Here is a 72,089-nt window from a genome sequence, read left to right as displayed (position 1 = left end):
GAAGCAGTTACTTATCAGAAGGAGTTGTGATCAGCTAGAGTCTGAAGTGATACCTTTTGGAAGAGACTGAAGTTATATCGTGGATTAATCTGTGGGAGCAGCTGGAGTGAATTAGACATTGGAACAGAGATAATCAGACAGAGTGAAGAAGCTAGTGGAGCGAACGGTTATCAGAGCGGCAGAAACAATTAGGCTGAAGCTGGAAGGTGGAGAGAGTTCGTGGGGGAGAGGAATCCAGTGCGGAGTGATCAGCGCAGATGTGTGTCCAAGAGTGCAGGAGAGGATCTAAGACGAGCTAAGGCACAGACGAGAGAGGAGCCCAGATGACAGCTAGAGCAAGACTCCATACTCCTTAGGTGATATCCTTCTTTATCTTTAAACATTAACCTTGTCCCTACTGTAAGTAAGTAAGTAAGTAAGTAAGTAAAATATTTATTTGTATATGATTAATTAAAATCTTTACAAAATTGAAAAGTATCCGTAGTAATTTTTGCTTTAACGTACAAACAAAAACAAAAAATAAGGTGCATAAAATTACAGTGATGTTAACAGTTATATGGTTAGCATCATAGGATTAAAAGTTCATATGGCATGGTTAAGTCTCTTTCTTATTAGGTCAAAGAACTTCACAACTTGACAGTTCAATTTAGTGTCGCTAGTAGAAAAGCACAATATGGCTGCCTGTCTGCAGGTCCGGACGGCATAAAAGTTAAAAAAAGGACGTAAGAGATTGAACCTCAGGTCCTTTATGCTAGGGCAGATGCAAATCACATGAATTATGTCTTCCTTGCCGGTTTTGCACATGCGACACTGTTGTGACGGGTTATTTCTCTCCCAAGGTGGAAGATGTGGAAGTATGGGAATTACACCAAGTCGTAATTTTAGGAATTTTTCTTTAACATTTATTTTCATGTCAATACTGAAGTACGCTTGTGGCCGCAGTTTTTCATAAGCTCCCACCGTTAGCCATCCATGTGCTCGGTTTGCTAGGTCTTTCTTGTCTTCTATCGCTGAGATGATGCTAGCTGATTTTTTAGCTACTTTTTTAAAGGACAAGAGATCCATTGATGTTTCCCAGGTTTCAGTCAGGCCTAGAACTTTGAGAGATTCATATAAGTAGGCTCTCGGCGCGAGGTTGCGGTGCCGAAGTAATTCTTCCCATAGGTTTGCACATAGAGATCCAGCATCTGCGTTGCAAATTTTATGCCAGTTTGTTGCATACACGCTCCGCCTCTCTAGAGTTTGTTTCAAGATACCGAATTCTAGTCGAATCTGAGCTGGGGAAACGTACTTGGGAAGATTGAAAATAGCCCTGTATGAATTGGCAATAAGAGTGTCCAGTAACGCCGCGTCCTTACCATGGTGTGATTCACTCCCATATGTGAGAGTCGGTTTTAATTTGGCACTCAATAGATCGAGAAGAGGTTTCAGTGTCAGATCGGGTAATTTACCCTTCAATGTTTTTAGAGACATATAAGTCATTATAGCCTTCCCTCGCAAAGATTTAAACTGCGCCCTCGAAGTGTTATTTGAGTCCAGGATTACTCCCAGGTACTTATATGTGGTAACCTGCTCAAGCTTTTCGCCATTCAAGTACCAGCGAGGGTTCTTTTTTTTCTTATAGTTCACAGTCATCACCTTTGATTTGTTGACATTTATTTGTAGGGCATTTATTTCTGAAAAGGCATTGGTTATGTTCAAAAGATGTTGGAGGCCCATTGGAGTCCGACTTATCAGCAACAGGTCATCCGCATATAACAGGTTTGAGAGGATGATTTTCCCTAGTTTTGGTGCGTGATTGGAGCATTTGTCTAGTTGCCCAGGTAAGTCGGCTAAAAAAAGATTGAATAGGATCGGTGCAAGTAGGCATCCCTGTTTCAGTCCTTTTGTTGTCGTTATGGGTTTTGAAAGATGCGTTCCAGCCCCAAGTTTAATTTTAATCCAGGTGTTTGTGTGGAGCAGTATTAGGACGTCTAATAGGTGTTTAGGTATTCCCAGTTTGTCCAATTTCATCCAAAGTTTGTTTCGGTCCACGTGGTCAAATGCAGCTGTATAATCAATAAATGAAAAGAATAGAGATGACTTAGTTTCTTTTGCTGCTTCCATCAGCAGTGATAGTGCCATTAGATTGGTTGTGGTCCCTTGGCCTTTACAGAAACCCGTTTGGTTAATTGGCATGATGGAATTCTCAGTTGCCCATGATGTTAACTCCTCCAGGATAAGGCCAGCAAAGTATTTTGCCTCCACGTCTATGAGAGCAATGAGGCGGTGGTTGTTTGGAAGCCTCTTGCTACCTTGTTTGTGTATCGGGCTAATGATTGAACCGTGCCAGGACTCAGGAAGGGTCTGTGTGAGTCTGATACTGTTAAACACTGGTGCTAAGGCTGCGCTCCAAAATTCAGCATCTGATTTGTAGAGCATAGGTGGTAGGCCGTTCGGCCCAGGAGCTCCGGTTGGTCGCCCCCTTGATGTTTGTCGTTGGATGTCTGATGGGCGAATTGGCTTGGGCCCTGACTCAAGTGCTTTTGTTAAGTTTTTATCCAATTTAGCTTTATCAGTTTTTAGTGCATTCATGGCAATGTGTTCCCCCATTTCACGGGGGTTTGTGGGGGTGTAGTGGTTGAGGTTTACTTTTTTGTTATGTTTTGTAGGTATTAAAGAAGGTTTATTTGTAGTAACTTTGTCTATGGCCCCATCGTTGTTGAAGTGCTCCTGTAGGTATTTCGACCATATTTCTTCCGTTATGTGCGAGTTCTGACCTGGAAGGTCAGGATTCTGTATTCTTTTAACCATTTGCCAGAATCTGGAGCTGTTCTTCTGCTTCCCCTCGTGCACTAGTTTCGCCCATAGATCTTCGTTCCTTCGCTGCTGGTTGCCCCATTTTGTCCGTTTCAATTTTGTTTTAGCTTCCCGTAGGGCAGTTTGCAAGCTATGATTTGTGGGGTCCTTTCGCAATTGTCTCAGTAATTGATTTACTAATCTTTTTTGTAGTTTCATTTCTGGACATGAGCGAGTCCCACCAAGGGGCAACTGTTGGTGATGTAGCTTGGTGGGAACCTTTTTTACCATTTGCTCCCTGATGGTTTTGATGAAAGTGTCCCAGACGTCCGATCCCTTGGATGCATAGCTGGTGGCTTGAGAGAAGAGATTTTTCGCCATGGAGCTAATTGAATCGATGTTCTCGGCGGTACAGCGAAGCCGCCTTAAATTTGGGGCAATGTCTGTGTCGAGGCCTGTGAATGTTTCAAGCCCCAGATGGGAAGTGGCATTTATTGTGGCCTCTTGTGGCAGGTGATCACTGAGGTCGGTCGTACCTATTCGAAAGGACTTTACCCGACAGAGCATGTTTAGTGATGTGAACATGTAGTCGAGATGGGAAGATTGATTATTCGCATGAAAGGTGGCAACTGGTGGATCATCACCAGGGTAGCGGCCATTCAGGGCCCTTAAGTTGAGTTGTTCCAAGTGACGAAGTAGAAGTTTTGAGTGCTTCGTTAAGTTCTTGTTTTTTGTGTGGCCTTGTGTCGGCACGGCCCATGCAACGTTCAGGTCCCGAGTAAGGTCGCTAGGTTGCTCTTTATTAATTAGGAGCATGTTGAAGTCCCCTGTCAGGATGAATAAGTCAGACTCGCTTTCCTCCGTTATTTTTTCCATCAGTTTGGCTAGGTCTTTCGCGCCTTTTTGTTTGTCTTTGGGATGGAGGTATGTATTAATTATGGTTACAGCTTGGGGCTGCTTCTTTAACCAAAGTGGGACCTTTACCGCCTGAATGACACTTGGGGGAGGGATAAAAAGATCCATTGCCTCGATTTCACCTATTGATGATATAGATGCAAAAAGCATCAGACCGCCTGATCTTCGGCCAAAGGTTGAGTTTTTATTTGCTGGAATACAGCAGGACGTGAATCCTTGGAGCTCAAATGCTTTTTCTTCCCAGGTCTCTTGGAGCAAGATAAGGTCAAATGTAGTTAGATATTCTAGGAACTCGGGGTCATTTCTTTTGGACGCCAAACCATTGATGTTCCAAGAACAAATTCTAATGTCCATATTTCCCTCTTTCTGTCAGTTATTAATAGTGGAATTTGTGAATGTGCGTTGAATTAAGTTCCAATTATGACCAGTTTTACGTGGTGAACAGCTACTAAACTTTTGGTTTAGTTCAGAGTTGGGATTTTCTAGGTCTCTGGAGCACGGCCTAGGTGAGCTGCTTCTCGCTCCTTTTAATATTGAAGTAGTGCTTTTTTGTGTTGGGGATCTGACTAAAGGAAGAAAAGGAGTAGGATAGCGAGGTCTTTCTTCAAGTCTCAGCTCTATTCCCCATAGCTGAAACGTCGCTATTTCTTCCATAATTGTAAGTGCTGTCTCAAGTGAGAGCCAAGTTGCTTTTGTGATTTCAGGGCGAAGAGGATCGGTGTTTGGCTGGAATTCTATTGCCAGAAGATCAGGTGAACTGATATTTGATAAATTTGGTATTGAATGCATTAACCTTATTATGTTTCCCCTATTCAGTATGTCACTCCTGCCACGAGATGTATATTCCGGGATGAAAAGAATTGGTGTTGGATTGTTCGCAACCTGTAGTTTGGTTGGGTCCGACAGTGATCTCTTGACACCCTGTTGGATTAGATGAGAAAGGTTGCTTAAGTCTGGTATGACTGTAACGTTTGATTGCTCGCGTTGAGTATTGGCTATGTGTATTGTTGGACTGTTCACAAGCAGTGGTTTGGTTGAGTCCGACAGTGGTCTCTTGACACCCTGTTGATTTGATTGAAAAAGGTTGCTTGGGTCTGGTATGACTGAAGCGTTTGATTGCTCACGTTGTTTATTAGCTATGAGAGGGTTACCGTTGGTACTAACTGATGTAGGTGTCGAGTGTAAGGAGGACTCAGTGTTGTTAGCTACGGCGGTATCCACTCTTCCTCGTGTTGGGACGGATTCATGTGATGTTGGTTCCGGATTAATAGAGTTTTCTGCCACTTTAGTTTTTGTGAATTGTAAGGTTTTCTGCTTAAGTTTTTTTTGTGCAGGTCTCGTAGAAGCCGTTCTTGTTGCTTTTGAGTGTGCCAATGGGGATACTGGAGATGCAGTTCCGGATGCCTTATACTGAGGGGGTTGTGCTACGTTGGCTGTTGGGGACTCTGTAACAGACTCTGTAGCAGTCGATACTAAAGGGGAGGAATTAGAATATATTACCGTCATCTTATTTGAGCTTTTTTGTGCCCGATTCCTTCCTTTCCTTTTGTTCTTTCTACGGGCCTTAGAAGATTCCTGGACGAGTGTTGAAAAAGGTGTGACTGTAATGGCAGTCGTGATGGGTTGCTCAGATTCCAGCGGTCTGGTTGGTAATATTTCGGTTGAAGATGAAATTATGTTTGACCTCCGCTCGATAGGATATTCAAATAGGTCAGTTTGTGTTGTTGGGACATCTAAGGGTGAGTCGGAGGTTTGTGATGTATGGGTTGGTAAGACTGCTGATTTTAGGTCACTTATTAGTGCCCCCAACATCGATGGTAAAGATGAAAGTTTATCTAAAATTGGATCACAAGATAGTGGTTGTGATAGTGTTGGTTGGGCCGCAAGGACGGCATCTTGACCTCTCCTTATGAGGCCATTTAGTTCAGCGATTTTGCAGTCAATTCCTGAAATTGAGTCAGCCATTGTCTGTAAAACACAGAGCTGTATGTCCATTTTTTGAGATTGAAATTCCAGGGCTGTAGCCGAGAGTTGCAATGTGTTTAAGATTGTCGCCCAAATTGATTCAGGAGCTGTTTTTCCTGGGCTGTGACTTCTCTCGGATCTTGGCAAAGCATCGGCAGTGGGCTTCCATTCAGATGGATGACGGTTATAGGTCGCCACTAGTTCTTCCCACTCCTGTGCGGCTATAGAAGACATGTCATTATCATTGTCATTGTCAGGGAGGTTTTTTGTGGGCGAGAAATCATTATTCGATAATAAGGTACCGCCCAGGGTGGCCCCTTGCACTGTAGGCTTATTGATCGCCATAGTTTGTTCGGTGGTGCTACTTAAGATTAGCTGGAGTGACTTGGATGCAGCCGGGCAGGTGAATAGCGTTGGCGGCAATTTGGTACCGCGTTGTTGCTCTTCAATTTCTAGTGGTGATTTTACTCGAATCGCTCTGATGTCTTTTGTTGGGTTTGGAGAACTGCTAACTGGGTGGGGCGATTGTTGAATTGCCCTTTCGTCCTCTTTATGTATCAAAACCTTGATTTCCATTGTAGCATCTTGTTTACCAAGGTAATGGGGGCTGGTCTTGCTAGAGTGGGTCTCACACTGCTGAACTGGATGTGAGTCGGCCGCTGTGTTTGGAGACCTTGCCTCAGTTGGTATAATCCAGTCTTTTTTGGTGGTTTGACTAGCGGACGTCAATCCCCACGTTTTGGAGGGGGTTGATTTAAGAACTTCCTGAGGGATGAATGCTACTGCTCTTCTTATTTTCGGCGAAGTTGATATGGGAATGACAGTCGCTATCTCATGAGTGGGTTGACACTGAATTTCCACTGGGGTGGATAAGCCTGTTTGGCTGCTGATCATATGGCTGGAGTCGAGCTCGTCTTTTAAAAGTGGAGATTGAAGACCTCTGATGTTCCCAGTCATTGAGAATATAGCTGTTCCTGGGTCTTTAAGAAAGGCGAACTTTGTGTAAATCTTAGGTTGGTGTGAACATATCCTTTTCTTCGCCGGTGTGCCGTCAATCATTACAAGATTAGCTGGGTCCGTTGATAAGGATTTTTCCATTTGAGGTACTTGAGAAAATTTGAACTGTGCCTGTTTTTGTGGTTGTTGTTGTTGTGGTAGCCGGAGGGCAGTAGTTAGGGAAGGTGAGGCAGCGGGGACCTTGACTTGACCGTTGATGTTTAGCGATTGAGTTGGGGTCAACTTAGTTGTTTCCATTACTGTAAGAGATGAGACCTCTATATTATTTGTGATTGTTTTTTCTTGGTCACTTGACCCGGGTTCCTTGGGATTAATCGGGTTTGTTGGGATTGTTGTCTCGGGTTTCCCCAGTTTTCTTTTCCGCGATCTCAGAGTGGAGTTAGGTTTAGGGTGTTGCCTGATCAGTCCAGATCTCATCGCGCTCCCTTTTGGTTTGGTCTTAATACAATTTTCTTTTTTTTTCAGTTGCGGAGTGGACTCGTGAGGGCCTCTCCCCCTGTGCCCAAACTCTACCTCTGATCTCGGTTTGATAAATGAGAAAGAGTTGTTGTGAGCCTTGGGTTCTGCAGCTTCAAACTGCTCTTGATTCTCTCAGACACAAACGCCCTCTTGCACCACTCTGAGCTCGAAGGCACGCCGCTCCGCACAGGCTGCTTAAGGCAGCTTCAGGTGAGTCTTAAAACCGGCGTGGCACGCTAATGAGTACAGCCTCAGAGCGCGGCAGGGCTGTGTTCCTGTATCCCACCTGACGATGGCTTTCTCCACAGCCCGACTCTCAAGGTAAAAACATGCTGCTCTGAGCAGGCTGCCTCATGGTGGGGTTAAAGGGACCAAAAAAAAAAAAAAAAAAAACGATCAGCTGCGTCTTTTTTTTCCCTCGGCGCTGAGCAACGCCTATGCACTGCTTGCACTGCTTGGCTGACTGCAGCTCGGTGCCTCAGCTGCAGGATGCGGGCAGAACAGACTTCGTGGGGGCCGCTAACTCACAGCCTCTCTCCCGGCCACTCCAGCAGCTGCCGTCTGTCTCTGCAGTTGAGTCCGTTCCAGGCACCCAGTTCAGCCCCTCCGGCTCTGTCCGTCCTTCCTTCGCCGTCCCCAGACTCCGTCCGCTGGGCCAAGACGGGACACAAGACGGGACGCAGGACACAGGACACGGGCGAGAAACAAAGAACAAAGGTGAAGAAAGCCGCTGGGCGACCCCCGCAGCGAGAACGCCACACACTCCGCGTGCACCGCTGTGGCTGTGTCACTGTGGCTCTCAATTCACAATTCACTGCAGGTGATAGCAGGGAAGCGCTTGGTGGCTACAAGCAGGAACGTGGTGTGCAGGTCGAACGGGAGTGGAGTCTCGTGTGGGGCTGAAAGTGCGGGGCCGGGGTTCAGGAACCTGGTCACTGAACAGTGCCGGCACCTTTTCTGTCCTCCTTTCTGGCTACCACAGGTCGCACTAGCCCCTTGCCCCTTCCTCGCTCTAGTGGCGTCAGCCGCACCTCACCTCAGGGGCTCACCTCTGGACCGCTGTCACCTGCGTGGCAGAGAGCAAGGCAGCGGGCAGGTGGATGCGGGCAGGTGATGGTGGTAGTGGAGTGGAGATGGCTGGTGGTGATTTCTCCGTTTTCCGGTCCGGTCCAGTTCCGTAACTCCCCTGCAAGGTCCGCAATGGCTGCAATAGCCGCAGCTACATCCGCCGCCGCGGCTTCTTCCCGGGTCACGGGTCGCGGGTCGCTGGTCACGGATTTCGGCCTTCAAATCGCCGGCTGTCCGTAATGACACTCGGAGCAACCACACTCGGGGCACAGCTTCAGCCGGCTCTCGCTTCGCACTGCTTCGCCACGCCACACCTTGCATCCACTGTCCCTACTGTGTTGCTAATCCTTTTTCTTTCAGCGGTGTGCAGTCTATTTACAGTCCCTGTTAGTTACATGTGGATGTGGTCAGTCTATTTACAGTCCCTGTTAGTCACATGTGGATGTAGTATAGTAATAAAGCTTTACAGAGACCCCGCAGATCTGGGTATGTGTCTATTCCCATTTTACCTTTCAGGCTATATGTTATAGTATAGTGTTATATTGTAATAAAGATACCCCAGTTCTTAGTGAACCAGTGTGCATGTGTTGTTCTTATGATAGAGCTAACCTTTCCTCTAACCAGATGCTGTATAGTAACTGATGGATCAAAAGGAAATAGGAGCGCTTAAATCAGGGAATAACTTTTGCATACAGTGTGTGCCTCTTGTTCTTATAATGCAGGTAACCTTTTCTTCTAGTCAGGTGTTACAGCAGGTAAGTAGCAACTGAATAATTAGGGAGAGAGGAGCCCTTGAGCTAGGAGAATAAGTTATACACTAAGTAATTCGGCCATTCCATAATATTATTGTACCCCTAGTGAATAGTGAGAGAAACTTCCCAACATAAAGAAAGAGAGAGCTGAAGGTATTCATAGGAAAGTGATCGTCGTTGGGATGCGGCGTTATACCCACCGGATTGTGGCTTGTTAATGAGAGCACCAGGGAGGATACTGGTGTGTAATGAGATCGTCTCTAGAGAAAGAGGCGTTAATGAGAGCACTGACTGAGGTTAGTGTGTATACCCACAGGATTGTGGCTTGTGTTTGTATGGAATAGTGAGAGCACTGGGGGGGATACAGTTCCTATCTTGAGCGAGCTCTGGGTGTAACCAGTGTGTAATGGTAAATAATCAGAACTGCCCCAGGGTAGATTAGTCTGGGCCCATGTGGTCGCGAGACTATGAGGTATGAGTGTGGTGTAGAGCATGGACGTCCTTAGTAATCAGTGAGTATTCCCAGTAATCCCTATATATTTAGTGGTGTTTCTGATGATATGAGCTTGTATATTGCGAGTTCCCCATCCTCAGGTAGGTACCCAGGTGCCTGGATAGATGGGTCCTGAGGAGGGAGGTGGTTATGTTTTGGCCGGGTTGGTGGTGCTCTGGTGAGCTGGTCCTATCTGGTCTGAGAATCCGGTCATAACATACAATGAAAACACTACAAATGGACACCACACCAGGCTAGAAAAATAATTAATCTTTACTAGACTTAACACAAGAATAAACAACAAAAGTCTACAATACTGTAATCAAAAATAGACTTAAAAAATGGTAGAAATAGCTTAGTTCAATGTAGATGGTAAATGCAACACTTTACTCTCAAAGTACCTTAGATGCATCACGCAAAACAAATGAAAGGGCTGCAGGGAAGTTGCTAACACTCAGGGGATTGGATGCGTCGGTTCCTTGCTGCTGTGTAGGGGAGTTGAGGTTTGCTTCCTTACTGTGTGGGGAGTTGATGCGTCGTGTCTTACTGCGGATCCTGTGACGACGCAACAAGATGGAGCCACGATGCGATGTGCCATTCCGGTGCTATGTGACAAAATAGTGTCATTGATGCGATGAGACAACGTTGGATGCGATGCGTGCACACCCGACGGCCGTACAGCAAACCCGGTAACTTCTGAGCCACGACAAGCCCCGTGACACGCTTCTCCGTAATGCAACGACGACCTATGTGGCCGCGACACACTTTTTCGGTGATGTGACTCACTTCTTCGGTGATGCGACAGCGAACAGCTGCGGTGGCGGCACGCTTCTTCAGCGATGCGACGGAAACTGCTGCGGCGGCGACATGATTCTCCTTGTTGAGTCGCACTTCCAGTTCCCAGTGACACGCAGTCTTCTCAGAGGGCTTAAACAACATTAGGTACCTCTCTGCAGGTAAAATTTCCAGCAAGAGAATTCAGGGGAACTGGTGGTGAAGTCTTGTATTCCTGAGACATCAGGCAAGAGGCAAGCACCCTTCAAGCTCTTGGAGATTCTTCCTAAAGATTATGAAAAGTTCACAAAAAGTCAATTTTTCCCTTTCCTTAAAAATAAAGTAACCACTGCAGGCCAACCCCAGAAATAGCCATGCAGCATAGGGGCAGTCTCCTCCTTCAGTTTCCTTGGTTCTTCTCCTTGGCAAAGGTGTGTTTTGATTCCCAGAAGTGATCTAAAATTCTGGGGTCTGGGTCCCAATATTTATACCAGTAAATCCATTGTCCTCTGAAGGCAGAGGATGCCCATCCTCTGCCAAAGTTCTGTGCAGCTTCCTGGCAGGAGGTGGAGATAGCATTGTTGAAAGCAGACCTGGCTCAGGTAGTTGAAAGGAAATCTCCGCCCCCTACTCTATATTCTAGGAGGGCTCAGGTCAGTGAAAGGAAATCTCCGCCCCACTCTCTATTTAATTCAGGTCCTATTCTGCCCAGCCTTGACCCATCAAACTGCTGGAGCCAAAGCCCTCTCCAGCCACCTGTCACTCACAAACCAGACATGGAATAAACAAACCTAGAAGAGGCATGCTAGATGGTTAGGCAAGAAAATACTGATTTTATAAAAGTGGTACACCAAACGCCGTTGTTACCTGGCTGCTGACTGACGGAGGAGGATACTTTGCGCAGGCAATCAAATGTCTTTATTTAGATATAACACAAATATCTTTAAAAGAATGCTAAATTCACATTATAATACAAATATTAAAAAAAAGTACAAAGACACGATAAATTGTTTAACAGTCGTATAAAAAGTAGAGGTTATCCACAACTTGATCCTTCTTATTGAATGGCATTATGAGATGAACGCGACCAATGGTAGCTTATGTATAAAAACAGCCCAATACTCTTACAATACATTTTATAGTCGTTTCATTTTTGCTTCCTTAGAAGTTGATAGATGTTGTAAGGTGTATTAGTAGTTAAAAGGATCTGGGCAAGGCTCAATGGGGACTCAATTGGTTAAAATTACGATATGCTTGTTGAATAAAATTGGCTAGCCTTATATTTAAAACTGTGTTTTCTGGGTTCAAGGCCACGATGATGGCTTGCCAGCAGGTCCGGGCACCCAACCTGTTCCATTCGGCTTTTAGTTTGCACCTACGTTGAGAATTATAAAAAGTGCAAAGGCAAACCACGTGAAGCAAAGTTTCCCCCGTTTTGCCACACCCTCTACAGGTTGTGTCTTCCACCGTACGTTGCCAGGAGGGCCGATCTTGCAAAAAACGCCAGTCACCCATTCTGATTGCTATAAGGCTACGTTTAAGGTACAATGGGTATGTACAAGACAGATAAGTTGCGGGAGCTGGCCGTCTGTATGAGTTTATGAGTGCCCAGGAGTGGCTACGTTTTGCAAAAAGTGCTTTATCCATGTTTAGCGATCTCATTCTCACACATTTTTTAATAGCCATTTTAAATGCTGACTGACTGGGATTCAGGACCCATAGATCACTTGCTGACATTAGATCAATGGCGTCCTTGAAAAGGCGACCAAACGTTCCACATGGGTTATTCTGAGTGATTTCTAGCCAGACTAAGGCTTCTAGGGTACCTGAGTCCGCCTGTCTTAATTTATGGCAAAACTTTAAGTAAGTGCCCACGTTTAAGGCCTCATAATTAGAAAGCCCCATCTCTAGTCTTATCTGCGCTGGAGATGCAGACTTTGGGAGTCAGAGAACTCTTTTATAAATTCTGGTTGTGTGCTGGTTTAAGGCAGTGTTCAATTTCCCCCTGAGTATCTCAATGCCGTAAGAAAGAGTCAAGGCCAATTTTAGCTCTCATGACTTCCAAGAGAGGTGCCAGTGTTGGGCCTGATAAATTTTTGGAAAGCTTGCTTAGTGACACTGCCAGGGACGTGGCTTTAACTGCGATCTCGTTGTGCTGTTTTGATAGGTTACCTCTGGAGATACTTTGTGCAGGCTGCCCTCTATCCCTCTGCTGAGGGATACCACCGCTACCCGCCACAACTTGCAGCACCCGCTTCGCGGGTGCCGCTTCGCGGTGAGCAGTGAGGGGCTGACGCTGCTTGGGCTCCAGTGCTGCTGTGCGGGAGGAAGAACCGAGGAGCCTCAAAGGTGGTGCGTGAGCAGGGACTCTCTAGACCAGGAGTCCCTGCGCTGACCAGGTGTTATTGGCCGCGCCCCCTGGGAGACACGCCCAACGACCCCTATGTAACGGTTAGTCCAACGCTCCGCGGGACGCGAGCGGGACGCCGAGCGAAGCCCGGGCAAAGGGCGGGCAGTCTGTGCCAGTCAGGGGCTGTCAAAGGCTGGGCTGGGCCATCCATCTCCCAACCGCGCCTACGGACTTTGAAGGTATTTGATCACCGGCTGAGGGAGCTGCCATCATGATGTCTACTCGGTCGGGGAAAAGTCTTAGGGGTGGGGGGGAAGGAGTTGCTGGGAGTGCAGTGATAGGAACAATGGACAAATTTATAACCAGAGTAGCCGCTGTCATAGAGAAGGAGATAGCGATGACGGAACGCCGCCTATCTCAGGACTACTTACCGGCCAGACGCTCCTCTCTTGGTTCTACGGCACAGGTCTTGTGTCCTACCACTGTGCCGGTCCCTTCCCCTCTCCTTCTTGATACGGCCGACCAGCCACGGATGTCTGCCATAAGAGCAAACATCGACAGGCTGGAGAGCTTGGTAGTACAATCGCCATCTCCTGGAAATAGTCCTGTGGTCTTGGGCCCCTGTACCCTTGACCCCCCTTGCCCTGATATCGGTCAGGTTTCACACCCATTACACCAAGATTCTCCCCAGGCTCTGTCTCTGTCGTGCACGGCCCAAGATTCCTCAAACCGGAAAAAAGGAAACGGGCTGTTAGCACGCGGAAAGGCAGCTACACCGCACTGTACAAACGCCCCAGGAAGCAAGGGGCCTGAGCCCTAAATCAGGCAATAGTTCAGCTGTAATTAACCGCGACAGGGTAGGAGGGAATCTCTCTCTAGGAACGGCACCCGAGGCCGTGCTGGAAAATTCCAATTCCCCAGACAAATCAGCAGCTGCGCAGGCCTCTGCTTCCCTTAAGCAATTCGAGGACTTGATTAAAATCTTACTAGTCCCGCTTATTGACCAAGTTAAGGGCCTGGGGGATAGGTTAGATAAATTTGAGCAGTCCACCCTCGATAACTTCTTCTCACTTAAAACGCTCATCAAACTCCAGTCTAGAGCCAGTGAGGATAATATGGGTGGGTTTATTTTTTTTTTTTTTTTTTTTATTTTTAAAATTTTTATTTCCATAATTTGCACAATTTACACATCATACAATTTATACATTACATATACTGCATTTCATATTATTTGCCTATAAGGTAAAGCATGGGAACACGAGAATGAAAAGCCAAACACCAAAAAAAATACAAAAACACAAAAGAATAGCCCTTAGACTTACTGAGACCCCATACTGTCTTTCCAACTAGTTATGGGTTCCCATATTTTTAATCCTCTCATTTTGCCCCTTATCCCTTTTCTGGAATAGATAGGCTTCTCCAAATTGTAGGCTGCTAACAAATTAGCCAACCAGGTTTGCATGGTGGGTGGATTTTTATCTAACCATGCTCTAGCTATAGTCAGTCTATAAACTGCAGCAGCCACAAAAATAAACTCTTTATGTGGTGTATTTCCAACCTGATCCAACCCCAACAATAATACTGATGGTGTAAGGGTTATACGTAACTTCAAAGTCCTATTTAAAAATCTTTCAACATTTTCAATCAGTGTGTACAGCTGTGGACAAGTAGCAAAGACATGTATTATATCCGCCTCCGGATGGTTGCACCTTGCACATGTAATGCCCGTGGTTCCTCCCCATTTAGCTATTCTAGCTGGGGTAAAGTATAAGAAATACAGAGTTTTAAAATGCTGTGATTGTAGAGGTGCCGAACATAAAACCATACGTGCAAGCTCAAGTGACTCTTGAAATAAATCCTTTGGACTACCCAGTTTAGCTGTCCATTTGTTGCTGAATTTCTCTATATCGGCTACTCTTCCTTTCACCAGGCATGCATACAGGCTCCTAATTGTACAATCTCCAGAGATTTGTATTTTCTCTAGAATTTCATTCCTCTGGAATCCTACAGGCCCTCCCTGTTTTCCACCCAAAAAGCTCCGAACCTGGAGATATTTAAAGAAGGATCTCCCATCAATGGCAAATTTCGACACTAAATCTGTGAACTGTAGCATCGCTTCACTCCCTCTGAGGTCCCCAATCTGACTAATTCCCCTTTCAGCCCAACCAGCCATTGTGCTATCTGCAAAAATTGCTGCGGGTAGTGACCTATTCTTGTACAATCTAACATATCTGTTAAACCTGCCGAGGCCTGATTTCTTTAAAAAAATATTCCAGATTCTAACGGCAGCACTTAGTGTTTTAAACCTGGTCCTTTTGTAGTACCCATATTCCATACAATTTAAAAAACAATTTTCAACTTCTTCACCCAGAACAGCCTTATAGATTTCTGTCGACATACTTGTAACTTTTTGTGTCTTACCCCCTCCCCCAATTAGCCCCTGCATATACTGTAGGGCAGCAGCAAGATAATACATCCTGAAATCAGGGACTCCCCACCCCCCTTCTTCTCTTGGGAGAACCATAAATCTATAAGCCCTTCTCGTCTTACCTTGCGCCCATATGAATTTATTCAAAATAATCTCTAATGAGTTAAACCACTTATTCTCAAAGAGAAGGGGAATGGCTCTAAAAAAATAGAGGAACTTAGGAAGAATTAACATTTTGATAACATTTGTGGTTCCTACAAGAGACAGATGTAAATTATTAAGTCTTTCCAAATCATTTTTGACTTTTGCCAATAGGGGGGCGATGTTACTTCCCACAACGTTATCAATATCTGCCGAAATAGCCACCCCTAAATATACTGCAGAAGTAACCACACGCGGATCATTACAATTAGAATATCCATTTTCTACAATCTGGGTCTTTGCTTTATTAAGACTATACCCAGAAATTTGCCCAAATAGCTCCGCTTCCTGTTCAACTTGACCAATTGCCATATGGGGGTCAGAGGTGAGAATTGCCACATCGTCGGCATAGGCTAGGGATTTGACAACGCAGCCATTTGCTCTAACTGGCGTAATCAAAGGATTGTCTTCTAATCTACGGAGCAGCGGTTCTAAATACAGGGCAAATAGGAGTGGAGATGAAGGGCACCCCTGTCTTGTCCCCCTTCCTATAGTGACATCTGCTGAATATCCTCGATTCACTCTGATTCTGACTATTGGATCAATATATAACCCCTGTATAGCCCTAATAAAACCCTCACCTATCCCCGACCACCTCAAAGTTTGCCATAAATACCTCCATGTGACCCTATCAAATGCCTTCTCGGCGTCTAAGAATAGTGCTGCCATCGGGTCTCCCAGTCCACCTGCAGCATCAAACATAGTTAGAACCGTCCTGATGTGCTGCGTTGTCCCTTTTCCCGGTATAAATCCATGTTGGACGGGGCTTACCAAACTCTCAATAACCCCTGATAGCCTTGTAGCTAATATTTTAGAGTAGACCTTGACGTCAGCATTCATTAATGTGATCGGTCTGTAAGATCCAGTATTTGTTGGATCTTTCCCTTTTTTAAGAATTACAATAACATCTGCCCCTCCCCAGGACGGGGGAGACCCATCTCCTTTTTGTGCTGAAATCATAATATTAAACATATCGCTACATAACACATCCTTAAATACTTTGTAAAACTCCACAGGGATCAAGTCCGGCCCTGCGGCTTTGCCTGATGGCAGGCTATTCAGTGCTGTATTAAACTCATCTAATTGTATTGCCATCTCAAGTTCTTCTCTTCCATTTTCAGACAATTTACAGGACTCAACTCCCCTTAAGTATCTCTCAATATCTGCAAAGCTCTCTTCCTTCTCTGGAGTATATAGGGATGCGTAGTACTCCCTAAAGACCTCTCTTACTTGTTCTGTCTCGCTTACCAAATTGCCCTGTTTATCCTTAATTTCTTTAATATCAAAAGTAGCAAGTCTCTGTCTTGTGCGAACCGCCAATATATGCCCTACCTTCTCGCTTAATTCATATGCGCTCTCCTTTTTAGCCAAATAATTACTTGCCTCCTTCTCTGCAATCCACTCTACTGCTTCTGCTTTCACAGCTATAATCCTATACAGATGTGGCTCTACTGGAGCGTTCTGTATTAAGGCTATAGCAAGATCTTCTTCCTCTTTTATCAATCTCACTCTCACCTCCTCCAATCTCGCTTTCTCCTTCTTTTGTTTTGTTAATACATAACTAACTGTCTCCCCCCTTACTCCCGCCTTGAAAGCGTCCCAAACGATATCTAAGCTGGCAGATCCCCTATTAATTTCCCAATAGAATTTTATCCATTTTTCCATATGACTTCTATATGCGTCATCTGTTAGTAAAGATCTTTCAAATGTCCATTGTGTTCTCATTTTCTGACCCTGTCCTAATTTAATAGTTATAATCAATGGACTATGATCAGATATTATCCGAGGTTGTTTCTCAATTTGGACATCCTGAAATATTGTCCTAGAAATTAAAAAGTAATCCAGCCTAACCAAAGACCTATGCGGGGCCGAAAAATATGTGCTACCATCTACCTGTTGGGGTGAATTAATCCAAGGGTCTACCAGGGAATTATGTGTCACCAAATCTACTAGAGCCTTGTATACTTTCTTCTTCCTCCCCCCATAGTATCCACCCGTCTGCAAGCTAGAACCATCCGGAACATGTATGTTTAAATCTCCGCAACACACTATTGGCTCTGGCCATTGAGCTAATTCAATATCTAGATATTGTAAAACATCAGGGTCATCCTCGGTAGAACCATATATTGACGTCAGTGTAAAAGTCTTTCCTTTAAAACAAATTTCAAGTATGACCCATCTTCCCCACTGATCTTCTTTCTTTCTTTTAACTGTTATCTCCCTAGTCTTTCCCAAAACCGCTACTCCTCTTGTTTTTGTCCCTTGTTTAGTATTAGCCAATAGCCTGTAGCCAAGCTGTTCCATTAAATAACCTCTTGTACCTTCAATATGTGTCTCTTGTAAGCACACCAAGTCCAATCTCAAGGATTTTAGCAGTGCTGCCACCCTCAACCTCTTATTAAGACAATTAAGACCACAAACGTTAATTGAGGCAATTCTACACGTCATCATACTTCCACATTTTCCTTATATGAAAAACTAACTTTTTTATATACCACATACTCTGGTATCTGTATGATGTGTAATCGTGCTGAGTCAAACATTGTATATCGTGCAACAGTACTTCTTTCCCCCCCCCCCCCCTCCCGCCCCCCCTCCCCACGGTTCCCACCCTGGTCTCCCCCCCCCCCTCCACAGGCAAATAGGTCAACAGACCTATGTGTGGCCGCTTTTGAATTGCGTCAGTCGCTTCCCCTCTCAGCCTAATCTCTCCACTTAACTGAGTCCATGGTTCCCCTTATTATTTATCCAATCTGTACTTATATTATGATCCCAACTATCATATCCTAGTCATCAGCTTAAGCCCCCTTCCTGTTCTTCAACTCTTCAATGAACTGCTGGGCTTTAATTTCGGAAATAAACACTCTAGTTTTCCCCTTTGTTACAACTTTCAGTTTAGCAGGAAAAAGGAGGTATGCCTCTGACCCTAATGCCTGAAATGGTGCGATCAGCTGCCTGAGCCGCCACCTCCTCTCTACCGTGACATGACAAAAATCAGGCCTAGCAAAAAATGTGGTACCCTCAAATACCCTCTTACTGTCTGGTCTAGCTTTGGCAATAATCTCTTCTCTCAGCAGGTAATTACCTACATTTACCAAGATCGCTCTGGGATAAGAGCCCTGTCCATCTTTCCTGGCCCCCTGTTTTAATGTAAAAGGATATCTATGCGCACGCTGTACCTCTTTATCCCACTGCCAATCTGACTCTGGAAAAGACCCTTTTAACAAGTTCACAACAAACCGCCTTGTGTCCTGCCCCTCAATCCCTTCTGCCACACCCAAAAGTCTAATGTTATTTCTTCTTTGACGATTTTCAAAATCTTCCAACTTCCATTGGAAGTCCTCCGTAAGTTTTTCTTGATCTGATTTAAAAGATTTGAAATCGCCCATCTCATCTTCCAGCTTGCCTGTCCGCTCTTCAGCCTCTGTTACTCTTTCAGCTAGTTCATCATAGAGCTTGTTCATTTTCCTCATTGTATTTTGTATTTTTTTAGCGTCCTGTCTTGCTCTACGGCTTTCTGCCCTGGCCTCCGCTTGCATCTGCTTGAGGGTATTAAACAGAAGTTCAGCTGGGAACTGATGGGATGTATCAGAGCCTACTGAGGTAGGACCTGGGTTATTATCATCTACCTCCTGGTACGCATGTGATGTCGCTGAGTAATCCCATAGTAACTTCTTCTGGGCCTCCTCAAACCCCCCTGCGAGCTGCCTAGATAATTGTAAGGACTTCCTTCTAAGGGTGGTATCCTTATCAATGCTTAAGTCTGAGTCTGAATCTGAATGTTCACCCTCCTCCGAGCTGCCAGTGTTTGTTTGATCAGTGTCTGTCTCCTCATTCACTGAGAAAAAACAATCTCCCTCTGTCGATCCACCTTCAAGCTTGCCATCGCCCTCACCAACATCATTTTTACTTGTCAGGCTGAGAGAGCTTCCCCATGTTTTCAATGGCTCTAAACTTGCTGACTTCATTTCATTTTCCATGACCAACAGAGCACCTAACATATCAGCATTACCAAACTCAGTCATGGGCCTGCCTTGACTTTCTTTGTTTCCCATGTATTCTCCAGACTCAGCCTCAATCTCATTAACAATTCCAGCGTTATTACCTTCTGGCTGCATTTTTCCTTCTCCAGCCTCAGTAACACTTCCTTCGATTTGCTGCAGCTTCTCTGGACGCATTTGCCCCTCTATCGCTCTCGGTCTCGGTCTCACTGCTGTGTCGTTAACGCTGGCTTCCTCACCGAGCTCTACCTCTCCGCCATGATCACGATTCGAGCGTTGCCTAGCAACCCCTGCCGTAGCATCGGCTGCGTCCTCGAGGACGCTCTCCTGAGCGCCCGATTTCCCATTGTTTCCCTCGGGTCCCGTGAGTCTGTTAGTTCCGCTGCTGCCAGCACTCCCCCGTCTTCCTCCCGGAGCCTGCACACCGTCCGTGCGTTGGAGGGATCTCGGTGAGAAAGCTTCAGTCACGGTAGGCTGCCGCAACAATGTATCCTTAACTTTCCCCTTTTCTTGTTGCCTGCCGGGTTTAATGATGTTGCTTGCGCGTAGAGTGGGCTCATCAGAGCTGCTGCATTTCAGATCGGGTTTCTTTTTTCCTCCGATCGACCCCCCTGTCTTGGGGATAGCACCCAGGTTGGCGCCTAGATTGCGCAAAGCTTTACTCATCCCAGTTGTGTTTACTGTTGGATCACTCGGTCCGCTCGGTGTCTTCCTGTCTTTTTTATCTTTTTCCCTCTGCAGCTCTAGCTTCTCTTGTCTTTCACTTTTCGTCATTTTTGGAGGAGGCATTGAAGACTCCTGCACTTGAACTTCAGCCTGTTGTGCGAGGTTTTTCCTTTTGATCCTTAGCGCGAATGTGCTCATCAAAGTTTTGGCGCTTTCCTTCAGATAGTTGAAAACTTGATAACAGCGATAAAGTTGCTTAGCTACTACCCCTGAGTAGCTTGAATTAAATAGCTCTGATTCATCCTGTACCAGCCATGTAAGTGCCATTCGAAGGAGACTAGAAAAACCATGGAATTTCAGCTGTGCATACTGCTACTCTTCCTTAGGCTGGAGAGAGGAAGAGTGCGACTGCTCACAGCAATCCAGTGTCGGCCATCTTGCCTTCCCCTAATATGGGTGGGTTTAGGGGAAATCGGGCACCTGCAGATTTAGTGCAGGCCCCACCATTGCCAACGTCTGTACCTATTGTGGTAGCAAGTAAGGACCTCAACGTTACTCCTGAAGTTTCTATTACGGCTAAACCGGGATCTACCATTCATTCTGCCCAGGTCCATGTAAGATCCCCTAAGACCTCTAAGGTTCCGAATAAGAAACCAGGCCATGCTAAGCTGCCAGCGGGCGGGGACTCGGCTAAGCCTAGGCAACCGGTTCAGGGAATAGATCATGGCAAGGGAGTTGGGTCGGCTCCCTTAGCTAAACCTCCTATGAGTTGCCCAGGAGCCGGTCCTCCAGCAGATACTACTCCAAAAGCTACTCATAAGAGCCCCCCAGTAAATCTCCCCCCGGAGTGCCACCCATATGTTGCTGTTCTTGTCAATGTCCCCCCCTGAAGGATGCTCAGTCTGAAACCCACCAGACCCTAAAAAATAAAACTTTGCATTGGTTAAAAGTAAACAAACCATTACCTAGGGGTATGGATGGGCTGATTCTTGGAGTGCGCAGGGTAGGTTGGGTTGGAAAGGGCAGGAAAGGACTGGAGGGAGATTGTGTGGTAGTTAATTTTAAAGACAACAGAGTAGCACAAATAATCTGCAGCCAGAATCAGTATGTGGGTGGTCCTGGCATTGGCGTGGTGGACTTGACCTACTTTTACCCGCGGTCCTCCATGAATTATATTAGGCCAGTATTTGGGGAAACACGCTACAGCACTGGTGATTGTCCATGGTACTCGGTGGCACCCCAGTTCTACCCTCAGGCAGCCTGGCCAGCATCGAACTGGGGTAATACGGGGTATTGACTTGAAGATGCCTGTGGGCTGGTCTCGGGGGTCCCCAAATTGGGAGGGGCTGCCTATTCTACCGAATAGCTGACTGGCTCGCCCTCCCCAACAGGAAACTCTACAGTACCTATTGCCAGCCGAGAACTTGAGGGGGGGCAGGTTAGCAACGGAGTGGGCAGTAGCTTTTTCGTCCCGCTTGGGGCTGTTGCTGACTGCGAAGTCGAGTCCAGTCGCGTTCCAGCTGTAACGGATCCAGTTTTTAGGGTTTTCAGGTGGAACTTGGCTGGAATAGCCAGAAAGCTGGCCTTGCCTGACTGGAATGCTCTTGTGGAAGAGTATTCCATTTGTATCTTCCAGGAGACGTGGAGTAGGGAGCCCACCCACAAGGCAGGATACTCCTCTTACTCTACCCCAGCTGTCTATCCAGAAGTAGGGAGGGGACGCCCTTCAGGTGGCCTCCTCGTCTGGGTGGCTACTTCTTTAAATTGTAGGGTGGAGGCCCATCAAACCAACAGTCCTGATCTCCTCAATATCACCCTATAAGATGCCCGGGGTCGTGTCATCTTGAATATCTATAACATCTATGCACGGGGCACAAAGGGTGGTAGACAGTCGCCCACAATTGCTCTCTTGGAGGGCCTGCTAAGGACATACCCATATAAGTCATGCACCTTGGTTGCAGGCGATCAAAATTGTACGTTCGAGCCTTTGGCTCGGACGACATTTTGGATCTGGAGGAGGAGGATCAAAGAAGGAGGATCCCGGCCCTAGAGCTAACCCCTATTAAGAGGTGGACTGAAGTGGCACTTCAGATCAATACCCTTAATGTGGAGTTTGATCTGAGGGCACTCAACGGGAGGTCACGTTCAGATAAGGCGGGTGTCCATACTTACAACAGGCCCGATCACACGTCAAGAATTGATTATATCTTGCTTGACGTGCGTTTATGGAGCTCGGCAAGGGACATGGTAATCATTCCGTCCGTCGAGAGCGATCACAACTTGCTCTCTCTTACTCTGACTCCTTGGTGATCAGATAGCATAGGGGGTCCCTTATCTTGTGTCACTGCCAACTCTGGGGATTCATCTGTTTCGCATTGTGGCAGGCGGTTGAAGTGGCCAAAGCTTAAGCTCTCCCCAGAGAAGGTTAAGGCAATAACGCTACTCCTGGTTGCAGCCCAACGCAATTTGACTACTTCCGAGGGAGGCCCAGTGGAGGTGTCCGGGAAGTTCTGCGACTTGATCGTGGCTATAAGCAACCTGTTTACTGTACCAACTAGGCAAAAGGGGGCTAAGACAAGGCCATTAAGAAGACAGGGCTGGTATACCTATAATTGCAGGGTAAGGAAGGAAATGTTGATGGAGGCAGTTAAGTCAAAATCTCAAACTAGGATTAGGGAGGCCAGGAAGCTCTACTCCCAGAGTTTACAAACAGCAAAAAAGGAATGGGAGGAAAAGTTCTGGGCGGACCTTCTGGCTGCCAGCCAAGGGAAGGACGCCAGGGGTTTCTGGAACCTGGTGGGATCTAGGAACCGACCTGATGACACACTGAGGACTTGTACCATACCGTCCCAGACCTGGTTCAATCATTTCGGGGCCTTATATTCTCCGGTAGAAGGGCCCCTTAATGAGCCAGTTTTACCCCCCATCTTGGCAAGCTATAGTGTCCCTGATTCTTTCACCATCCGGGAGGTAGTAAATGTAATCAAGACCGTGGTACCCCTGAAAGCAGCCGGCCCTGACGGGCTTCCAGGGGACTTACTCCGAGCCTATCCGACCGAATGGGTCACTCTGATCTCTGCACTTCTGAATGCAATCATGGAGGGTGGACCTGTCCCAGAATCTTGGAGGGGGGCGGAGGTCATCCCCATATTCAAAAAGGGATGTTGGGACAATCCAGGGAATTACAGGCCAATAAGCTTGATTGGCTCAACACAAAAAGTGGCGGGGAAGGCGATCTTAGGGAGGATCCTCCACTGGGTGGATGAAAACCATATCCTATCTGACTTCCAGGCAGGATTCCGTTCAGGAACGGGTTCTATTGAACAAGTGTTTAGACTAATGCTTCTGCACTGGAAGGTGGTGGAACTGGGAAAGGGCAGTCTTTATTTGGCCTTCATTGACCTAAAGACTGCCTTTGACCTTGTTCCCAGGGAGGAACTCTGGAGGGTCCTCCAGGGTCTTGGGCTGCCCCCCTATATTCTGTCGCTCCTGATGAACTTTCATACTGATAACTATTCCCAGGTGCGGTGGGGCCAGAATGGGGAAACGACTGATAGGATACCGGTTTGTAGGGGCGTCCGACAGGGTTGTGTGCTGGCTTCCACCCTATTTTCCTTGTATGTAAATGGTGTGGTAGAGCACCTGCTTCAAGAACCAGCGGACGCACCCTCCCTAGGGGGCGTACGGATCCCTACACTGTTGTTTGCAGACGACACCCTCCTCATCGCCAAGACTCCCAAGGGTCTCCAGAAGCTTTTGACCCGTTTCCAGGATTTCTGCTTAGCAAGGGGATTGGTGATCAATGTGGACAAAACAAAATACCTGATTATGCATCCACCACGGAAACCAGGACGCCCTCCAGTATTGAACTCTGTCCATCTTGAGAAAGTTTCCGAATTTGACTATCTGGGAATAGGCCTGTGCGACACTATGAGCTCGACGTCACATATCAACAAGATGGTCCTCAGCCATAAAAGGGTAGGGGGTGTGTTGTTAAGGGAATATCGTGACTCATCCAAACAGTTTGTGGCACCCGCGATTGATATTTATAAAGCAAGAGGAGTCACTTCCGCACTTTACGGGGCGGAGTTATGGGGCTTTTGTAATTTGGAGTCCCTATCAAAGTCGGAGAGCAAATTTTTGAAAGACCTACTTGCTCTCCCCTTGAGTACCCCCACAGTCCCGGTATGCTTGGATGTAGGCTGCAAGCCGATCAAGGACCAGGCTTGTCTCCGGCCGTTAGTTTTATGGGCTCGTTTGTGGAGGGTTCCAGAGTTAAAATCATGTGCTGATGGGCTGTCCGAGGTGATGGAAATGGGGGGCTGGCACAAGATCAAGTGGCTGAGGGATATTAAAAATCTATTGGGGGAGCTGGGTTTGGGAGACTCTTGGGCTACAAAATCCGCTCCACCCAAGGCTATCCTAAATAAAACTGTACTGGGACTGGGTGTCCTCCCAACTTATTGGTAATCCACGCCACTGCAATTGAACTGCAGCATTTCTAAAAATTAAGGACGTGGTGGCCTATGAACCCTATCTGGATTTGATCACCATGCCAGTTGATAGGGCTCTATACTTTAAGTTTAGAGTAGGCAATCTTCCGATTGGGCACTTTCTATCCCGATGGAAATCGCCAGTGCAGTTATCACCCTTTTGTGCCTTTTGCCCTACAAGGCCTGAGACGGTGGCGCATATCCTCTTCGAGTGCCCAGACTATATTCGCCCAAGGAGGTGCTGGCTTAAACCGCTATTTAGACGCTTGGGGACATGCCAACACTTGGTGGCGCTACGTATCTTGTTAACTGACACTTCCCCTCCCATAGTTTGTGGTGTCTCCAAATTTTTAAAATGGTCATGGTTGATTCGCAGAAACAGATTGTCTATCTCAATTTAATCCAGTTTTAGTTAATTTATTGCATGCATAAATGGCATTTTTACTTGTTCTTATTTGTGAGACATTTGTATTGTCGATCTGCAGTTTTTACATGTATGTAATGCTTTCAAGATATAATTGCATATCAAAATAAAGCTTTCAACCAACCAACCAACCAACCAAAAGTGGTATTTTCAAACAAAGAACGTAAAAACCAGTCTTACTAAAAGATTTATTTAAATATTCTTAGTTCAGGCATACTAAACTTTAATTTCCTATCTTGTTCCTAGGGTCAGTTGTGATTATAATATTTTATAATCAAACTGCCCATTCTGGCCTAGGAGAACAGATATTTTTTTTATAACAGCAAATACCCAGGCAGACTTTAACAACAAAGGCTGGCTATATGGTCAAGTCAAGTCAATAAATTTGTATAGCGCGCTACATACCCAGAGGGACTCAAGGCGCTTGCGGAAGGGTGGGGAATTATTTGTCAAATATCCACGTTTTTAGTTGCTTTCTGAATGCTAGGTGGTTCTGAGTAAGGCGAAGGTGAGTGGGAAGTGAGTTCCAGGTTTTAGCTGCCAGGTAGGAGAAGGATCTACCTCCCATGGTGGTTTTGAGGATGCGAGGTACAGTGGCAAGGGCTTGGTTGGAGGATCGTAGCTGGCGGGAGGGGGTGTAGAAGGACAGTCGTGTGTTGAGGCATTCGGGTCCGATTTCGTAGAGTGCTTTGTGTGCGTGGGTTAGGAGCCGGAAGGTAATCCTCTTATTGACGGGGAGCCAGTGGAGGTTTTTCAGGTGACCAGAGATGTGTTCTTTACGCGGGATGTCTAGTACGAGCCTGGCTGAGGCGTTCTGGATGCGTTGGAGTTTTTTCTGGAGTTTTGCGGTGGTCCCGGCGTAAAGGGTGTTTCCGTAGTCCAGTCGGCTCGTGACCAGAGCGTGGGTGACCGTTTTTCTAGTTTCGGTGGGGATCCAGCGAAATGGTTTTTTTGAGCATGCGAAGAATGTTGAAGCAAGATGAAGAAACGGCGTTGACTTGCCTGTTCATCGAGAGTGAGGAATCCAGGATGACGCCCAGGTTCCGTGCGTGGTCAGTCGGGATGGGTGCTTTTCCGAGGGCCTCTGGCCACCAAGAGTCGTCCCAGGCAGAGGGGGAGGTACCTAAGATAAGGACTTCTGTTTTGTCGGAATTCAGTTTCAGACGGCTGTGATTCATCCATTCGGCTACTTCTTTCATTCCTTCATGCAGGTTGGTTTTGGCAGTGTTCGGGTCTTTGGTGAGTGAGAGGATCAGTTGAGTGTCGTCGGCGTAGGAGATGATGTTGAGGTTGTGTTGGCGTGCGATAACCGCGAGGGGGCTCATGTATACGTTGAAGAGGGTGGGGCTGAGTGAGGATCCTTGTGGTACGCCGCAGATGACTTCAGTGGCCTCTGACTTGAATGGTGGAAGGCGGACTCTCTGGGTTCTTCTGGTGAGGAACGAGGTGATCCATTCCAGTGCTTTTCTTTGGATTCCGACGTTTCTGAGGCCTTGTAAAAGGGTGCTATGACAGACCGTGTCGAAGGCTGCGGAGAGGTCGAGGAGGATGAGGGCGACTGTGTCTCCATTGTCCAGTAGAGTTCGAATGTCGTCTGTTGCTGCGATGAGGGCGGTTTCAGTGCTGTGCTTGGCTCGGAAGCCGGATTGTGAGGAGTCGAGGGATTTGTTGGTTTCGAGGAATGCGGCGAGCTGGTTGTTGACCGCTTTCTCGATGACTTTGGCCGGGAATGGAAGGAGTGAGATAGGGCGGTAGTTTTTTAGTTCGGTGGGGTCAGCTGTGGGTTTCTTCAGGAGGGCGCTGAGTTCGGCATGTTTCCAGCTTTCCGGGAAGGTTGCGGAGTTGAGGGAGCAGTTGATGACGTCACGGAGGTGCGGTGCTATAATGGAGTCTGCTTTGTTAAAGATGTGGTGAGGGCATGGGTCTGTGGGGGATCCTGAGTGGATAGAGTTCATCAGACGGATGGTGTCCTCAGTGGAGATTGGCTTCCAGTCATTGAGGATGTTGAGGGGGGGGTGGGGGTCCTGCGGGGGGTTGGGTGGTTTGGTCATCGGGTCGGTTGTCGAAGCTGTTGTGGATGTCTGCAATTTTGTTGTGGAAGAATGAGGCTAGGGAGTCGCACAGGGCTTGAGAGGGGGTGATGTCGTTGGAGTTGGCTGAGGGGTTGGTAAATTCCTTGACGATGTTGAATAATTCCTTGCTGTTGTGGGCGTTGTTATCTAGTCGGTCCTTGAAAGCGGCTTTCTTGGCGTTTCGGATCAGTTGGTGGTGTATGCGGGTGGCGTTTTTGAAGGCGTCCTTGGTGCTGGTGGTAGGGTCTTTTTTCCAGGCCTTCTCAAGGGAGCGACAGAGTTTCTTGGATTTCTTGAGATCATCATTGAACCATGAGGCCTTCTTGCTGCTTAGTTTGATTTGTCTTTTTTTCAGTGGTGCTAGGATGTCGGCGCTGTTGGATAACCATTGGGTGAGGTTGGTGGCTGCTTGGTCGGGGTTAGAGGAGTGAGTTGGGGGGTTTTGAAGAAGCGATGAGGAGATCTGGTCGATGGTGATTTTGTTCCAGTTTCTTTGCAGAGAGGGTTGGGGGTGGTTGTTGGATGTGGGCATGTTGTAGGTAAAGTGAACGCAGCTGTGGTCAGTCCAAAGGAGAGCTGTGGTGTGGCTGAAGGAGACATGTTTGCTGGAGGTGAAGATAGGGTCGAGTGTGTGACCTGCGATGTGGGTGGGGGTAGTGACAAGTTGTTTAAGTCCGAGGTTGGCGAGGTTGTCCAACAGGGTGGTGGTGTTGCGGTCGTTGTTCTTCTCAAGGTGAAAGTTGAGGTCTCCCAAAAGGATGTAGTCCTCGGAGGGGAGCGCGTGTGGAGTGATGAAGTCCGTGATGTCTTCACTAAATTGTGCGCGGGGTCCTGGTGGCCTGTAGAGGAGGGTGCCTCTGAGTGTGGTCTTGGGGTCGATGTGGATCTGGAAGTGAAGGTGTTCAGTGTTGGCGAGATTGACGTCTGAACTGGTTGACATGCGGATGGATTTTTTATGGACGATAGCGATGCCTCCTCCTGTGTGGCTGGTACGGTCCTTGCGAATGATCTTATAGCCTTCCGGGATGGCGATGGTGATGTCTGGGGCTGAAGAGGCGTTCATCCATGTTTCTGTTAGGAAGGCGACGTCCGGGGAGATGGTGTCTAGTAGATTCCAAAGGTCGATGGCGTGCCTGTGGACCGAGCGGGTGTTGAGCAGGATGCAGTGTAGGTGGTTGGGGTCGGATATCTGTTGTGTGTTTGTAGATGAGGAGTTGTTCTTGGTGCCATCGAACTTGCAGGAGTTGCAGGAAAAGGGTCCATGAGCGTGGCCAGGAGCGGCTTGGACGCAGTTGGGGGAGCGGCCGGGGTTAAGGGCTAGGAGGGTGGTAGTGTCGTAAGTAATGCGGGAGGGGTGGGTGGGACGGGGGCCAGGGGGTCTGGCGCTGGGCGCGGTCCAGGCGCGGACGGGGGTTGACGGGCTTACCTTTGGCGCAATTTCGGCGCGACTGGGGCGCGATCGCTGCGCGTGAACGCTGCGCGCTGATACTCCTGTCATAAATGGTGGTGAGGGGGGGAGGGGCGAGGGCGGGTCAGCTGGGAAGGCGGGAGCAGGGTGGAGACTAGGGCAGGGCGATCAACAACAACAACAACAAAATGGCCGGCGGCCTTACGGGATCGATCAGCTGCACTGTACCTGCTGAAATCGATTGTATCCTCTGTGACACACAGCGCAGCAAAGCGGCAAAGGAAATGTGATGCCAGGCAGGCAGCAGCGGCCGGGGCAAGCAGCAGAGCGGCGCTGAACAATTAAATGAATTTAAAGCAGTAATTATAAATACGCAAAGATATCAGCAATAGCGCGATGCAGACAAGTCAGGCACTGTCAAGCAGCAATATAGCAGTGGCTAAAGCAAGCAGCTGAACAATTAAATGATTTTAAAGCAGTAATTATAAATACGCAAAGATATCAACAATAGCGCGATGCAGACAAGTCAGGCACTGTCAAGCAGCAATATAGTAGTGGCTAAAGCAATCAGCGGAGCTGCGAAACGATACCCAGCAGGGAGGCAAGGCGGGTCAGGGAGCAGCGTGGGGAGCGGCCGTGTCCGCAGGGAGCAGAACGGTCACAGCGCGTTAGGGTCAGAGTACGGAGGAAGAGCTTCGTGGGAGGGCGGGTCAGCTGGGAAGGCGGGAGCGGGGTGGAGACTAGGGCAGGGCGATCAACAACAACAACAACAACAACAAAATGGCCGGCGGCCTTACGGGATCGATCAGCTGCACTGTACCTGCTGAAATCGATTGTATCCTCTGTGACACACAGCGCAGCAAAGCGGCAAAGGAAATGTGATGCCAGGCAGGCAGCAGCGGCCGGGGCAAGCAGCAGAGCGGCGCTGAACAATTAAATGATTTTAAAGCAGTAATTATAAATACGCAAAGATATCAGCAATAGCGCGATGCAGACAAGTCAGGCACTGTCAAGCAGCAATATAGCAGTGGCTAAAGCAAGCAGCTGAACAATTAAATGATTTTAAAGCAGTAATTATAAATACGCAAAGATATCAACAATAGCGCGATGCAGACAAGTCAGGCACTGTCAAGCAGCAATATATAGGGCTGTGTGTCAACGCGTTTCGACAAAGTCTTTTGTCTTCATCAGGACTTGTGAATATTCAGCCACTTTTTCTAGAAAAGGTTATGACCAAAAAGGTTCAAAGTAGGTGAAGGGAGTAAGGCACCTTTCCTTTAGTGTCCGGAGTCGGTATGTGATAACTGTTAAAGCAGTGCTCACTGCTTCCGTCTTACTTCTACCTACACCCACTGTTCGTTATTTGTTTGGGAGGGAGGGAGACCTCAAACATTACCCGCCATTTTGATGATTAGGTATCGTAACGGTTGGAATTGTTGTAAATCCGTATAGCTTTAACCCTCGTACGGTCTTAGGCAAGGCGCGGCAATCATTAAGGACTATTGCGTACCCTGGGTCCGCTTTTTTAGACAAAAGGCTGTGATTCAGGCAAGACGTACGTTGGCCGGGATACGCCCACGTTTAGACAAGCGTGCTGCTCGAGACGTCTCTACTTCCCTCAGTGGTTCGGGTTGATCAAATGATGATCATCATTTGATCAACCCGAACCACCGACTCCGGACACTAAAGGAAAGGTGCCTTACTCCCTTCACCTACTTTGAACCTTTTTGGTCATAACCTTTTCTAGAAAAAGTGGCTGAATATTCACAAGTCCTGATGAAGACAAAAGACTTTGTCGAAACGCGTTGACACACAGCCCTATTCTTCATTAAAAAAGGAGAACAAAGATCCTTTTTACTCATCACGATGTGTTTCTAATATATATTTGCAAAAGAGCCACATGAACCTTTTTATTGTGTACTTTATGAATTATGTGTATTTATTGATCTTTTATTAAAAATTATCCTTTTTGATATCACTTCAGTCCATTGCATTACTTTTTATCAGGTATATATTTATGTCTATGTCTTACCATATAGCCAGCCTTTGTCGTTAAAGTCTGCCTGTGTATTTGCTGTTATAAAAAAAATTGTTGTCCCTGACCCAGGAGTCTTATCCGCATCAGGGGGTCCTTGCTACCTACAAGACTAGGAGAACAGATAGCCTTGCCATAGTGGAAAACAAAATTGGTTGTAATTCACTATCAGGACATGTCGCATACAACAGGGCATGTCCTACCTCTTACATACAATGCACCCTGACCTTGGACCTACCTTAGGGGTGAATAATATGTAGAAAATGGAAGGTTTGGGGACTGGCAAGTGTGTGTACTTGTCAATTGGTAAACATGATCTTTTCCACCCCACTCAGTCTGGTTTCCGCGCATTGTATTCAACTGAGTCTGCTCTACTCTTCTCCACGGAGGTCATTCGGAAGTACGTAGATGAGGGTCAGACCGTGGCCTTAATTTTACTCGATCTGAGTGCCGCCTTTGACACTGTTGCTCATTGTACGTTACTCCAGTGTCTCAGGAAGGGAGGGGGGGGGTGGAAAGGCATTGGCATGGATGGAATTCTTTCTGCAGGATCGCAGTTTTCGGGTGGCTAAGGGACCATTTCGGTCAAAGCGTGTTATGCTTAAACAGAGGTGCCGCAGGGGTCCACCCTCAGCCCAACCCTGTTTAATCTATATGTTGCACCAGTGGCAGACATTACCGGAAGGTACGGGGTCAAAAGAGGGTCTTACGCTGATGACACACAGCTGGTGGTGGCCTTGGCACAATCGGATGAGAAGGCAGCCTCCAACTTTAACTCCTGTATGCAAGAACTGGCGGTTTGGATGGGTGAGAACTGCCTTAAACTAAACGCGAGTAAGACAGAGGTTTTGATCGTTGGAAAGGCACCCTCTGTGTGGTCATAGACGTGTTGGCCTCAGACCTTTGGTCCCGCCCCGGCTCATAGTGAGCAAGTCAAGAACTTAGGGGTGTGGTTAGACCACAAGTTCTCGTTTGAGCTTCAGACAAGGCGAGTGGCAGGAACTTGTTTGGTATCTTGCGTAGTTTGCGCAAGACCGTGGACATCCTGCCTACTGGAGTTAGGAAGACCATGGTCCATGTCTTAGTAACCTCTAGGCTGGACTGCGGGAATGTCCTCTACCTAGGGGCCAATGTTAGCTTTGTTCAAAGGCTTCAGCATATACAGAACGCAGCTGCCTGTCTGGGTATGATGCTGCCCAGGAGAGCATACTCAAGGAAGGCGTTAGTTGCTCTCCATTGGCTCCCGATTAAGGAGCGCATCCAGTTCAAAGCACTCTGTGTGTGCCACAGTATCCTTCAAAGGAAGCGGCCCGCATACCTATATAAACTTCTGAGACCGTATGTCCCCTCCCGCCAACTTAGATCTAGTGGGATGGGGCAGGTCACTGTCCCTAGAGTTAGGACGGTAAGGATGGGTGGGCGCTCCTTCAGCTTTATGGCGGCTCAGCAATGGAATAGACTCCTGCGGGGGCTGCGAATGGAGACATCGGAGGTGACTTTCTGTAAAAAGCTGAAAACTCTCCTTTTTTCAAATGAGTAGCTTCTATTACAGCCCTCTGATGGAGAGAGGACCTGAGAATGATGTTCTCCTTGGCTTATGTACCGCAGAGCGGGGACACACTAGTAAAGTGTAACCAAGCGCTTTACGAATATCATTATCATCATCATCATCAATTCGACATGGCAGCCCCAGGCTGCACACAGGCTCTGCAATGGCAGGCCTGGGCCACATTTTGCAAGCTGCTTCTGTGGAGTGCACAACCAGTGCTGCAAGCCCACCAGCAGCATTTGATTTACAATCACTGGGCACAAATGGTGCACTGTACAAGGGTCTGACAAGTAAATAAAATAAGCCAATCATGGTGTCACAAATGCATTACAACAAGTTACAATAGGGGGCACTTGCACTTTGGCACTGAATAGCAGTGGCAAAGTCTCCAGAGCATCTAGACCAGCAAAACACATAGAAAAAATACAGGAGGCAACAGCAAAAAATAGAAGGGAGACCCACTCCAAGTGTGCCAGGTCTAACAGGGCCGTACCTGCGATGAACATCACTGGCATCGGCTTCACATCTGAGACCCGGCTCAAGTGTCCTACAATTCCTGATGGTGGCCAAGATGCTGTTCTTGCATTATAAAATCTGCCACTCAAGGAGATTTCTTGAGAGTCTTATGGGGACACGGTCTGGTTTTGTTCTATGGGGACTTTGGTGTACTGTAATACTATTCCCTGCCAGACATTGCCTACCTCGCAGAGAAGAATCGAATAAGGGAGGCCAATTTAAGACCACCTACTGCCTTGGTCATGGACTTGATTCTACCTTTGTTTTGTCTATCCAGCTGACCGTCATTACCAGTCTTTCTAACATAGTACGCCATCTTCAAAGGTTTCTTTATTGGATAAAATGAAATCTTTGAACTGTGGTCTATCTACGTGTGCAGGGCCTCAAGTACTTGTGCTGTTGTTTAATCTGGAAAGGGAAGGAGGAAGAAGCGGTTAGGGTTCACTCTGACATTTTATTATGCGTTAGGTTTTATCTTCGATTTTGGCCTTATTGGATAGATCAGTCGCTAATTCTGATCATGTGCTGACCCTCATTTTAATAGGGGTGCAGCACCTTACCAGCTTTGGCCCTTGCCCAAGGAAGGAAGAGAAGGGTATTGAAGTGAAATCTCAGGCCTCCCAAACTAACATGGTGACAAAAAATGTGAGGTCACATATTTGTGGCAATATTACTGTACTCCAGAAGCCACTAAGGATGCTGACATTGTGCCTTTCTCTTCCTCTCTTAATCAGTTGTCTGAAGAGCATTGTCAAGAAGCTCAAAGCGCCAATGCAACCATGACTGAGAAGCCCTTTCTTATTGTTTCAATCTTTAATAAAGGGGCATCTCCTCCCACTGGTGTTGTTGTCCCACTACATGATCATTCTAGTGTTAATTCACCTAGGGCTTCCACAAGTGATGTCTCTCCTGTGAAAAGGGCCCCCGCTGGATGTAATAGGGTAAAACGCCTGAAGGGAATAAGGAAAAGAACCCGGTGAATTATGAAATTTAAGTTAAAGAACTAACATTTTTTAAACGCTTTACAAGAGTCCCCCCCCCCCCAATTATTCCACCACCTAAAGCAAAAATGTCAAAGAATGCCACCTTACATCTAGAACCGGAGTCCAATTCTCCAGAAATCATTAGTAGGCATTCTTTCTCTGATATAATAGAATTACCAATTTTGAAATGCCATCAGCAGGAGAAGGGGTTAACTCTAGATATGGGGGCACCTGTTTATAGTAGAAGGGGAAGCACAAAAGTGGGTTAAGTGAAAGAGGATATATGGTTGGGATTTGCAGATATCAACTTGTTGAGCATTGGAAAAGAAGGTTGCAGGCCCCCCATGAAGTTGGGAGGCTCCCCAAAAGATCTTCATGAATCTCTCCCTGTGGGGTATTGTCTCCATGCACAGTTCCTAAGTTTGTCAGAATGCTAAATGGGGCAGATTCTCTATTGTTTACATCAGCACAGCCACCCCTTTCGGGGGCTGGTCCAAAACCTAACATCTAACATAATAATAATTCTAGTGGAGGACCAGAATGTGGCAACATCTCTAATACCTAGAATGTTGTTTCTTTGTTTGATAATGAATTGGGCCCACTGAATAGAAGCTTCAATCTACAGCTCTTACTAGAAATTGTGACCCCCTTGTCTAGTAACAAGCTAAGATATTGATTGTGTGTATCTGGGTTCCCTTGCCCCACTTCTGAGTTCCAAGGTCATGTTTAGCTTGAGGATTGTTGCAATGCTGATCCTAGGCAATGTAGATTACTTCTGGAAGAAAAGCATTGATGTATTTCCATTTGAGATGATTGCAGCTCCTAAGATTGTTAGCCTGAGTTAGATCCTAGGCAATGTAGACCACGTCTGGAAGAAAAGCATTGATGTATTTCCATTTGAGATGATTGCAGCTCCTAAGATTGTTATCCTGAGTTAGGGCCCTCAGGAGTCTACCCAAGATCCACACAGTAGAAGGGGGACTGCAAATTTGAAGGACGCCACAATCTCTATTGGTAGAGACACAGGGAGGACAGTGATAAACATAGTGGGATATCAGGACCCATGGGCCAAGGAATCTGGGAAGGGAGAAGAGTTAGCTCCCTGGAGTTGGGTAGCAGGCGTCTTGGGTGCTTTAAAAAGGATTAACAAACTTCCAATGTTGATAGGTAGCCCCCTTGAGTAAAATTCTTTCTTGGAATATGGCGGGCCTGGGACAGTCTAATTCTAAATTGAATGTTATAATGCACTTTAGTCCATTGATACTTAGCTGCAGGAAACTGGAATTTTTTCAGATTTTAAATATGAGAATTATCCTGTGCAGCAAAACTCTTAGTAAAAGGCCATGCCAGTATAGGTATAGCTTTTCTACTCAATAGTGACATAAATTTGATGAATCCTGAGGTGTTTCTTCATTCCTCAAAACTCTGCATCTGCATAAAGTCAGCCCTATTCAATGCAATAATAGGATCATATTCATCCTTCCTGTTAGTAAATGTTTATATCCCTCCTGGGAAGTCTCACAATATCTTACTTGACTCTATTTTCTCTTTTGTCCAAAATATTACTGCTTTAGAAGACTGCTTGTTGATTGTTATTGTGGGAGATTTAAATGCCAAAATCTCAAACTGTGCCTCTATGACTTTTGAAAATTCTGGGTTGGATGATGTATGGAGCATCCCTGAGGTCATCTGATCAGATCAGATAGACAGAGTTACTTTTCCTTGAATGCCTGAGATCTAATTAATTAATTGCTCTCAATGGCAGGTTTCAGGAGGACTCCCAAGACTCCTTTACTTTTTATTCCTCTTGAGGACATTCATTAATCGATTATATGGTGGTATCTAACCAAATGTTTGGTGTGTGTACCCAAAATTAGGTATTGAGGAGAGATGTGAGCGATCACAGCATCCTCTCTGTGGTTATTGACTTAGAGTTTAAGGTGCTCAACTCCTGGAACTCCAGAAAAAGACACTATAAACTATGAGACAAAATAAATGGCTGCCCTTTTTGGTCGAGTGACAATATACTGAACTGGGCCTCTCATATTAAAACAGAAAGTTTAGGTCCCCTTGTTACCACATCTGATAACCCAATCCCTGTGGTCAGAAAAGCAGTTGTCTCTTTTCCGAACCTTTGCGAGCAAAAATGGAAGTACTAATGTTAAGTCCCCTGTTACTATCTCTTGGGTGGTAAAAAAGGTAAACCATGATATTAACTCCCCAGTGAGAAAACAATGTAAGTTGCTGCCATTAATGAGGCAAAGTGAAATTAACCTGTCGATGTGTGCAAGAACTAGATTGAAGATGGCTGAACAAAGAAAGTATAGATAGAATGATCAGAAGTTAATTAAGTTGAGCGAAACAGCTTCTTCTTGTGATTCATGTAAATACTGGTCTTTAATAGCCCAATATTGTGATTCCAGAATAAGGGTGAGGCCATTCCTACATCCGATGAAGAGTGGACTCAATATATTTCGCATATACACTTTCAATTCTTGCTGTAGCACTCTGATGGAGTTTAACATTGAGGCTGCTGCTTTGCATTGATATGGTCCTCCCTCTTGTGTTTCATTAAGGTCAGAAGGTCCTCTGGGGCAATGGCCCCTACGAACTTCGATATTCCTGATTAAACATGAAGTTTCTGTGTGGGGTGTTTGAATATTGTTACCTGACTAGGGTGATACCGCACTCCCGGGAGGGAAGTGTTGTTGTACATTTATATAAAAAGGGCCCCAAAACCTCTCCAGACAGTTTTAGGTAGATGTCATTACTGGATGTTATTGGGAAATTGCTTGCCAAGAGGATACTTCTTCAGCTTCAGCATTGGGCTTTTAGTAATATTATTGACCCAATTGAGCAGGCCAGCTTTCGCCAGAACTGTGGAGCTTTAGATAATGTTACAGCCCGTCAAACGTCATTAGAAAAGGACCTTGTTGGTAAGAGCATGAAGTGCCTTAGTGGGGATCTCCCAGGTTGGGTGCAGTGATAGTTCCAGACACGTCTTCTGTTCTTTGGCAGTCTCTCCTCCACAAATGTATGATGGAGATTGCAGCACACCAGTTCCAGGGGCCAATGCACAGCATCTCGGGCATTTGCAACCTCTCAGACTGTGTGAATCCATTAGAGGTAACATGCTGACCTGCTCCAACGATGAGCCTTCCTCTTCTGTTGGCTGCTACACAGCACCATCTTGCAGTGGATGTCATAGACGCAGGCATACTTCGAGTTGATAGTGTCTTGGACTGCAGTTCTCGACCAGAACTGCGTGAAGAGATCAGGAGAATTTCTCACACTAAGGGTCTCTAATGCTTTCACTCTCTAAAACAGTCAGCTTTCTCTGAGTGTTCCTGCTGCTGAGAACACGCTGGGCTTCTCCTCCTGGATAGGCTTTACTCCAATAGGGCCAGGCACACTCCTTTTCTTTCTAAGAAGCATGGCTTTGAGGCACTAGGCGTCACCTGAGCTCTGTCACCAGAAAGTGAACACTTCAAGTGCTGTCTACTTCCCTCTGGGAGATTGGCTGTCACCTAGACACCAGCCCTGGTTGTGCAGTAGGTTATTGAGTGTGCATACAGATCAATCCGTGTGGGTTTATTTGAATACCACTTTTGTACACATTTTATAGACAAGGGATTTGGATCCACTGTCCAAAACTTGAAAAACATTTTGGTTCACATCTAGATCCATGAAGGAACTCAGGACCTGCCCTAGATCTCCCATCTTTCTATATTGCTATCCAAGAAATCGCTGGATTTATTCCTGGCAAAAGCCCCGGCTAAAAAAAGAATCGTAAGAAAAAGGAGGTCACTTAACTTTTATTTCTGGTCAGTAAATATGATGAAATGGTCAAAAACTTTGACCAGATTTGGAAAAGACAATGGCTACTATTGTCCCTAACGAGTTACAAAGGTCCCTTTCCACCAGACGTGTTAAATATATAAATGTAAGCACCATAAGGAATGAGGGTCCCAGGGGCATAGCTTCCATTGGTGCAGAAGATGCAGTGGCACCAGGGCCCAGAGAGCTAAGCTAACAGACCTTTTGAACCCTGAATATTGGTGTATTACACAGTTCAAACAGCGACCGGAGGGTCCGTTTATTTCCTTGAAATAGGGCCCATGACACAGCCAGTGTCCATAAAATTAAAATGGCGATTCTGGGATTCCAGTTCCTATAACGATTTTCCAATGGCGTTACGGATTATTTTTATATTATTTCATAGTTCAATAGAACAACATAAACATGCTCAAGTACAAGTCAATGCATCATTAAATATGCGTACATAATAAAATAACATGTATCCACCACTTCATGCTGTTTAGCGCCAGTCTGCCCGAGGATAATTCATGAACTCTACCAAGTATTTACAGATTGAGTTAAAACAGTAAAATAAAAACCGCCTCAGGCCTGTGAATGGATTCTTTGATGAGTTTTACGTCACACCGCACAATACACAGAGCGACTGACGTCACGCCATTGTCACGTAGAAGGCAGCATCTGTTGTAACGCAGCGACAACCGGGATGTCCCGTACACCTATCTGGCTTCAAACAGCGACGTGATTTACAGTGGAAGAGCACTGAGTAGAGTTGAGAGTTCTGCCGTATTATCCACCATAGAGCCGCAGTGACGTGTTCAACGCCGTTATCACACGATCTGTTATGGTAACTATGAGGCTTTTGTGAGGCAATCTAAGCCACCTGCGCACAAATAGCATAATGGGGAACTCGGGTTGCCATCTTTGCTGTAAAAATATATGTGCCATACTGCCATAAATATATGTGGACCTCACAGGACTCAGCAGGGACGAGGGAGATGTGCTCTATGGTGGCAAGGAGTGGCGGGCAGGATGTGCTGGTGCCCTATCATGAAGGGTGTTTCTGGCAGCGAGCGGAGCCGAGTGCCTGTTTTATGCGCTTATAAAACGTAAAGTGGATTCATTTTTTAATCCGATATGTTCTGAGGTAGTGTTTTATTTTCAGAAATCATAGTTCGGAAATGGCAAGGTTTTATTTTTATTTCGGAGCTGTGCGGTCTGAAAATAAAGCACAGGCACATGCATCAACCATTTTGCCAGCGCAAACGGTGCGATTCTCAAAAATCGTCCGTTTGCGCCCACAAAAAGGGCATTTGCGATGCATCAAGGTTCAAGGCACTCTCAATTTGAGAATTTGCAAATAATTGCGATTTCTCAAATTGCAATTGCATTTAAGGAATCATAATTTGCGATTTCTTAAATGCACTGCAAGAACCACATTGAAATAGCGATTTCGCTATTAAGGGTCGCAAATTACCATGAATTTAAACTTGATGGTAATTTGAAAAAACTAAGTTGTAGGTTACACACACACACATGCCCTTGGGGCATGTGTGAGCACAACCTGTGTGCACAGAGCAATTTCAAGGGTGCAACAGGGTGTCCGGACATCCTTGCACCCTTGAAATTGCATGCGCAATTTGCGAGTACCTATTTGTGCTCGCAAATTGCGCATGCAATCTCAGGGGTGTAGATCTGGCACTAACTCTGCGAAGTACTGTTTCAAATGAATCCACTATATACGCCCTGCAAGAGTGTAAAACACTAAGGGCCCGATGCAGTAGCGGTCGGCAGTAGGTGTTTCTATAGGGCGGTGACGTGGGCAGGAGGAGGGGCAGGGTGGGGGGAAATAATGTATGGATTACGGAGTTTTACAGGTAAGTAAACATTTAAATACATAAAACGAATTTCGTTGCGCACACTGCATCACCAAATGTGATGCAGTGCGCGCAACGAAATTCGTTTTATGTATTTAAATGTTTACTTACCTGTAAAACTCCGTAATCCATACATTATTTCCCCCCACCCTGCCCCTCCTCCTGCCCACGTCACCGCCCTATAGAAACACCTACTGCCGACCGCTACTGGCCCGATGTACGACCCACCAATTTGCAATTCACAAATTGCCTCACATTTGCGACTCACAAATTGGGATGTATAACAGTGTCTCAGACAATATTTGTGATTCCCTATGGGGGCGCAAATTGCATGCCTCATGAATATTAATGAGGCTGTCGCAATTTGCGACCCCATTGGGAATGGCAAACACTCCTAGGGAGGTTGACCTGCTGGGTCCACCATGTCTGGGACTGCTTTTAAATAAAGCAGTCTTTTTAGGTCGAGCCTAGAGCAGAGCTGCTTGCGCGACTTTAGTAAGGAGGTTTTCAAAGTGCTACCACTGGCCTCAAGCTTGCGTGCACGTGCACGCGCACAGCCGTCATGTGGGTTTTCTTTCCAGGCTCAATAATCCTTGCATGCCTCTATCCGTGCTTCAATTCCCTCCCCCTCCCCCACCACAGATCTGCTGGTCTCCACTCCCCCCTTTCTATACTGCAGAAGGCCCCACGCACCACTCGCATGCTTTTTAAAAAATTTATTTTAGTACGCGCGCACACAACTCCCGGGCTTGTGTTACTTTCTATTTCAGCCCAGATCACTTGTGATCCCAACTCCCTCCCTCCCCTCCCACATCATCGCCGGAATGGACGGCAGTCTTGCTGTATAGTAATTAAAACACAATTTAGTTGTGTTTTGAAAAGGGAAGGTCTCCCTTCATGTCGAAAGACATCGCATAAGTGAGACAGGTTTGGCACAGTGATATTTTATTTGTAATGCCTGCATTGTGTATTAACCTGAGCACTCATTTTATTGGTCAACACATCCCAAAAGAGATGCAGTACTTCCACCTTCTGTCCATTTGTTAAACTACATTTATCTACACAAATTAATGACGTAAGGATCGGTAGGCAAATCAGACTGATCATTCCCCGTTGTCCTCTTGACACACAATCCATCTTCGCTCTACAGCCTACCAAAGCTCATCTGGCTCTTTTTCTGCCTCTTGTGCATCAAGATACGCTTGCGCGGAAAATAAATCTCCTAAAGCATGAAAATGTTTATTCCCCAAGGTTCTGTTTACATTTCCTTACTTTTGGTTTCTTTGTAGGTGGAAAATGGTTGAATTATCTTCAACACTGCACTATGAACAAGCATTGGCATAGCAATAGGTCTCCCCTTTGGGACCTTGTAAGTTTTTAGCCTTGCACCTTGCAACAGTTGATGTTATTGCACCAAGGATATTGTGCTGCATAACTAAATACTTATAAGGTCCCAAAAGCTAGACCTATTGGCTATGCCAATGCTTGTTTTTTAATGCAGCCCCTTTTCCTTAAAGGAAAACGGGCTGCATTTTAAAAGAAAAATTAAACTTTTCAGTTTCATTTTTTTAAGGGCAGGCAGTGGTCTCTGGGAACACTGCCTGCTTTAAAAAATATTTTCTCACATACAAATGGGAAGGGGTCCTCTCTGGTGCCCGTCCTGTTTGCGATTGGTTTACTACCTACTTGAATTAGGTGGTAAACTGTGAGCGTTTTGCGGACGTAAATGTGGTCGCAAAACAATTGTACATGGCATGGTGACTCGCTATTAGGAAGGGATGCCCCTTACAAATAGAGGAAGTTGTAAATGCTATTTTGCGGGGCAGTGACTCGCAAAATTGCATATGTATATGTCATTACCCTTTTTTGTGGTCGCAAACGGGAGGATCTCATGTTTGCAGCCTCAAAAAAGGGTTGTACATCTGGCCCTTGAACTGTGGTGCGCAAGCAATGCTCTTCATTGTATGGTTTGTCCATAATCCAAAGTGAATAATGGGGTGAACAGCTGTTTTTAAGTTTACCACTGAAATAAGTGTGTTTAGCATCACACCTCAAATACATCCGAAGAGTTCTCACGATTTAACTCGGTCTAGCCCTACCCCATGTAAAGGTGTTCGTGTACCCAGTCTTCAGTCGAACCCTCACATACATCTGTCCTGATTTCCATCATACTCTATTCTACTTGAATTGGGAAATTTGCAGAACTTTCACAATGCACTTCAATCCGACTTATTGTATTGCACTGAATTCCAAGCACAAATATCAACAGAGCTCTCACAATATAATTCTAGCTTCACCTTTGTATGCACTAATAGAAATGATTCAACGTCGATACAGGTAAAAACATGTGGACTGCGGAATCCCTACCCATCTCAAACCAACTTCCCACTGCCAACATTACTTAACCTGGAAACAGACTGTTGAGAATAAGAAAGCTTGTGTATCTCAGGTATGTTTATTTGTTGTTAAAATGTGTTATTTTTTATATGGCATTTACCACTATTCATCATTATATTTCTGAATTGCCTGTGCTTCATACAAAGGTTTTTAATTATGACCTTTCAACTGCTAAGTGGGTCACTTTCGGCCAATCCTAGATATATATCAATAGCCCTTTTTATGCTGTGAATTTTAAAAGTATATTCTATATTCGTAGAAATTAAGCCCAAGTGGGATTTCGCATATGCCTGTGTCTAATTTCTGGCATTACACATTTTTTTGGGGCAAAATTAAGCTATTACACCACATGGTGTAATTGGGGGTCATATCATGGGAGCAAAGGAACAATGCAGACAGACACAATGCAAGCAAATGCAGTTTGCTACACTTCTGCTTTTTGAGGTACATTTTGGTTCAAAAGAATTCAAAACAAAGATGCACTTTTGCTGAACAATTGCACACAAAAGCCAGATAAAATGTGTTGGAATTAGGTAGCCTGGCCTAGGGCAAGACTAACATACAGAGGCACAGTGTAAAGGTTGCAGACCACCCAAAAGTAATTTCACGCAATAGCACTCAAAAAGAAAAACACTACACCCAAAATTTATATGAAAATACGTGTTGCTTTATATAAAAATAATATGCTCTGTGTTGTCACGTCAGTAACTCACATATAAATAATTCAAATCAGTTTAGATCACTTTCAGGGTTAGCAATTACACGTTTTAAATCATTAGCAAATAATCACTTTTTAAATTACTAGCAGTCACTGTATTTTCTGAATTCTTAACACACTTTTACATTCGGATAAACTGTACCTTAGAATCAATAATTACTTTAGAAGCTACTAAACAATTTATCACTAGAGTTTCCAAGGTGCATTTCAGTTATCAGATAATCAAGAATGACACTTCCAATTATATCAGATCCACATTCAGCAGGATTAACAGTATACTTCTCTAAGCACTGTGCTTGTTTAACCTGTTATATGATAGCTCCCTATGACTCTTCACAGAGTTAATACCAGCACTTTACTCTGGACCAGACTCCAGTATTCCAGATTGGTAGTTATAACCACCTCAACCACAGTTGAACTTACTAAGATGGCAGGTAACCCTTTTTCTCTTCAGCAGGCCTCCCTCCCCTCTCCTATACACTTCTTGAGGCACAGTCTAGAGTATATACCCCCACTTCTCCTTACTGTAGCGTGGAGACGATGTTTTCCCAGTCTCCACGCGTCGCTGTTGTTCTGGGGCTCTTTTTGGGTCCAAAACGCCGATCTCCACACTCCACGCCCAGCGCACTGCTGACTCGGCGCTGGCGTGGGGAAACTTCCACTACAACAGCCCCCGCTCTAAAGACACTGCCCTGGCGTGGGGAGATCCTTTGATTCTTGTAATCCGGGACGACTCCAATGCTGGTGTCCCGCTCCTCGCTCGCGTTCTCGAGGGTTTCCCTCACTCGAGCGGTACTGCGCAGGCAAGCGCCGGGACACTCCCGCCTCCACCGCCGGCCTCTTCCTCACCACGCCCAGCGGCTCCAGTGGGCATGCGCGAAGAGAGAGCGTCTCTCCTTCAGTGATCGCGCAAGACAGGGGACGACTCTTCCTCACCCCGCCTACCCGGAAACAGTCCGGGGATTCCTCCGCTCCGCAGCTCCAAGCTCTCGTCAGTTACGGCGCCACTTGCCTCGCGCCAGTAATAAACAGACCGGCCTGACAGCTCTCCGGTTCCGCTCCTCAACTTCCACACGCTGGCTCCCTCGCAAGGCGGCTCCCTGCTCCTCACCTTGGGACACACGATGACGACACCAGTACGGCGCCGCTCGCCCTGCACCAGACTGGGAGGTGGAAAGGCAGGGCAGCCCGGTTCCTCCTGGCTTCTGCTACCCTCCTCAGTGGCGCTCCACCACAGCAGGTGAGGGTTAATGCTTCAGGGGTTTCCACGATAGGGGACAGTCTAGGACAATTTGACAGTCCCTGGACTCTGTATGCTGGGCAGAGGACTGCACACCACAGCGCTGCAGTCTCCTTCTCCTAAAGCTGTCCCTGTATGATTTTAGACAAGGGCTAGCTAGGCGCCCAGGGTCTCCAGTAACTTCCTACAGCGGGGCCAGGACAAGTAACCAACAGGGGAGTTGTGGGCTGGGCCAAATAGACAGCTTCCAAGTCCAGGAGGTCAATCCAAAGTCCAACCTTCTCCCACCCTTAGCCACCACCTGTCCTCCAGCTGACTTCCACAGGTAGACAAAATGGCTGCCCCGCATTCCGCCTTATATAGGCTGCCCTTCAGTGGTCCAGAATGGACCAGAAGGTTCTGGAATGCCCTATGTTGGTCTATGGCCAGGTTCTGTTGGTGACAGTTGGGGCAGTTGGTGGCCACCATTTTAGGTGGTGCCAACTTTCCTGTCAGAACAGGCCTCTGGACCTGAGGTAAAAAACTATGAGGGGGAGAGGGAACACCTATCCCCCTGGCCAACACCTATAAAAATCCAGTAGACACAAAAATTAATAAGGGTATGAGGGGCAAAAAGGGGACAAAATAAATAAAAATTAGGAGGGACTTCGCCAAAAAGTCAGACAGGTCTAACACGCGTCCCCCCCAGCTGAAAGTGGGGAGAACTACCCAACCCCTTGGGAGTCCTCATCACTAAGGCGGAAATACCTGGAGAGACCGTCTGCATTGGCGTGGTCCACTCCAGGCCGATGTTCCACCCGGAAGTCCATTCCCTGTAGGGAGATGGACCACCTCAACAGCTTGGGATTTTCCCCCTTCATCTGCATCAGCCAACGAAGGGGTCGGTGGTCAGTCTGAACCAGGAAGTGCGAGCCAAAGAGGTATGGCCGCAGCTTCTTCAGAGCCCACACCACCGCAAAAGCTTCCCTCTCAATGGCACTCCACTTCTGTTCCCGGGGAAGCAGCCTCCTAGATAAGAAGACTACAGGTTGATCCAGGCCCTCTTCATTGAGTTGCGATAGCACTGCCCCAATGCCATGCTCTGATGCATCCGTTTGGACAATGAACTCCTTGGAGAAGTCTGGGGCCCTCAGGACCGGTGCCGCACACATTGCCTGTTTCAACTTTTCAAAGGCTTGCTGACAAGCCTTTGTCCAAACTACCCGTCGAGGTTGTTTCTTGGAGGTGAGCTCTGTGAGGGGCGCTACAATAGTGCCATACCCCTTCACAAAGCGACGGTAGTAACCTGTGAGGCCCAGGAAAGCTCGGACCTCAGTCTGTGTCTTGGGGGGTTCCCAGGCCATGATTGCCTCAATCTTCGCCTGCAGGGGCTGCACAGTCCCCCTACCCACCAAGTGACCAAGGTACACAACCGACCCCTGCCCAATCTGGCATTTGCTGGCTTTGATGGTCAATCCAGCTTGTCTCAGGGCCTGGAGAACGGCCTGCAAATGCTGCAGATGGTCCTCCCAGCTGCTACTGAAGACAGCAATGTCATCCAGGTAGGCAGCAGAGAAACTCTCCAAACCAGAGAGGACCTGGTTCACCAGCCGCTGAAATGTGGCAGGGGCGTTCTTGAGCCCAAAGGGCATCACACAGAACTGGTAGTGTCCCTCAGGCGTGGAGAAGGCTGACCTTTCCCTTGCTCCATCTGTCAAGGAGATCTGCCAGTACCCAGAAGTGAGGTCAAAGGTACTCAGATATTGGGCAGCTCCTAGCCGGTCAATCAATTCATCCGCCCTAGGGATCGGATGAGCATCAGTCCTTGTCACTGAATTCAGTCCTCGGTAATCCACACAGAACCTCAGTTCAGGTGTGGTGCCTGGTGGTGCGGCTTTTGGCACGAGCACCACCGGACTGGACCAAGGGCTGTTGGAAGGTTCAATTACTCCCAGCTCTAGCATCTTGGCAACTTCTCCATGTATGCTAGCCTTCACCTTGTCAGACAGCCGGTAGGTCTTGGACTTCACTGGTGGGCTGTCTCCTGTGTCCACATCATGGGTACACAGGTGGGTCCTTCCCGGGACAAGGGAGAACAACGGAGAGTACTGCTCCAGTATCTGGCGGCAGTCCTCCCGTTGCTCAGGAGTGAGAGTAGGAGAGAGATTCACTCCCTCCACTGACCCATCCTTCTCTTGGGACGAAAAGAGATCGGGGAGAGGTTCGCTTTCCGCTTCCTCTCCCCCGTCAGTCACCATCATCAGCATGACTTCGGGCCTCTCATGGTGGGGCTTGAGTCTGTTGGCGTGTAGCACCCGTAGGGGCTGTCGAGGGGTCTTAAGGTCCACCAGGTATGTGGCCTTACCCTTCTTTTCCAACACCTCAAAGGGGCCTGTCCAGCGATCCTGGAGGGCGCTAAGCTCTCCAGGTTCCATCACCCACACTTTCTGTCCAGGCTCCAGTTCCACCGGGTGAGCGTTGTGGTCGTACCACTCCTTCATGACTGCCTGGCTGGCCTCCAAGTTGTCAGAAGCTTGCTTCCACAACTTCGCCATTTGGCTCCTGAAGGCCAGCATGTAGCTCACCACATCCTGGGGGGGTTTCCTGGGAGATTTCTCCCAACCATCCTTCACCAGGCTGAGAGGACCGCGTACAGGGTGCCCATACAGAAGCTCAAAGGGGCTGAAGCCCACTCCCTTCTGGGGCACTTCCCTGTAGGAAAAGAGTAAACAGGGCAGGAGGACATCCCATTTCCTCCGCAGGCTCTCGGGCAGACTTCTGATCATGCCCTTCAAGGTCTTATTGAACCTCTCAACCAGTCCATTTGACTGGGGGTGATAAGGAGTGGTGAACCGGTAGGTCACTCCACACTCCTTCCACATTGCCCGCATGTAAGCTGACAGGAAGTTGGTCCCCCTGTCGGACACAACTTCCTTGGGAAATCCCACTCGGGTAAAGATTCCCATTAGGGCTCTTGCCACTACAGGTGCAGTGACTGTCCTCAGAGGTATTGCCTCTGGGTACCGTGTGGCATGATCCACCAGTACCAGGATAAACCTGTGACCAGCTGCTGTTGGTGGATCCAAAGGCCCTACAATGTCGATGCCCACCCTCTCAAAGGGGGTGCTAACGACTGGAAGTGGTTCCAGGGGAGCTTTTAGCTTCACCCCTGTTTTCCCACTGGCCTGGCAGGTTACACATGTCCTACAGTATGTGTTGGACGCCGCTTTCATCTGAGGCCAGTAAAAGTGGAGAACAAGCCGTGCAAAGGTCTTGTCCTGGCCTAAGTGTCCTGCCAGGGGTATGGCATGAGCCAATTCCAAAAGAAAGGCTCGGTACTGTTGCGGGACTACCAAGGCCCTCGATGAACCAGGCGAGGGTACCTTGGGTTCACTGTAGAGGAGTCCATCCTCCCAGTAAATATGGTAATGTCCCGTAACATCACCTGCTGCTTGGGCTTCAGCCTGTCGCCTCAGTCCCTCAAGGGTGGGGCACTCCCTCTGCCCCTTACAGAATTCCTCTCTGGTAGGACCTCCCTCCACATGCCACTCCGCAGGGATGGGCAAATCCTCCAGAGAGTCTACTTCCCCCTCCACGGACTCCTGGCCCACCACCGCAGGTGGCCGATCTGTCTCATGGGGTGTGGAAGCCGGAGCAGGCTTTCTCTGTCTCCGGGTCTGTCCCTTCTTAGCAGCGGGTTGGGCCATTGTTCCAGGCTCCAACCCAGGCGAACTCCCTCTCCGGGCAGTCGCAGACCGTGTGCTGACACAGGCCCAGTCAGGTGTACCCAGCATCGCAGAATGCGTCCGGTATTCCACCTCTCTCCAAGTGTTGTGTTCCATGTCATTCCCCAACAGGCAATCGACTGGCACGGCAGGGCTTACGGCAACTCGAAGTGAACCTGCAACCCCCTCCCACTCAAAGGGAACCTCAGCCACTGGATAGTGGCCCATTCTGCCGTCAGCCATCGCGGCGGGGTGGAGTACATTTGGAACAACCTGCTCTGGGGACACCAGCTGACTTCTCACCATAGTCATGCTGGCTCCTGTATCCCTCAGAGCCTCCCCTCTCTGGCCATTGATGGTAACCCATTGCCCATACTTTGTAGTATTTGGGGGCACCTGGATCTTTGGCACCATCTCCCGTTCTCCCAGGGACACTAAGGTGACACCCGCCCACTCACCCCCCTTATCTAAGGGCAACTCCTCCCCGAGCGCTACACTAGCTACTCCCGGTGACTTTCCTCCGGTGGGAGGGGGTGGTCTCTTTGGGCATCTGACATCTCCCTTATAATGTCCAACGCCACCGCATTCAAAACAGTGGGGAACCCTGGGCTGCTGGCTCTGGCCAGGATGAGGGTTCCGGGGCGGGTTTGCCCTAGGGGTGAAACCTGCTCCCTTCCCTTGGAAGTTATTTTGGGGACCTTTAGAGAACTCTTTCTTTTTCTCCCCCCCCTCCTTCTTCTGGGGGGCGCCCTGTCCGGCTTTTTGAGATTCCCCTCCAGTCCCCTTGGTGGACACCCGGGTACTTGTCCAGATGTCCGCCTCCTCTGCAAGCTTCCGGGGATTGGTCAGCTTGCTGTCTACCAGGTGTTGGCGCAGCTCGGGAAAACATTTCTCGAGGAGGTGTTCTCTCAAAAACAGATCGTACAGCCCCTCATAATCCTTTACCTCACTGCCCTTGACCCAACCCTCTAAAGCCTTTCTAGCGTAATCAAGGAAGTCCACCCAGTTCTGAGTTCCCATCTTGTGGCTCCCCCTAAACTTCTGTCGGTACCTCTCTGGGGTGAGCCCGAACTTCCTCAATAACGCCAGCTTCATGGTGGGGTAGTTTGTCTGTTCCTCTGGATCCAGGGCCAACAAGGTGTCCCGACCAGCAGGAGGCATGTACTTGTACAAACTACCCCCCCAGTGCTTCTCCTGCACTCCATGAACCTTCAAAGAAACCTCATAAGCGGCCAGCCACTTAGCAACATCATCCCCCTGACTGAAGCTCGCTATCAGGTCCTTTGGGATATAGGGTTTGGTCTCCCTGGCTGACTCTTTCGGTTCGCTGCCACCATTCCTAACAGGAGAGGACCCCCTCTGTAGGCTTTGGAGCTCCAGTTCCTTCAGCCTAAACTCGTGGACCATCCTCCTCTCCTCTTTCTCCTGTTCCAACTTAGCCAGCTCCCACTTTAGTTGTCTTTTCTCCCTCCTGTCGGTGAGCTCAGCTTCTGTTAGGCTTCTCCCAGAAATGCTACTGCCCTTTCTGGAATAGGACACTGGTCCGGTGAGCAAGTTTTCCCCCTCATGGCGGAATAACTCCTCCACCCCCCCTTCTGTGCCCTGGTCAACCTCTTCATCCTCCTCCTTTGTCTCTTGGTGTGCCTCCACCCAGGCCCTAAGGCTAGTCTGGAGCTCCCCCTTCCTTGCACCATGTTTGAAGAAGACCCCCATCTGCTGGCAGAACATTCTCAATTGGGGCACGGAATAGACTTCCAGGTTTTCCACCGCAAACTCCATTGTGAGTCTGGCAAACCTGGATACACACCAGAGATTTCAGTGGGGTGAGGGTAACCTAAAACCAACTCCACCCACCACCAGGAATAAATTTAGAAAAAACAAAAAGACTAATTGGGAGGGCCGCAAGGAGAAAACTCCTGGTGTAGGTTAGGTGTATTACGCCAAATTACTAGTAAGTAGCTGCAACCAAGTCCGCAATCCCACCGCTAGGCACCAATATGTTGGAATTAGGTAGCCTGGCCTAGGGCAAGACTAACATACAGAGGCACAGTGTAAAGGTTGCAGACCACCCAAAAGTAATTTCACGCAATAGCACTCAAAAAGAAAAACACTACACCCAAAATTTATATGAAAATACGTGTTGCTTTATATAAAAATAATATGCTCTGTGTTGTCACGTCAGTAACTCACATATAAATAATTCAAATCAGTTTAGATCACTTTCAGGGTTAGCAATTACACGTTTTAAATCATTAGCAAATAATCACTTTTTAAATTACTAGCAGTCACTGTATTTTCTGAATTCTTAACACACTTTTACATTCGGATAAACTGTACCTTAGAATCAATAATTACTTTAGAAGCTACTAAACAATTTATCACTAGAGTTTCCAAGGTGCATTTCAGTTATCAGATAATCAAGAATGACACTTCCAATTATATCAGATCCACATTCAGCAGGATTAACAGTATACTTCTCTAAGCACTGTGCTTGTTTAACCTGTTATATGATAGCTCCCTATGACTCTTCACAGAGTTAATACCAGCACTTTACTCTGGACCAGACTCCAGTATTCCAGATTGGTAGTTATAACCACCTCAACCACAGTTGAACTTACTAAGATGGCAGGTAACCCTTTTTCTCTTCAGCAGGCCTCCCTCCCCTCTCCTATACACTTCTGGAGGCACAGTCTAGAGTATATACCCCCACTTCTCCTTACTGTAGCGTGGAGACGATGTTTTCCCAGTCTCCACGCGTCGCTGTTGTTCTGGGGCTCTTTTTGGGTCCAAAACGCCGATCTCCACACTCCACGCCCAGCGCACTGCTGACTCGGCGCTGGCGTGGGGAAACTTCCACTACAACAGCCCCCGCTCTAAAGACACTGCCCTGGCGTGGGGAGATCCTTTGATTCTTGTAATCCGGGACGACTCCAATGCTGGTGTCCCGCTCCTCGCTCGCGTTCTCGAGGGTTTCCCTCACTCGAGCGGTACTGCGCAGGCAAGCGCCGGGACACTCCCGCCTCCACCGCCGGCCTCTTCCTCACCACGCCCAGCGGCTCCAGTGGGCATGCGCGAAGAGAGAGCGTCTCTCCTTCAGTGATCGCGCAAGACAGGGGACGACTCTTCCTCACCCCGCCTACCCGGAAACAGTCCGGGGATTCCTCCGCTCCGCAGCTCCAAGCTCTCGTCAGTTACGGCGCCACTTGCCTCGCGCCAGTAATAAACAGACCGGCCTGACAGCTCTCCGGTTCCGCTCCTCAACTTCCACACGCTGGCTCCCTCGCAAGGCGGCTCCCTGCTCCTCACCTTGGGACACACGATGACGACACCAGTACGGCGCCGCTCGCCCTGCACCAGACTGGGAGGTGGAAAGGCAGGGCAGCCCGGTTCCTCCTGGCTTCTGCTACCCTCCTCAGTGGCGCTCCACCACAGCAGGTGAGGGTTAATGCTTCAGGGGTTTCCACGATAGGGGACAGTCTAGGACAATTTGACAGTCCCTGGACTCTGTATGCTGGGCAGAGGACTGCACACCACAGCGCTGCAGTCTCCTTCTCCTAAAGCTGTCCCTGTATGATTTTAGACAAGGGCTAGCTAGGCGCCCAGGGTCTCCAGTAACTTCCTACAGCGGGGCCAGGACAAGTAACCAACAGGGGAGTTGTGGGCTGGGCCAAATAGACAGCTTCCAAGTCCAGGAGGTCAATCCAAAGTCCAACCTTCTCCCACCCTTAGCCACCACCTGTCCTCCAGCTGACTTCCACAGGTAGACAAAATGGCTGCCCCGCATTCCGCCTTATATAGGCTGCCCTTCAGTGGTCCAGAATGGACCAGAAGGTTCTGGAATGCCCTATGTTGGTCTATGGCCAGGTTCTGTTGGTGACAGTTGGGGCAGTTGGTGGCCACCATTTTAGGTGGTGCCAACTTTCCTGTCAGAACAGGCCTCTGGACCTGAGGTAAAAAACTATGAGGGGGAGAGGGAACACCTATCCCCCTGGCCAACACCTATAAAAATCCAGTAGACACAAAAATTAATAAGGGTATGAGGGGCAAAAAGGGGACAAAATAAATAAAAATTAGGAGGGACTTCGCCAAAAAGTCAGACAGGTCTAACAAAATGTTTGTGAAATTTAGTCTTACTACGCAAGCAGAAATTATAAACAGTTTGCACACCCCTACGAAAAAAACGAAGGAGCACATGCAACCTTCTAAATACCGGTCGCAAAAAGGTAGATTGGCAGAATCTGCCCCTTTGCAAGCGGTATTTTTGCATTTGAGATGCATTTGCAATTTAACTGTATGATGCAATTTTGAAGTGCGATTTCGCAATTAGGGTTCGCAAATTACCAGAAATTTAAAGTTGATGGGAATTTACGAAAAATTTGAAGAATGCACTAAAGTGCATTTTTCAAAGTTTCATGTTACACACTCACATGCCCTTGTGGCATTTGTGTGCACAACATGTGGTCACATGGCAATTTCAGGGGTGTATCAGGGTATCCTTTTAGCACCCCTGCACCCTTGAAATTGCACTCGCAATTTGCACATGCAATTTCCATTCATTCCTATGGGCCATTATTTTCTGTTTGAAAGTTTCAAGTGGTTTCAACACCATCCTACATACTGAGTATTGTTGTATGGCTAAGACCAATAAAAAGTCCCACTCCAAAAAGATGCACTACTAATTTGAAACAATGAAAAAACACACTAAAGCTCTTGACTATACCATGTCTACATGATTAAATGTCTTAAGGCTTGTTTTGTAAGTGTTATGCAATTGCTTCTGTACTGTCCAATGAGAGGAGAGAAGGAGTTGGGATAGGAGTGATAATGAGAATTAAAAGAGAAACAGACAAACTTCAAAATATCGAACATTATAGAGTACATCAGAATCTTTTACAGAGGCCAGACTCTGGATGAGAAGACTTTTAGTTCAGAAGCTGTTATCATATTACACAGATGGAAGTGATAGGTTGGCAATGGCACTAAAGTACCAACAGAGTAAATGCGACTTAGACACAGTTCCAACTTCAATTTTACCCTCACAGACTAAATATTATGTTAAAATGCAAATAAATACTCACTTTGTTGGACAAACGCCCATTTTGTGCGGTAATTTTCTCTAACTGCATTTTTGGAAAAATGTGAAAAGAACAAATTAAATTGTGTTGCGATTTATCTCACTGAGTTTACTATAACTTGTAACATAATCTTAGCAGATATTCATTTGTAAAAGTCAATCAACTTTACATTCAGGGAAGGTGCAATGTGCAGAGTTTGATTTGCAGGTAAACCTAGATATCTCATTGGTCCAGTCCTTGGAATAAGGATAAATAAATTCCTATTTGAATCTGAATACTTATGGTTGATTTTCATTTCACTGAGTATTAAACCTTATCAAAGTCTTTCTATTAGGAGAGTGTATCAAAAACACAAGAGGGAGGTAGAGCAGATAGTTGGATTCGCGCTCCACAACGATACTTAAGTAAACAACGGAAATCCAACATTCAAATGTGAAGGGAAGAGAGTGATCAATAAATGTTGAAGCACTCAGTGTTTTGTAAAATACCCCTCACACACCAAAAGGCCCCTTTGTGTCATGCTTCATCATCGGGGTCTTCGCACCCCTCTATCGGGATGCGGCGTGCTGCGACCTACGGCTACGCGGGAGCACTTATGGTGTTGACTATGTGTGGTGTACAGTGTGTGGGGTATGTTTTCAAGTGAGTGGGGGGAGGTGTAGTGAAAAATTAAAAAGTACCTGGCACTAGAGTATAAAAAGAAAAACAATTTTATTCTGAACTCTGGCTGGTACTGTTAAAAGAAGTGCAGGACGAGGTCAAGGCTGTTGTATTAATGAACAGGACCTCTGGTGTGCGTTGTTGTCGACATGTTTCGGAGACAAGCTCCTTCCTCAGGACGGGGGCACAACCTCCCCTCCCTACTCACGTCTTAGTTACTAAAAAATGTGTATTTACAGAAAAGTGAATTTTTATAAGTATAGGCTAAGTGTGCCTACAGCGGTCTGCTACAAGCACAATGACCTGTAGAAAGACAAAAATAACACCTAATGGTTACCCATGTAGCGGGTAGTTCAAGCAGGTGCAGTCACCTGGAACCATACCATTTGCTTATTAGTAAGCCTGTTGAAAAAGGGGACTCACAACACATACAACATAAAACACATAAAATACTAGGGTTTACTGTAAGTTGTATTCATACTTGTGAAGCTTCTTTGTAGGCTTCATGAGCAAAATAGGAACGTCGGGGTGTTGCTCCAATGGCTATCTGTAGTAGAGAATGATGCAGCTTTAATCATTCTATCTCACTTACTTATGTAGGAGAGTACAGGTGGTCGTTGTGTACTAGTTGTTCAGTATTATACTCACAAGGATAGGACGCTCTGATCGCCGCCTTACCCCTCACGCTGCTCCGCTGGTGTGGAGTAAGGCTATGGTCATGGTTATTTATACCTTGTTATTCTAATTGGGCGGAAGCAATTATGTATCCTTATATGGGTGTTCTGCCATTGATTACATGTCCATGTATGGAGCATCCGCTTACCGACCATACAGGGCGTTCGTATGTAATTGAACGCGCGACGGCATAGGATCAGCGTCTGTACCCAAATGAGGTCTATTCCGCGCATGCGCACCGCTGTTACGGCGTTCTTCTGCGCACGCGTATTGGGAACCAGTGTGTCTGTTCCATACGCATGCGCATTGAACACACGGGCATGTCACTGAATGTCTTCAGTGCGCGCGTGTCAGTTTTACATTTGGCACATTGATGTAATGAAACGGGTGAAAGGAGATATACAACTATGGGCTATTCCAGTTGGTTTATGAGATTGATATATACTCATATATACCGGATCCATCTCCTTGGTATGTGTATTGGTCGAGTGATGTTTACAATAGGTATGTTGCTTGGCTGATTCAGATCAATCATTATAAAAGGGCATTGGTTGGTATAACTGACTTGAACAGTGCAAGTTAATGGTCCTCTGTTTTCATAATGTATATTATGCTGATAGTTGACTCCAGGGTACATCGTCGTTGAGCCCATTTAGATGGGTACCCAATCTGAACACCCAACGTTGTTCCTTCTGGAAAAGGCCGACATCTGAGGGTAATTGCTCTATGACTGTCCATTCTAAGTCATTGACGCAGTGTTGTTCAGTCAGAAAATGCTTTGCCATTTTGGTTGTGCTTTTTTTACATCGCACGTTGCTTTTATGTTCATTCATTCGCGTTTTTATGGCTCTTGTGGTCATTCCCACATACTCAAGGTTACATGGGCACTTGATCAGGTAGATTACGTTTTTGGAATTGCAGTTCGAGAATCTCCTTTGCTCCCATGAAGTGCCATTGCGAAAGGTGAGTCTCGGGCTTTTTTCTGTCAAATGGCAGCTGCTGCAGTTACCGCAAGGGAAGTGACCCTGGACGCCAATAGATGGTTGTAGGGCTACTGTGGTTGGTTTTGGTCTGGTGTGTACCAATATGTCTCTTAGGTTGCGTCCCCTGCGATGTGCAAACATAGGTTTTTCCAAGTCCAGTTTGCCACAGGTTAGTATTCTCCAATGTTTATTGTAAATAAACATTGGAGAATACTAACATGTGGCAAACTGGACTTGGAAAAACCTACCACAGTAGCCCTACAACCATCTATTGGCGTCCAGGGTCACTTTCCTTGCGGTTACACACACACACATGCCCTTGGGGCCTGTGTGAGCACAATCTGTGTGCACAGAACGATTTCAAGGGTGCAACAGGGTGTCCAGACATCCTTGCACCCTTGAAATTGCATGCGCAATTTGCGAGTACCTATTTGTGCTTGCAAATTGTGCATGCAATCTCAGGGGCGTACATCTGGCCCTAACTCTGCGAAGTACTGTTTCAAATGAATCCACTATATACGCCCTGCAAGAGTGTAAAACACTAAGGGCCCGATGTACGACCCACCAATTTGCAATTCACAAATTGCGTCACATTTGCGACTCACAAATTGGGATGTATAACAGTGTCTCAGACAATATTTGTGATTCCCAATGGGGTCGCAAATTGCATGCCTCATGAATATTAATGAGGCTGTCGCAATTTGCGACCCCATTAGGAATGGCAAGCACTCCCAGGGAGGTTGACCTGCTGGGGTCAGTAGACCACCATGTCTGGGACTGCTTTTAAATAAAGCAGTCTTTTTAGGTCGAGCCTAGAGCAGCGCTGCTTGCTCGACTTTAGTAAGGGGGTTTTCAAAGTGCTACCACTGGCCTCAAGCTTGCGTGCACGTGCACACGCGCAGCCGTCATGTGGGTTTCTTTCAAGGCTCATTAAGCCTTGCATTCCTCTCTCCGCGCTTCAATTCCCTCCCCCTCCCCCCCACAGATCTGCTGGCCTCCACTCCCCCCCCTCTCTATACTGCAGAAGACCCCGCGCACTACTCGCGTGCTTTTTAAAAATGTTCTTTTAGTACGCGCGCACACAACTCCCGGGCTTGTGTTACTTTCTATTTCAGCCCAGGTCACTTGCGATCCCAACTCCCTCCCTCCCCTCCCACATCATCGCCGGAATGGACAGTAGTCTTGCTGTATAGTAATTAAAATACAATTTAGTTGTGTTTTGAAAAGGGAAGGTCTCCCTTCATGTAGAAAGACATTGCATAAGTGAGACAGGTTTGGCACAGTGATATTTTATTTGTAATGCCTGCATTGTGTGTTAACCTGAGCACTCATTTTATTGGTCAACACACATCCCAAAAGAGATGCAGTACTTCCACCTTCTGTCCATTTGTTAAACTACATTTATCTACACAAAATAATGACGTATGGATCGGTAGGCAAATCAGACTGATCATTCCCAGGTGTACTGTTGACACACACTCTATCTACGCCCTACAGCCTACCAAAGCTCACCTGGTCTATTTCTGCCCCCTGTGCATCAAGATACGCTTGCGCGGAAAAGAAATCTCCTAAATCATGAAAATGTTTATTCCCCAAGGCTTTGTTTAGATTTCCTTACTTTCCCGGGCTTGTGTTACTTTTTATTTCAGCCCAGGTCACTTGCGATCCCAACTACCTCCCTCCCCTCCCACATCATCGCTGGAATGGACAGTAGTCTTGCTTTAAAGTATGTGAACGACACAACGAAGATGATTAGTAATTAAAATACAATTTAGTAGTGTTTTGAAAAGGGAAGAGTCTCCCTTCATGCAGAAAGACATCGCATAAGAGAGACAGCTTTGACACGTTGCTATTTTGTTTGCAATGCCTACATTGTGTGTTAACCTGAGCACGGATTTTATTGGTCAACACATCCCAAAAGAGATGCAGTACTTCCACCTTCTGACCATTTGTTAACTACAGTTATCCACACAATCTAATGACGTAAGGATCGATAGGCAAATCAGACTGATCATTCCCCGGTGTCCTCTTGACACACAATCTATCTTCGCCCTACAACCTACCAAAGCGCATCTGGCTCTTTTTCTGCCCCTTGTGCATCAAGATACGCATGCGCGGAAAAGAAATCTCCTAAAGCATGAAAATGTTTATTCCCCAAGGTTCTGTTTACATTTCCTTACTTTTGGTTTCTTTGTAGGTGGAAAATGGTTGAATTATCTTCAACACTGCACTATGAACAAGCATTGGCATAGCAATAGGTCTCCCCTTTGGGACCTTGTAAGTTTTTAGCCTTGCACCTTGCAACAGTTGATGTTATTGCACCAAGGATATTGTGCTGCATAACTAAATACTTATAAGGTCCCAAAAGCTAGACCTATTGGCTATGCCAATGCTTGTTTTTTAATGCAGCCCCTTTTCCTTAAAGGAAAACGGGCTGCATTTTAAAAGAAAAATTAAACTTTTCAGTTTCATTTTTTTAAGGGCAGGCAGTGGTCTCTGGGAACACTGCCTGCTTTAAAAAATATTTTCTCACATACAAATGGGAAGGGGTCCTCTCTGGTGCCCGTCCTGTTTGCGATTGGTTTACTACCTACTTGAAGTAGGTGGTAAACTGTGAGCGTTTTGCGGACGTAAATGTGGTCGCAAAACAACTGTACATGGCATGGTGACTCGCTATTAGGAAGGGATGCCCCTTACAAATAGAGGAAGTTGTAAATGCTATTTTGCGGGGCAGTGACTCTCAAAATTGCATATGTATATGTCATTACCCTTTTTTGTGGTCGCAAACGGGAGGATCTCATGTTTGCAGCCTCAAAAAAGGGTTGTACATCTGGCCCTTGAACTGTGGTGCGCAAGCAATGCTCTTCATTGTATGGTTTGTCCATAATCCAAAGTGAATAATGGGGTGAACAGCTGTTTTTAAGTTTACCACTGAAATAAGTGTGTTTAGCATCACACCTCAAATACATCTGAAGAGTTCTCACGATTTAACTCGGTCTAGCCCTACCCCATGTAAAGGTGTTCGCGTACCCAGTCTTCAGTCGAACCCTCACATACAATGTCCTGATTTCCATCATACTCTATTCTACTTGAATTGGGAAATTTGCAGAACTTTCACAATGCACTTCAATCCGACTTATTGTATTGCACTGTATTCCAAGCACAAATATCAACAGAGCTCTCACAATATAATTCTAGCTTCACCTTTGTATGCACTAATAGAAATGATTCAACGTCGATACAGGTAAAAACATGTGGACTGCGGAATCCCTACCCATCTCAAACCAACTTCCCACTGCCAACATTACTTAACCTGGAAACAGACTGTTGAGAATAAGAAAGCTTGTGTATCTCAGGTATGTTTATTTGCTGTTAAAATGTGTTATTTTTTATATGGCATTTACCACTATTCATCATTATATTTCTGAATTGCCTGTGCTTCATACAAAGGTTTTTAATTATGACCTTTCAACTGCTAAGTGGGTCACTTTCGGCCAATCCTAGATATGTATCAATAGCCCTTCTTATGCTGTGAATTTTAAAAGTATATTCTATATTCGTAGAAATTAAGCCCAAGTGGGAGTTCGCGTATGCCTGTGTCTAATTTCTGGCATTACACATTTTTTTTGGGCAAAATTAAGCCATTACACCACATGGTGTAATTGGGGGTCATTTGGCTGTACAGTCCTATCATGGGAGCAAAGGAACAATGCAGACAGACACAATGCAAGCAAATGCAGTTTGCTACACTTCTGCTTTTTGAGGTACATTTTGGTTCAAAAGAATTCAAAACAAAGATGCACTTTTTGCTGAACAATTGCACACAAAAGCCAGATAAAATGTTTTTGAAATTTAGTCTTACTACGCAAGCAGAAATTATAAACAGTTTGCACACCCCTACGAAAAAAACTAAGGAGCACATGCAACCTTCTAAATACCGGTCGCAAAAAGGTAGATTGGCAGAATTTGCCCCTTTGCAAGCAGTATTTTTTCATTTGAGATGCATTTGCAATTTAAGTAATCGCAAAATTTGCGATTACTTAATTGCAAATGTATTTAGGGACTCGCAAATTGCGATTCCCTAAATGCACTGCATGATGCAATTTTGAAGTGCGATTTCGCAATTAGGGATCGCAAATTACCAGAAATTTAAAGTTGATGGGAATTTACAAAAACTTTGAAGAAGGCACTAAAGTGCATTTTTCAAAGCTCCATGTTACACACTCACGTGCCCTTTTTTGTGTGTACAACATGTGGTCACATGGCAATTTCAGGGGTGTATCAGGGTATCCTTTTAGCACCCTTGCACCCTTGAAATTGCACTCGCAAATTGCACATGCAATTCCCATTCATTCCTATGGGGCCATTATTTTCTGTTTGAAAGTTTCAAGTGGTTTCAACACCATCCTACATACTGAGAATTGTTGTATGGCTAAGACCAATAAAAAGCCCCACTCCAAAAAGATACACTACTAATTTGAAACAATGAAAAAAACACACTAACGTTCTTGACTATACCATGTCTACACGATTAAATGTCTTAAGGCTTGTTTTGTAAGGGTTATGTAATTGTTCCTGTACTGTCCAATGAGAGGAGAGAAGGAGTTGGGAGAGGAGTGATAATTAGGAATTAAAAGAGAAACAGACACACTTCAAAATATTGAACATTATAGAGTACACCAGAATCTTTTACAGAGGCCAGGCTCTGGATGAGAAGACTTTTAGTTCAGAAGCTGTTATCATATTACACAGATGGAAGTGATAGGTTGACAATGCCACTAAAGTACCAACAGTGTAAATGCGACAAAGACACAGTTCCAACTTCAATTTTACCCTCACAGACTAAATATTATGTTAAAATGCAAATAAATACTCACTTTGTTGGACAAGCGCCCATTTTTTTCGGTAATTTTCGCCAACTGCATTTTTGGAAAAATGTGAAAAAGAAAAAATTAAATTGTGTTGCGATTTATCTCACTGAGTTCACTGTAACTTGTAACATAATCTTAGCAGATTTTCATTTGTAAAAGTCAATCAACTTTACATTCAGGGAAGGCGCAATGTGCAGAGTTTGATTTGCAGGTAAACCTAAATATCTCATTGGTCCAGTCCCTGGAATAAGTATAAATACATTCCTATTTGAATCTGAATACTTATGGTTAATTTTCCTTGCACTGAGTCTTAAACCTTATCAAAGTCTTTCTATTAGGGGAGTGTGTCATGTCAGGTTAACGGCCAACCATGCTGGTCCTTAACATGTAATTGGTGTGTTATCACTTTGTCCCTTTTCTTCATCATAATCTTGATATGGTGACGATATGTGGAGTTGTACCGATTCTTTGAACAACAACCATCTGTATTCGCCCACAACTCAGGTTCTCTTGTGTATACTGATGTCAAATCATAATTTGGGATGTTACACAACTGTCTGCAAATAAGTCAAATCAGTGGCTTAGAACACTGCCATTGTCACTCATGCTCTGAGATCATGAAAACGCCTATCTGCAGAAAGGCAATATTTCCAAAAGACTATAAAGTGATGAAGAAATAGAAGGCCAAACTGAAACCTGCAGAGACCCTAGGCCATAACATCATGCATAACTACTATCCTATCCTCCATGAGTGATACTGGCTAAAAGATTTCCAGGGACTGCAGGAGGCGACAGTTCGGTGAAGGGCACACATATTCTTTTTCAACTGTTTTACTAAGTTTGAAACACTTCAATGTACATACATGCAGCCCACAATTTCTCCAAGGACATTAATAGTAACCTACAGAATTTTATTTTACAATCAGTGTCCCAAACCACTAGACACAACCTATTGATAGTGGATAGTGGAAATGAGCAGCCCAAAGTGTGAGTTATTCATCACAAATAGTCTAACAGAAAAACACACTGTTATCGGTAATCAGGGCTGCCCACATCAGGCCAGCACCCCTTCATGAGTCATCTCGCCCACCCTGCTAGTTCAGGGCGTGATTGCTCGTATGTTAACAAGTATGCCTGAAGCAGGCCTAAGATAGCCGTGGGTCTGTGCTTGCCCGTGGAAGTGTGGAGTAGTAGGATTTTAACTGGTTATGGCAGTATAAAAGATCTTATATCTGGGGATGCACATCTATAGAGATACACAGAGCATACTGGAGGGTAACCTGATGCGCGCTATTTCCTCACTGCGTGTCCAGGCGACCTTCTGGAAGACGCTACCCCTGAATATACCCAGTAGGATAGCGCTCTCCAAAATGATAATGTTACCAAGATTGCTCTATCACTTCGCCAACATCCCGCTATATGTCCCTACCAAGGTATTCCGTGACCTAGAAACGTTGATACGGAACCTGATTTGGAACACGGGACGCCCACGAGTTGCACTGGCGAAACTCTATTCCCCAACTGCAGAAGGAGGGTTGGCGGTCCCCAACCTAGAGCTATATTACCTGGCGGCACAGCTGCAATGGGTGACGCACTGGCTGAGCGGCACACACTTGGACGACACAGCTACTGCCGACTACATATGGACCCACACGCAAATATGCGCACTAATTCACCCCCTGACTAAGGGACCTCGCCCGTTACCAATGCATGTGACAGTGGCCCGCAAATGCTTCCTTCGTAGCCTAAAACTGACCCAAGCCACAAAACCATATGCCCCCGTGCTTCCCCTGTTGGGCACCCCCCGACGGAGCAGAACGGTGACCGTGCGCATCCTGGAGAGCTGGACCGCGGCTGGGGTGGACACCATGGGCGACCTTTATGCGGACAGGAGCTATGCTCCCATTTGCAGTACTGGTGGAGGATACAGGACTGCCGGCCGGACAGTTCCTACTCCATGCGTCCATTCTACGCGCGTACATAGAGGCCTGGGGCAACATGCAGGAGGAATTGCCGACACACCACCTAGTGCAATACCTGCATGTCATGGGCAACGGTGCCCATATAATGCACTGGCTGGCGCAGGCCCTCCTCATGAACACACAAAGGTCCACGCAGCCGCTGAGAGATAAATGGGTGACCCACCGAGGGAGGGACTGGACGGACAAGGAGTGGACCATGATCCTGGCCAGCCCCGTGAACATCCCATGCAACTCCCGCTTCAAGACCATATAATTTTACATACTGCATCAAGCATATTTATCACCAGACAAGATCAGTAGGTATTTCAAGGTCAACACTACTGCCTGTCCCCGATGGGGACTACTGGGCGCAGACATTTTACACATGCTCTGGCAATGCCCCTCCCTTGCCATATATTGGAAAGAGGTGACAACTCTCTTGACGCGCAGTGCTGGCTCAGGCCTACCACAAACATGGGAGGCTTGCATTCTACGGTTATACAAAAGAAACAAATTGAATAAAATACAAGCCAGGTTCTGGGACTTAGGCCTTATCACCGCCAATCGCTTGCTCACTAAACACTGGAAAAAGCAGGAACCACCACACACAGTACTGGTATATTTCCTTTACCAACTGGGCCAGGGCGTAAAGCGTTGCACTACACCAAGAGGAAATAGCGGGCTTAAGAAATTTCCCAATTGCACAACTCTGGGATGACACATTGGGCTCTCTCCAACGGGAAGGCTCGACCAGAAAGCTCACTTAATACACTACCACATACAGGGAGAAACGTGTAGAGTAGCTGCGGAGACACTACGACCCCAGACCACAATGCCCCTCCACGACGCCCGCCTGACTTAGGCACTGGTGGCACAGTACCTACATGATGGTAGGAGCTTGACCCTCCCTGCCACATTGCATAAAGAACGTAACAAACCTCCCATATTCTAGCCACAGGTCCTGGCGCCCTCCCACGCGATGACCCAACAGAGCACGACACAACACGACGATCTCCTAATGCTTCTCACGGCCACATTTCCCCGGATACACTCATCCCCCCTCTTGTTCTTCTGTATAATATCCCCTCACCTATTTCCAAGTTTCCTTCCACGTATACACAGCCACTACCTCCATGTTCGTTCCACCTGGGACACACCTGCAGGCGCCTGACATGCCCGTACTGTTACTTCATAGTTGATTACCACTTGGGTACTTTGCTCCCCGATCGGAGCTGGTTTAAGACATGGCTGTGACAGGTTAAACACCGCTCTACAAGATACGATATAGAATGTAACAGTCTAGGGGCCCAGACGCACACCCTGCTCGAAACCCCGGACTATGCGTCATGCTGATTGGTACCATGATATGTCAACCAGACATGAGGTGGACACACGTCAAAGACACACTTACATGCCACCACCCATAGGACGCCAATACACAATCTCCTGAGAACACATAAACCTACGAACGAGGGTGCATAAGACCGGCACAATACTGCATCTCCGCGGAGCACAACTGCACTAGCCTCATTGCTATAAACCCGGATATGAGCCTAGATCTACTCAAAGTGCAATCAGGCTATACTATTTGTTTATGTTACAACTCACCTAGCGCGTTGATCATCGGCAGAAGCACACCGCTCTAGGTAGGTGATATGAATCACTGCACGGATAAAGAAACCTAATATATCAACGACTTCTATCCACATGACACACTCGCAGGGTCTGTCCATGACAACCATGAATATCCGCACAGCAGATACCAGTGAGACACCCTAACGATTTAGCGAACTTTCAGGGACAATTGGATAGGAACTGTTGAGTTTACAGAGTTAACTTCTTTAGTTATAATGAAAAAAAAGATAAAACGAGACGTCATTTGCAAGTAAAATTGAACTGTGAGCATGCACGAAGCATACAACGTAACCAATGCTAATTACCCTGGTGTTATGGCCAGAAGAGATATGTACAATCACTATGTTGTCCCTTTCCCATTCTCTCAGTTCCCCATTCTATTTCTTTTATATGCATGGAAGTGTTGCAGCTGGCCCAAAGGGTTGTAGGCTCCGCATTGTGTACTGCTCTATGTTACTAATAAACGTCTTACAAAAAAAAAAAATGGCAGTATAAAAGATCTTTTGGCCAGGTTTGCACAGCATGGATCCTGTTCCTTCCCCAAGGTTAAGTCACTAGAGCTATGCAGGTAAACCAATATACACTAACCACATGGGGTGTTAATGGTGCATTCCAATAGGGCCATCTCTGGAGACAGCATCATGGCCTCTCCCATCATGTCAGAGAGGGTTTGGCACACCCCACAATAGTATTGTCTTATCATCGGGAAGGACCAAGCAAGAGGAATAAAGTTAGCACCTGGCATGCAACCTCTTGCAAAGTGAGATTCAGCCATGAATATGTTATGAACAGTTTCATTGGGGTGTGGTAGATATGATGTATGAATTTAAAATGGAGCAGACACCGCTGGCCATTAGAGGGCTAGATTACCAATTTGGCCACAGCAGTACAACCATTCATTGTCTGGGATCACACTCCCCTGGCCCGCTTCCCATTGTGCTCTTACATTGGGCACCACAACTAGAGACTCAACTTAAATTGTGGATTACAGCCTGTTGCCCGTTCTCTATATACTTACTAGATTGGGTAGTAATAAGCATCATTAGTATTTTACAGGAAAAGGGTTCCTGAGGAAAAGACAGGTAGTACTCCTTATATAATGCCAGGAATAGAAGGATTGTAAAGGTGTCAAGTACAGACAAATCCTCCGCACCCATGAAAGCCAAGTAGTCTAAGATTTGAGTGTCCAGAAAGATATCCCTAATCTTGTATGCCCCCATTTTTGTAGTCACTGAAGAAGGAATCTCTCTCCGGGGAGTTGTGTTAGTGGCTTTTGATAAGGGGTTGCTTCTGGAGTAGAGTTTAGGGCATGCCAGTTTTTGCAGAAAACTATCTTTAGCTAGTCGCGTGCTTACCACTGAGTTAATCTCAGGATGGCTATGGTGGGAAGCTTTTTCAATCATTGAACCCAGTGGAAGGGGGTGTGCCGCCCGTGTTCTATTTTCAAGTGTTTCATGTCCAGGCTGGATGCAGCCAGCCAAATGAGCCTAGGCACGGTAACAGTTTAGCTCAAAGTCAGACACAACCGGACCCCTTTGATGACAGGGCAGTGTCAGTATCTTCCAAATGACTCTAGGTTGTTTGCCCACCCAGTCAAGTGTTTTGAAGAATTGCTAATTCAGGGGAATGTGTACAATACAAAACAAATATAGCAGCTTGGGCAAAACTATTGTTTTTATAGGGACAATCAGGGATATAGGGAGTTGTTTCCACCTGTGGACCTATTCTTCTATTTTTGCCAAAATCACCCCATATTATTCAGCAATAACTGTGGATTTGTCCCAACCAATCCACACACCAAGGAATTTGTCTGACGTTGAACTCCAGGAAAGGGGAACCCACTATACAGACCTGCGTGCCTGGTGTTAGTGGTAAGATTGTAACATTATTCCAGTTTATCATAATACCTGACAGTGCTTTGAGTGGTGTGTGAAATGGGATTGTTGGTTGATTGGAGTGTGACCCCTGTTCAAGCAACAGCCACAATCCCTTTCGGGATGAACAACAAGAAACACCTAAATAAACCTACGCTTAACCCTGGGTAGCTTGGCAGAAAAAGCAGCCAGGCTAAATTTAGAAGCAATGTATCCAGTATTTATGCAGCACACAAATAGCAATAAAGTGAGAAAATAACATAAGAAAAATCCCACACCAATTTTGAAAACTAGAGCAAATTGTAATAAATTATTTGACACCAAAAAGACAAAAATCTAATCAGTAGAACCAGAGTCATGAATTTTTAAAGTTTTTAGTAAAAATTAGTACCTAAAGCATTAATGCTGACATCTAGTCGTTCGAGACTGGGTCAAAGTCGAAAAATGTGACTGACTGCGATGAAGCACAGTTCGAATACCAGAAGCACTCACCTTTGGATGGAGACATTTTGAGAAATATGCTCTGAGAAGGTAAAGTTCAGTGGGGCAAGGCTGCAGGTGGTATCCAAGGAGGAAGAATTGTCCTTGGGGAGCCTTAGGTCAAGGTTAGTGTCCATAATGTCCACTAGGGCTACCATAGCATAGTGGTGCATGCAGGTCTCAGAGTTTGAGCAGTCCAGATACTTGTTTATGACTAAATAGAAATCACCAACCCACAGTATCGGTTTGAGTTGATAATGAAATGCATTTGTTCCACATCTGTCTACGAAAGTAAAGGTTGTCAGTGTTCAGGCGGTATGTGTTAGTATAATATGTTTCTTATTTATTAAAACTTGGATTACATTGAAGAGACCTTGGGTGTTGTTACCTAAGGAAGGGGGTTGAAAGGGGAACCATGCTTTACCTGGAGGACAGTCCATCTATAGTAAGAAGTGTAGCTAGTGAGTGATATGACTGTACCATTTTAGTTTTTTAAACGTTCTGTGTATTTAACATTTTGCTCAGGTACACTACACAGATTTATCAATATTACGGTGAACACAGGGTTTGACACTTCAACAATTGTTAGATCTTGAGCACCAAGATAACCATAGGCTGTATTCATCAAAGGATCACCCCATCCAGATCAGCGTGAGACAGTGTGTCAAAAAGCAGGGCGATCATTCCTGCCTATGGGCTATTCTGCTAATTCCCTCTTTACTCCCACACCTTCTCCCACTTCCTGGGACATCCTCTGCTTTGATATATAACTCTCTCTGCCTGACTACATCAATCCAAATCTTGTTTCCTGGTTGTCAGGTTTAGTGGGAGGTCTGCACCCTAAGCCCTGGCTATGTTCCTCTTTGCCACTATAGCAGACAGCATGAGCCACTTCTTCTGGTATTTAGGCCAGACCTCTTCTTCATCCCTTATACACAGGAGAAGCCATCTCACCTCTAGTGGGACCTCCACCCACGTGTCCTCCACCATAACCCTTGTAATCTCTCCCCAATACCCCTGGATAGATGAAAACTGATCCCTTTGGTCATGCAGCCCCTAGCACATTTGTTGGAGTCCCTGCAGCCCAGTTTATACATAAGCGACCTAGAGAAATAGGACTTGTGCAGTATTCTTAGTTGTACTAGTCAGGAACGAGACCTAATGGCCACTTCCCTTGGACTCTGGAGCACCTCATCCCAATCGCCTTCTTCCAGCAGTCCCAAGTTGGCCTCCAAAGCCTCCGTCAGCAGCCCCAGAGGATACGGGGAGTTCTGTACAATCTTCTCTTAGGTCAGAGAGATGGCTGTTGCCATTATAGGGTCTAGCAGAAACCTGTCTTCCTGTGGTATGTACTCCATTAATTGTTCTCCCATTGTGATATGTCTCTTGAGTGTGTGACTCAGTTGTAAGTGGCAAAACCTTTCTGTTTCTGCTGTATTGTACTCTGTCTGAAACTCCTCAAATGCAATCAGGGCCGGCTTTGCCAAATTTCACCCAGTGAGTCTTTCCCCAGTAGTCCCCACTTGGGGAATCCCTCCAGGTTTCCCATATCTTTTAGTAGATCACTGTCCCAGAGAGCGGTTTTCTCTGTCAGTTTGCCTGCACATTTTAAATACTGATGGACCTCATGCCATATTTGAATCACTGTCTGGGTGTGCAGTGGCATCTGATGTATTCCGTTCTTGCGGTATAGCGCTGTTAGGTAACCCCTCTCGTCCATCGCCTGACAGTCCACTCGATAAGACAGCTCCTCTTTGTCAGCTTAATCCCATGCATTGACCAAGGCCATCAGTTTAAAGAGGACTGCCCTGCCCATCAGAGACAAAAGGACACCTCCCCAGTGTGTCACATCTCCCTAAAATGCTCAATCAGTGGGAGGAGATGATCTTCTTGGAAATCCTTAGGGTCCCTGGACACCTGGATACCCGGATACGTAAACATGTTTGCATGAGCAAGGGCGTATCTCTTGCCAATCTAGGTGGGGTGTCTCTTGATAGGGGAAGTAAAAGGGATTTATTCAAGTTAATCTGGTAGCCAGAATAGCTACCAAAAAGCCAAAATATGTGAAGCAGGCAAGCCACCATGCTATAGGGTCGTTTGACGAAAAGGTGTATATCATCAGCGCAGAGCGAGATACGCTCTTCCCACTCTCCAGTTCCTTTGATGCCCCGCACTAGATGATCTCCCCGGACTCATATGCCAAGGGCTCAAAAGCCAGTGCAAAGATCTTAGAAAGCAACAGGCATCTCTGCATTGTTCCCTGCCGCAATGCAAAGCCTTTGGACACGGCACCCCTGACTCTAACCCATGCCCTTCGGTCGCTGTATAGGAGATAGATAAAATAAGATAGATTTTAACGCAGAATGAATTCAAATTGTTGCAACTCTTACTAAGAGATATTAAAAAGTTTGTTTTCTCTATTAAGAAGAGTTCTTATCTGGCGTGGTCTTCTGTAGGAAGAATACATTTTATTACAGACATGAATTTTACAAAGTGGGCGTCCAACTGGGCAGAGTCACCCTTCATGCACTCCTCTACGGCCTCTTGGCATGTCCGTAAATGAAGGATGCACCAAATTGGACAGAGCCAAACATTTGCAGGGGGCACAGTATCTTACGAATGCATATACCATAAATTAAAGTTTCTTCCCCTTTGCTCCAAAAATGGCACTGAGAGGGTGTGTCTTCCTTATACTTCTGTCTATACTTATACACCATCAGCGGTATTAGACCAAAATGTAGTCTCATTAAATGGTGTTTCACTGACGGCTCTATGGCAGATGTTAAATAGTGTGGTAGGGTTTCAGGATCATAAAGTTTTGACGCCCAGCTTTCATTGGAAAGATTTTTCAACCCTAGCATATCAAGCTCGGCTGACAAGATATTTGCTTGTTTGGATAACAGTTTTGCAGCCACACCTATGGGTAACAAACTTCACCATATGTCTTGGGCTTACTGTGCATCCAAACAGTGCATTAGACATGTACTCCACGTTTATTTAGGGTTACTTAACAGAGACCAGATATAGCTCTTTAATGTGAGGTCTCTAGCATTATTAGGTTTTAAACAGTAAGCTATAATCTTGCTTTCATGATCCAGTGCTGAGATGGCAGGCTAAATTCAACGCAGATTTGGGCATGAGAGATCATGTTGGGTAGATGGAACACTTTTCGGAAACAGGCTGAATGCGCTCTACCTATCCATGTGAACATTTTATCTTTAAAGGTCAGTGCACCATAGGCTACTGTCAGTAAAAATTTGGCACCCATCACATGAATTAACAGCGAGAAATGTGTAGTATTTAGGGCTTTCCTTATTCTTAAGAAAGCTCCCTCTAGGGAACGGGCAACTCCTTGCCTTGCTGCAATATGTGGTGCTGGTCTCCTCTGTGGTATATCCAGACTCCCAGGTACTTATATGTGGCTACTACCTCTATACATTTTCATCATCATGAATTACATTATTTGGATAAAAACATATCCATAAAAGGACAAATCACATTTCAGCATACAAATACACAATTACATCTTATTACCAGATATAAAACCTAATACATTAAAACATAATTCTTATAGTGCACATCTTATTACAGGCTTGTACAGCAATTTTCAAGAAAGCGCCTACTCAGAAGACCAATTCATCATCTTCCAAGAGGAGGATATCTACATGCTATTTCGAGGTGAACAAGTGAATTATTTTTTCTTAAAAAAAGGTATTAAGTGTAATGTAGCATACTTTCTCTAAAACTTACACAAGAATAAAAAGTGTAATATAGTTTGCTTGCTCTGACCATCACACAGACAATGCAGAAGAACAATATTTGCATGAAAGCCGAGGGGAAATCAATGTAAAAATGTCAAAATTCCCACTCTTAAGCAAAAAGGAGTCCCCTCTCCCATCGACCTATAGGTTTTGTAAGGTAGCTAGCCAACTGGGAAAAGATATTCTCGATTGACATAAAAGCAACTACAGATGGTTTCTTGGACTCCCTGTCTAGTCTTGCCTTAATGTAATGCATGTAGAGTGCAGTTCAAACTTCTTTTTTTCAAACAGTATCTGTCTCATTTTGTCTTACAAAAATGTTGTCATACTAATCCTGCCTAGACTTGAGCGCACCTCAGCTAGCCACGGAATGTCCATTCCCTTTTCACATTTAAGGCAATCTCCAACATCTCTTGTGTGAGGGTGGCCGCATTTTCTTTTTCCAAGTGGCTAGCCAGGAGAGGGCACAACGTGCCTGTATGTAGTCTTCGACGTGAAGTAAGTTCAATTTGCTATGGCGAGCGTATTGAGGGGTGGAGATGGGGGCACCTAAAAGTTTCCAGTAAAACCTATTTTCTTCACACTAGATGCTGCAGCCACTTGAGAAGCACTGCACCTCTGCACCATAGGTGGCCGTGCAGATGCACTGGAGATAAAAAAAATTAAAGCTTCAGTCATCCTAGGTTGTGGTAGGATAAGAACTGAGTTAATAGTTGTGGTGAACTTGTTCCTGCAATATGCCATGTGGTCAGACCAGGATCCATTAGCAGAAAAAACAGCCCCAGATAGGGGAAAGTGCTAGTGCATTGTAAATTTTGATTGCCCACGGAGATGGAGTTTAAAAGGCGCTTCCTCAGTCCATAAACCATTATAAAAGATTTTTTTTAAATTAGTGAATAGATCTAAAGTGGCAAAAAAATTGACAAAACGCTGTCTTAAAATCCAGCAAGCGTTAGGGATGCGGCCCATTAAAACCGCGTCATTGGCGTATAATAGGGCAGGAAGTATATTGCTGTTCACTCTATAGATATTATTGGTTAGCTCGATCAGTGTTTAATGTTAATTATATATATATAAATGATGAAGAGTAGCGTGGCCAGAACACATTCCTGCCTGGCCCCTATACCAACCCTAATGTCATTAGAGACCTCACCCCCAATATTGATCATAACCTGAGCTCTCAGATCCTTGCACAAATATACTAGGAAATGTACTAATGCCTCATCTAGCCCATATTCTAAAGAGATTGACCACAGCTGTGACCGATTTAGGTAGTCGAAAGCTGAGGTCAAGTAAATAGGTGACCTTTGTGCAATAGGGTATTTCCCAATTATTAGGTTGAGATTTAAACATTGCTCAATGGTGCCTACTCTACTCCTAAACCCTAGTTGACATGGTTGTAGAGTAAGATTGTCTTCGGACCAGGTTTTGATAAATAGATTTTTCTTCGATGTACCAGAAGAGTTTTCTGGCTCTCTGCCTCAATACCATCATCACCTTTGTTTTGGAGATGTTGATCCTTAAAGTGTTTGTATTGACTGCAAAGAGCCCCTGGAAGCCCACTGGGGTTCGGTCGAGGAGAATCGTGTCATCTGCGTATTGTATTGATTGAATTTTGGTGGATGTGATTTTAGGTGGAAATGCTTGAGTGAGAGCCAGCTACTCGGACAGGTCTGATAGGTATAGATTGAAAAGTAGTGGAGCCAATATGCACCCTTGCTTTAGTCCCCTTTTGGTCATGATTTTGTTAGCCATTGACCATTCAGAAGAAACTCTTATTTTTACCCTGGTATCAGTGTGCAGAGCGATGACAGCATTTAATAGGGTTTGCGGGATACCACAATTATTTAATGTTTCCCCCAATCTAGGGCCAACATCGCTGTCAAAAGCTGTTTGGAAGTTGATGAACCCCAGATACAGTGACTTTCCTTTTGTGGCAAGCATGCACTCGATCATGTGAGACAGACAGATCAGGTTGAATTCGATGTGGGAGCCTTTTTGAATGTATGGGATCACCCAGGTAGTCAATTTTTAAAATAAAATACTTGCTTCTCCCTTCCCTTCAACGTCGAGGAGAACGATCATCCGGTAATTTTCGGGGCTAGAAGAGTAGCATTTTTTATGATTGGGAATGAGGAGAGAACCTCGCCAGGAGTCAGGAATCGATCTGCCCATTCTGCGTACTTTGAATAGGGGGCCCAAGTGTAAAGCCCACTTGTGCATCAAAGCTTTGTACACCTTCGTCGGTATGCTGTTTGGGCCAGGCACCCCTCCTGGGTGAATATTTTTGGTAATAAGTGCGACTTGAGTTGGTGTTATGTTGATGGGGGGCTCCCGTCCTGTATGAAAGTTGGTATGTCTAGAGCTGTGTTGGCCAGACCAATTGCTATTAGTGAGCTCTACGTAGAGTGTTTCAATGTGAGCCTCCACTCGGCAGGAGTAATGTGTGTTACAGTTGATGTCTGGCACATTTCTTAACCCAGGTCCAGAAACTTCTTTGATTTTAAAATTTTGTGAGCAATTACCCAGAGGTGGTCTTCTTTCCATTCTTTGGTAGGGGTATCATGCTTTACTGTACTCCTTGCAAGTAATCATTACCTTCTCACGGAGGGATTTGAATTCAGTGTCATCGTAGGTGCGCCTATGCAGTAGGCTATTTTATTTTCGTTTTATTTTTACTAAAGTTTGCTTGCATTCGATAAAGTGTTGGGTTTTTGTCAAAGAGTTGTTTGTCCCTTTGAATGTCTTTATTGCTAGGTTTTCTCTTAGTTCGTCCAATACTATTTCCCATGATATTGCAGTCAATTAGTCATTGCGCTCTAGCCTCAATTTATCCCGGAAATGATCCACCTTCTCATCAATCATGTCCTGGTGGTGCAAGGTCCACCGTATTTTCTTTCTGGTTCTAAGTTGTCTTCATTCCCAATCAGTTGGGTTACTGGTCAGAGGCACTGCGAGAGTGATACTTTGCACATACTAGTAGCGTGATCGCTTGCCTGGGAAGGAGTTCCAGTA

This window comes from Lissotriton vulgaris, chromosome 8, assembly GCF_964263255.1.
Source record: "Lissotriton vulgaris chromosome 8, aLisVul1.2, whole genome shotgun sequence".
In the NCBI taxonomy this organism is placed as follows: Eukaryota; Metazoa; Chordata; class Amphibia; order Caudata; family Salamandridae; genus Lissotriton; species Lissotriton vulgaris.
Note: the sequence above shows the minus strand (reverse complement) of the source record.